The sequence below is a fragment of the Cannabis sativa genome, chromosome 6 (assembly GCF_029168945.1).
Source record: "Cannabis sativa cultivar Pink pepper isolate KNU-18-1 chromosome 6, ASM2916894v1, whole genome shotgun sequence".
Taxonomy (NCBI): Eukaryota; Viridiplantae; Streptophyta; class Magnoliopsida; order Rosales; family Cannabaceae; genus Cannabis; species Cannabis sativa.
In genome coordinates this window covers 62,625,859-62,697,947 of record NC_083606.1, presented here as the reverse complement: position 1 = coordinate 62,697,947, position 72,089 = coordinate 62,625,859, and the positions used below count along the sequence as shown (strand labels likewise).

Below are 72,089 nucleotides of genomic sequence, written 5' to 3'. Positions count from 1 at the left end.
AAATGGAAAGTCGCCGCTTGAGACGCCGTTTGGAAAAGGCACAGTGAGAAGACCGCGCACTACTACAAAAAGTATAATTCTCGTCGCTTTTTAAGTGTCATTTAAAGAATTTACGTCGGTTTAAAAAACCGACGTATATACCGTAGTCGCAAATACTTTTTAATTAGCGTCATTTTTAAAACGACGCAAAAAATAATTTTCTACATTTATAAACCGACGCAAAATATTTACTTTTCTATTTTATCTTCTGCGTCAGTTTAGAAATGACGCTAAATTATTTATGGCATTTGAAAACTGTCACAAAAAACTTATTACGTCGGTTAAAAAATGTCATATCTATTACGAAAATACATTATTTTTTACCTATTGCGTCGCTTATAAAATGAAGCACAAATATAAGTAAGGGAAAATTGCCAATTTTTCATGCAATTTTTCCCACATGCATTATTAAATTTTAAAATAATTCTATATAATAGTAAATATATAATACAAAAAAAAATTGAAATAACAATTTTAAAACTTCCATAAAATTAGTAATCAATTCTATTAACTAACACACAATACCAATAACATTGTGTGTGTATATGATTGTTGATTTTCAATTATGTTCTCGGAACAAAAATGAGTACCAGTAGCAGCATACAGAGCACACAATGCATGAAAGTTTTAGTGCTCTTGACATAATCATTGAGCAATATCATTAGAAAAATAAGTTCAAAGAATGAGGGGCAGGACAAAAAAAATGTATATATGTAATATTATTTGACTCAATTTTAGTCTCTAAACATAAATCAATCAAAACTTGTTGCTTGAAAGACCTGAATTCAGACGTTTCATTCTTCTTTAAACAAAAATGTCTCAAGATAGTCAAAACAGAACAAAGAAGATCACTTGAAACCTTCTCAAGCAATTTACCAAAAGCTTATGTTAAATATTACAAGTAATATCACTTTAAAGTAGTTCTAATTTTTAATATATATATATATAAAAAAATAAAAAAATAAAAAAGACAAACCAGATGGTGTATGGGAACAGCAGTAAGAGTTTCGAATCTCCCATTAATGTGTCCCACAATCTCATGAACTTGTCTTGTAAGCTTTTGATCTGTATTATACAATAATAAACAACTGTATTATTTAAAAATTGATCAAGATGAGATAAATTTAATGATAATCATATGATTGAAATAACATTAGACAACAAACTACAGATAGACTTAAAATAAATAGGCATATATTTTAAGCCAAACGCATATATTGTTAATGAGATAAAACCAAAAGTTACAGCTAGTCTACCTTCCTGCCAGCAAATCTTTCTTTCAGTTCTTTCATGTGTTCCTGGACTTCAGGAATTTTCAAAGCTCGAACAAACCGATCAGAGTTTATGCCAATAGGAAACTGTAGTTCTACCTCCAAATGAGAAAGGAGAAAAGGAATGCCAGCATCACAATAAATAATCAAGTGAAAAAATTAAGCTTTAAATAAATAAATTTCAAACAAGTACATGTAATAATAGATAAACAGAAAAAATGTACACTACATCAATGTGCAAATAATATGTTTGTATGTACTATATGACAATAAAAGAATGATGGGAAAGGCTTCCAAATTTATACCACTGCAACTCGAGTAAGCTTTCCTTGGTCCTCTACTCCTTCAGGTGTACCCTCTAGCCCAAGTATATGAGTACAAGCACTCACAAATGCCTTGCATAATCGTGTGTATGAAAACTGGAAGCTCAAGAATCCACCAATTAAAATTCTTGTGATCTCAAGATTATAACATTAAGATGGTTCCGACACCCATAAACAACATAAATCTTTACAAAAAGTGAGCAAGTATATGGCAAAAAGTTACCCCTTCAATCAATTACACTAGCTAGAAAGCACCTTTTGGTCTTGCTATGGTTTGATCTCAAGTCAATATATAATTACTAATTGCTAATAAATTTTAATACAAGATAGAAAGACTATCAAATTGACCATCCTATATGGGGATAGAAGGTAAAGACAATGCTCAAGACTACGAGTGACTTCAAAAATAGGGTGGCATATCACCTATGGCTACTAAAGCAATATTGTTTCCCCAAGACATCATTAATAATTTAAGTAACATATTGTAATTGTAGGAGTATCACAGAAGATTATTTACAAGTTATTTAAATTATGATGCTATAAAACAACTTTAGTTACCCAACCAAATCAACAACAAGAACAGATCTTAGGAGCTCGGATTGAGATGGCAGTGTCCTATGAATTTCAGATGAGGGAAAGGGTGTGTGGAGAAACCAACCTATGCAGTCTCACTATAATATGCCAGTACGTAGTTCCCTAACTAAAATATAGAATAATGATACTACACAAGTAATAAATGATGAATGCAACTAAAGTTGCAAGAAAAGAAAGGTGATGTAAATAGCATCCAATTACGCTATGCAGTCAACAAGGCGTTTGAGCAGAGGGAGGAAATTCTCATACCACCGTATCGATTTGTCTTTCCAGCTTGTTGTCTACATCTGTTGCATGTATGTCAACTATCTGCGCCTATAAATAAGAACAAATTAGAACTTAGAAGTCAAACCAAGTAGAAACCAATAAATTATACAAACTATTGATCACATGTAAAATTCATAATTTGGCTTTCTCAAAACTACTATAATCAACGTATACAACCAAATAATTGTGAAAAGAAGGGAAAGCTCAAATATACCTTGCTTCTAGCAGTAAGAACTGGAGTAAGTGTTGGTGCTTTCTTTCTTAAGGCCCCTCCCCCAACTTCTACTTCTTTTTCCATGTTGTTCAAAGGCTTCTCAGGCTTCTTCTTGACTTTCTCTGTGTTTGAGGATAGATCAATCGCCTCTATGGGCTTAGGCTTAACATTAACGATCTTATTAATTTTGTTGGCCTCTAGTGCCTCAATTCTTCTCCCATCATCAGGAACCACCATCTGTTTCTGCATAGCATAGTTTGAAAAGAGCATACCAAATCAATTACCAGAACTCTAGAAAGTTGTTATAAAAATTAAATTTTTTATCAAAATACTAACCTTGTTCTTCTCAGCAGCTCTAGCGTCTTCAGCGTTAGCAAATAATTAAACATGAAAACTCTTGAAGAAAATATAAATAAAAACTTAGCAAAGACAAACAACACATTAAGAAACCAAACACATATTGTTGTACAGAGAGAAAGAGAGAAAAACCTTGTCATGGGGTGATTAGGTTTGCCTTCAACTCCTCCTCTAGCAGCAGGTACCATATTCCCAATATCACCAAGAGCTCTGCGATTTTTCCCATCGTGGGCCACTGGGTTCTTCTTGTGCAGCTTTTTTTCTCCACCACCGATGACTGCCTCACCTATTCCAATAACGGGATTTAAAAATCAGAAATGTTTTCCAATAAAGAACTTAAATCAGAAGAAGGATTGTACCCAAAACAAATCATGAATCATGGGTCCGAGAAACAAATACATAGTACCCCCAAATTAAAATAGAGAGTTAAGAGAATAAATTAAAGAATAGAAATATACCACCGTCGAATCGTCTGAAGGAGCTCACGGGAGGTTTTGACCATTAGAGGCTTTGAGGGAAGGAACACAGAAACCACCGGACGCTGTACGAAGGAACTCACGGGAGAAGAGAGACCACAGACCACCATCCAATCGACTGAAGAGGAGGTGGTTAGGGTGAATTCTCACCGTCGTCTGAAGAGGAGATGCGGCTGAAGAGAATCGCAAGGGTTTTGCGTTTAGGGAGAGCGCTGAAGAGGAGATGCGGCTGAAGAGAATCATATGAAGAGAGAGGGTCGAGGATTTTGCATTTTTTAGTTTTAGGGATTTCACTTTTTTTTTGCGTCGGTTATTAACTTTTATTAATGTATTTTGCGTCGTTTTTAAAAGCTCGCTAATACAATCCACGAGTTTTAATAACAGACGCAAAATGAAACATAAATTTTTAAATTTCCTACTTTTTTCGTCGGTTTAGTTTTTAGCGTCATATACCTAAAAGACGCAAATAACATATTATTAGTGTCATTTTTAAAGTGACGCCCCAATTATTTGAGTACTATTCACGTCGGTCAACGCTGTGAATAGTAGCGTTGACCGACGTAAATAGTGTATTTTGTAGTAGTGGCGAGTCAGACCTCGTGGCTCACGAACCAGGAGACAAAAAAAGGCCTGGGAAGAATTACCCGGGGAAAATGAGACACCTCTTGAAAATCAGGATGAACAGCCAAAAAGGAGACAACCGAAAACTGATGAACGAGAAATCCCTCATGAAAATGAGGAAGATCTTGGAACTTAGCCGGGGGAACGGAGATCACTTGCTAGGAATCACCAGCGTTCTTCCCAAACCCATAGAGCGAGGACTCGTACGTACCCGAATGGGGAAAATACGACAAACTGCTCTCGGGAGGAAAGAATAGAGCGTGAAAAGGTAAGTGTGACTTCGAGGCGATCTAAAACTCATAGCTGATCAACTCGAAGAGGAGAAAGTACTCAACGAGTCAATGATCGGGAGAGTATGGGAATAAGTAAATCTGCAAGCCACTTAAAAACAAAGTCTATAAGTAGGACGCGGTTAATGAGAAAGACGAGATCTGCCAGCAATTACTCCCAACTAGATCTACGAGAGCACTTGAATCGGAAGAAACCTGATCTTCGCCAACAGCTGGGTCCAAAGTAAGAGGATCCAATCCAATTACGGATAAACGAGCTGGAGGACAAGTTCAGGAGATATCAAGTGGGGGAAATAGGGAAATCATCTGGATACGACTCTGATGAGGAGCTTGAGCCGTATCACCCAGATATTATGAATACCCCTTTCCTTTGGGATTCAAAAACCCGCATGTCTCATCCTATGACGGAACCACAGATCCCGTATCGCATTTGAATAACTTTAACACGATAATCCAAGCGAGTAATGTGACGAACAATTTATGATGTATTTTGTTTCCCACCTCGCTTGTTAGAGTAGCGAGTAGCTAGTTTAACAAGTTCACTCGTCATTCAATAATTTCCTGGGAGCAGCTGTCCAGGGATCTTAAGAAGCAATTCCAAGCCACTAAGGATAGGCGACCCGAAGCAGCCTCGCTAACCAATATAAAGCAGCAGCCTGACGAAACACTTAAGGCGTACTTAAGTCGTTTTAGCACAGCTGCCGCTAGGGTTAGAAACTTGGATGACAGCACGCAACTTACAGGCCTTTAGGCGGGAATCTCCACTAATCCATTAACCGCCAGGGGCGAGTTGTGGGATGACCTACAAGGACGTCCGGTGCAAAACATCACTGAGTTCAATGAGAAAGCTCAAGTGTTTGTCCGGAAGGAAGAAGCCCAAAAGGAAATGAACTTGTTGAAAATAAGCTCGGTAGGTAAACCCAACAATGTTTCAACAGGGACTGTTCCCACGTGAATTGATAACTCGGGGGTTTCTGGTCCGAAAAGAAAAGACGGAGGTAGGGAATCGTCAAAAGATAGAAAGAAACAAATGAAGCATGACAAATATGTGCCATTGTATACTATTTATACTGAGCTTAATGAAACTTGAGGAAAATATTTACCTCGCACATGAGTAGAAAGTAGCCATTGGTAAACCCGAGCCTATGAGGAATTCGAGGAGCAAAAGATATCCTAACAAATACTGTGAATTTCGTAAAGATATCGGGCATACGATCGACGAATGTCGCAAGTTGAAAGATGAGATAGAAAGTCTCATTGCTCGAGGCCATTTTAAGCAGTATCTGAGAAGATAGGGCCAGGGATACAACCAGCCCCGTTAGCCTAATGACCCAAACAACCAGGGGTTGCAACCTCTTCTTGTGGAAGGAGAGGACATCCTGATTATTTCGGGAGGGCCACATATTGCAGGGGAAAGCAATAACGTTCAGAAGAGATATGTGAAAAAAATAAAGAATGAGCAGTCGATCTTTGCCCCCAAACCTTCCAAAAAGGTAAAAACTGAGGAACCCCCCTTTACGTTCACAGAGGAAGACGAGAAGAACGTGAGATACCCTCACGTCGATCTACTGGTCATAACAATCCAACTCGCTAATAAGAGGATCAAGGGAGTGTTAATCGATAATGGGAGCTCGATAAATATCCTTTATAAGGAGACTCTAAAGAAAATGGGGCTCGAAAAGGCCAATTTAAGGCCTTGTATGGTGAATCTCTGATGATTCACCGAAGATAGCATCGCTAGCCTTGACATAATCGAGCTCGCATTAACCATAGGCGAGGCACCTTTAACTGCTAATGTTATGCAAGACTTCTTGGTTGTCAACCTGCCCTCGGCTTACAACATATTGTTTGGTCGCCCAGCACTGATCGGACTAGGGGCAATCAGCTCGATCAAGCACTTGTCTTTAAAGTTCCAAACCCCAGATGGCGTGGGGTGGTGCGTGGCGACCAGATGCTGGCTCGCGATTGTTATCGCATAGAGCGGCAGCATAGGAAGGTTGGTCATCAACTAATGACGATCTTGGTAGGAGAACACGAGAAGAAAAAGGAAGATCTTGATCCTCGAGTTCAAGATGAAAGAAACCTGCTAAAACCAATTGAAGAATTAAAGCGGGGATGTTACAAATGGTATCAGAGCCTTGACCCAGCTAGAAGTGTGGTCTATGAGGACGTCGAACCCCGTAAGGGGGGTGATTATGACAGTCAGTAGTCCCATGATTCGTAAGGGAAAATAACGGGTAAGCTATGCAATCCCACATCGCTTGGGGAAGGTCAACTGTGATGATTTTGAGATTGTGTAGGTATGGGACTACACAGTTGAAGAGAGCTTAAATGGATTGATTGGTACTACCTATATCAACAAGGTGCATCTTGTTTTTTAGTAGCCCATCAAGAAAGAACTCCCACATCGCCTGGGGAAGGTCAAGTGTGATGATTGTGAGACTGTGTAGGTATGGGACTACACAGTTGAAGAGGGCTTAAATGGATTGATTGGTACTACCTATATCAACAAGGTACATCTTGTTTTACGGTAGCCCATCACAAAAGAACTCCACAGTTAAGCGTGCTTGACTTGGGGTAATTTTAAGATTGGTGACCTCCTGGGAAGTTTTCCCAAGAAGCGTGAGGACAAAGCACGCTAGAAACACTCTTGTTGGTCTATAGGGTTAGTCATCAGTCCAGGAAGCAGCTAGAGTCACGTACTCGTGTATAAGAGTCATTCAATCCGTGGGGGAAGGCCCACTGGAGGCTTGAAGCGGGGACGTTACAAATGGTATCAGTGCCTTGACCGAGCCAGAAGTGTGGTCGATGAGAACGCCGAACCAAGTAAGGGGGGTAATTATGACAGTCAGTAGTCCCATGATCCGTAAGGGAAAATATCGGGTAAGCTGTGCAATCCCACATCGCTTGGGGAAGCTCAAGTGTGATGATTCTGAGACTGTGTAGGTATGGGACTACTGTTGGAAATTATTTTACCAGGATCTTAGATCTACTCACAAGTATGTTATTTAACATCCTAAATATGAACTTTCTAAAACGATAATAAACACATATAAAGTTAAAAAAAACCTTACATTGGTTACAGCGGAATAATATGTCTCCTTCCACTCGGATCTCTAACCTTACATATCGCCAGCAAACATTGTTAGAGTATTATCAAGATCTGAGCCCGAATGTCCTTCTCTTTGAATTTGATCCTTCACGATCTTCCAATCTATGATTGAGGTACCACTTGCTGTGTGTGGGCACTACTCTATCACTAAGAGGTTTCGAAATTATGAAGAAGAAAAGAGAGAGAGAGAGAGAGAGAGAGAGAGAGAGAGAGAGAGAGAGAGAGAGAGAGAGAGAGAGAGAGAGAGAGAGAGAGAGAGAGTCGGCTATAGAGAGAAAGTGGAAGGAGTTTTTCTGAAAAGGCGATCTCTTGAATTACTGAAAAACTCTTATTTTAGACTGAGCCATCACTTTCTATTTATAGGCAACTACTAGGTTTAGGTTAGTAATTATTTGGCATTAAAATAATGAAAATATTAATTGGAAAAAACCAATCAAGTGGCCGGCCATAGGTGTTAGTGGGCCTCACTTGGATTTTGCAGTTTTCACAATTTTTATTTCTATTTTCTCAAAAACGCTAATTTTCCAATTCTAACCATTTAAATGCCAAAACTAATTATTTAATAACAAAAATAGATTATTAAATAATATTGTCATTTAATATAATTATTAATTAGACATATAGAGTCTCTTAATTAATAAATAAACCTAGAAACTCTTTTCTTTACAATTTCACCCCTGCTTAGTGAAAATTCACAAATTAGACATAGTCTAACTTTTAGAATTATAATTGATTAATCATAAATCAATTATTGAGTCTTACAAGCAGTATAGTCTCAACTAGAATGGGGACCATTGATCTATAATGCTGAGCTTCCAATAAGCCGAACCGAATTTAGCAAGTAAATTCCCTAACTTATTAATTCCTTGTTGAATCCACTCTTAGAACTTGGAATTGCACTCTCAGACTTATATAGAGCATTCTATATGTTCCACGATATAGATATGCTATCTCATTTAGCCATTGATATAATCTTAATGTGATCAAAGATCCTCTATATAGATGATTTACATCGAGATGGGATAAATTTACCGTTTTCACCCCTCAATGTATTTGGCCCCTTAAAACACTTAGCTACCTGTAAATGATGTTTTAGTGATCTAAGAAATAGTCACTGAAACAAGAGCTCATCCATTTACTTCTATTTAGCTAAGCTCGAAGGGAATCATCACTTGACTTCTATACACCAGTAGTTTCTATAGATTCCATATTTATGTTCAGCGCTCCCACTCAATCATACGATCATGTTCCCAAAATATACGTATCACCCTGACCCAAAAGTAGGCTTAACTAATAAATCAAAGAACATGAATAGCACTCCTAAGTTGAGCCTAAGCATATCAGGATTTAGATTCTTTTAATCTAAGATCAACTAGTGATATTGACTTGAAAAGATACAACGGTAAGTTTATAATGTCTTGACTAAGTTCAATATCGGTCCAGTCCAATGTATACTCCATACATTCGAAACTAGTATACTTTACCAATGTCCTGGAAAGAACATAACACTTACTCCAAGTGTAAGTACACATCATCGCTGATTATCACATCAGTGTAAATCCAAAACACTGATGAACCAGGGACTTAGTCTTTTGAATCATATAATCACAATCACATTCCACTGTGTTGACAATACTGTAATTGTGAATAAATATATGTTCTAGACTTAACTGATTTTGTGCATATATTAAATATATATATATATATATTAAACCATAAGCATGAAAAATTCATGCAAACATAAATCACTTAGATTGATAACTAATCAGATTGTAATGGGTTTTATTTAGGGCACAAAAACCCAACAAACTCCCACTTGCACTAACATAAAACAAATTGTGCATTCCAATCAATTTGTTGTCTTGATCTTCAGATCAAGTGTAGTATATTTGAATCCACCCAAACTTCTGGAACCAGGTTCATAAAAACATTATGAAACATCCTTTACTCATCAAGGGATATTGAAATCCTTAGTGCTTATTAAGTACATCTGAATAAACAGAAGACATATCTCTCATATTTTAAAATTTGGAACTGAGATAATACAGTGTAGAATTTACTTCAGTAAAATAACTTTCTGGTACTTTCGAATTTACAAAGTTAAAAATCTTCTCTGGTAGAGCTTGAATTATTATAGAAGGGTTTTTACACTCTTGTAGAATAACTCCTCCACCCCCAGAGTAACCACCATCTCAAATTCTTGAATGAGTTGGGATAGATATAAGGATAACTTATATACAGTTCCTTAATATCTAACATATAGATCACTTTCATAAATCTTTCTTGAGTATCTCCTAACGTTCCTTATTTGATTACATCTCAAATAGCTCTCACTCAATAATAGATGTCTGGTTAAATAATACTTTTAACCTCATATTGTTTAGAGGGATATCTAGTTGTGACTTATTGTATTAGTCTGAAACTGTAAGTTTCTTTTAAGACTAAATCATCAACATAGCAGTCTAGTATTTGAAGTGTAAAATACTTGCTAGAGATTAAGTAATCAAATTAAGATACCATAAAATGTTATGAGGATTAGAAATCTTGACTCAAGTCATTCGAATAGACTATGCAAGAATTCTTCTATCTTATTCTCATAATTCTGATAAGTTATTTCTATCCACATGAATGGTTAGATTTGCTTCCTCAGTAGTGTTCTTAAGTTCCTATCACAAGTGTCAACCAAATGAAGATGGGTAAAGAATTTTAAAATTCTCCCACTCAATTAAGGTAGTGTGATACATTATCAAAGAACTTTATTGGTATCATTATTTATTACAACAGTAAAACTAAACTGGAACATATAATCAAGATCAAGGATTTATTCTGATAATAGCTAATTTATTATATTACTTCCATGTTTAAAGAAAATATGTGTTACAGGGAGTACTGTGGAATAAAATCCACCCCTAAGTATTTAGAGATTATGATCCACCCCTAAAGGTTATAGAGATCATGATTATTATCCACTCCTAAAGGTTATAGAGATCATGATTCTCTAAGTGTTATAGAGATTATGTGGAGTTGAATATAATCCAGAGTTCATTAGATATAAAAGATCATTGAACTGCATATTATTCTTAACTTTTTCTCCACCCTATCAGATCAAAAGATCTTTTTATTAAATAAATTCTTAATAATTATTTTAGAATTAACAATTATTCATAAACATAGAAATAATTTCTAGTGTTTATGTAGTAATAACTCTATGAAGAGTTTAAAATAGTATAGAATTTGTACCAATAATAAAAACACTTACACATACAAACATATAAATATAATAGGTAATTGTTGTTTAAGATAAAGTAGATGAAGCTCAACTCATAAATTGCAACTTATTTGTAAAAAAAATATTATAAAATGTTAAAGAAAATTGTTTACAACATTATGAGAAAAATAGGGAATAAAAATCCCAAACTAATAATTGAAATCCAAATTTTTTTTAAACTAAAACAATTAATTCAAAAATAAATAAATGAATAAATGAGCTTCATCTTTATCTTGGACGAACTCCACCCCTTTGTCCAGCTTTCCGATTCAACTCACTAAGATAGCAACTGAGTTCAAGCAGCTTGGGCTATAATAAGAAGAAAAACAAATAAACAAGGTTAGTAGTCCAGAATTAATAATCCAATTGGATAATAATTCACTAAAACTCATCAGTTTATAGAAAGAAATACCTTGTTTCTTTGCAAGAAGTTTAGGACATTGGGGTTTCCAATGACCTTTCTCATTGCAGTAGAAACACTTTCCTTTTAGTGTATCACCAGGAGCAGCAGCCTTTTTGTTCTTAACTGTTTTCACAGCTTGAGCTCGCTTCTTGGTATTTTTCCACTTCTTCTTTGTCTTGGGTCTTGAAGTAGAGGCTACATGTGCCTCAGGTTTTACCGTCCAATTACCATTTCTAGAATTCTGAGGTTTACTCCCTTTCTTCTTGGGTCCTCCAATCAAATTTTCATATGTCTGAAGGTCGTTGACTAACATGTGAAAGTCTATCTCCTTTTTATTCATGACATAATTTGATGTATAGGGCAGAAAAGCTGGAGTCAGACTATTCAAGATAAGACTTACTTGAGTTGTCTGATCCATTTCAGCATCATGATTCTGGGCTTCCTGGAAATAACTTGCCATTTGGAGAAGGTGATCACGCACATTCTGATGGGGTTCCATCTGTGCATTGATGAATTTCTTAGTCGCGTCAAAGCGAGACTGAATAGATGCCATACAGAATAGTTCAGTTAACTTTGTCATAATTTCTGCAGCCGTGTCTGTTTTTTCAAACCTTGTTTTTAAGGTGTCAATCATGCTGGAAAGCATGAAGTATCGAGCTTTATTGTTAGCATTCTGCCAACGCTCGAACTTCTCTTTAACAGCTTTAGTTGCATTGTCACCCGGCTGTTCAGGAGACGGCTCAGTTAACACAAACATGGCACCTTCACCTATGAGAGAAATATTAATGTTCTCATTCCATTTAGGGAAGTTAGATCCATTTAGCTTATTTTCAGTCAAGAGTGATAACATGGGATTTGACATGACTATACAGGATACTACAAAATAATAAATAGAAATCAATTATGGTCTAACACAAAATCCAATTCAGAAATTATTAGCACATAGCATGTAGGAATGACAAGAGAAAATACTAAAAATATACAATCCTAAATAATTTCCAAGGTTTTCAACAAACTGATATCAGTGTCCCGTTTAGGCGAGAGTCAAAGCTACCATCCATTGAATAGAGTTGTCAGCTCATCTAAAATAATAAATATTCTAGCAACCTTTTATTCGATCGAAAAGAGAATCCGACGTTGTCCCGTTTAGGCAAGAGTCAAGGTCATTCCTATTTCATGAGCTTCCACCATTGTTTCGCAATTTGCAAGTCAAGTATGGTCGCCACCATTAGGGTGATCAATACTAATATAAAACACTTACAAATATACTTATCTTTCGAGAGTAAACGGTGCTAACTTGCTAATGAATGTTCCTCCATTAGGGAGGATTACTCACTAAAACAAAAGCTATGTAAAACCAACAATGGAGATCGAATATCTTAATAATAATAAAGCTCATTATTTAAAATGTATTTTCTTCTATTATTTATATACATATATTCATTAAATATCAAATTTAGAATAAAACTCTAAATAGGATTTATTTTAATATTTATAAAATTATACTTAGATGGTTATGAAAATAAATTGAATTATTTCCATCTTAGTATCAAATTTTAAATAAATATTAAGAATATTATTTAATTTAAGTTGGATTAATTTAAATTAATTTGCAACTCAAATTTAAATTTTCATTAGAATATATTTATTGTATTTCAAAAAAATAAAGTATAAAACTATACTATTTTCGAAATACTTAAAAATAATTACTAGAAAAATACTTCAAGCAAAAATATTGTCTATCTAGATTTTATATTGACTAATTAATTCAATTTCTAATAATAATATATTTTAGTTCATTTATTTTAAATTAATCATTAAATGAAAAAATCATTGATTTAAGTTAGTTTAAAAATTAATTAAAATAAATAAATAATTTACAACTTTAATCTATTTTTCAAGATAAATTCAAAATCACCTTGCATAATTAAAATACAATTTCGAAATTGATTAATAAAATAAATAAAATATATTTTGAAAATTATTCAAATTTAAGTTGTTAAAAAAAATTTCAACTTAAAATAATTTTCTATTTAATTAAGTGTCATGAAAAAAAAAAATATATAAGTATCATGATGAAAATCAACTTAGATATTTAATTTTTCAATTTAATTAAGTGTATTTAATTCAAGAAATAAATAATTAAGTATAGAAAAAGCTTAATTATTAATCTCTAGTTTAATACTAGGGAAAATATTCTTAACTTGAATTGTACCAAAATTAATTATAAAACAATTAATTCCACAATGTATAATATTTTCCTATTTAATATTAGAAATAATAACTAGTCTAAAAATAACTATCTAGAAAATATCTCTATTTAACTAAGTATCTTTTCAAAAAAAAAATTTTGAAAAATATCTAATTTAAGTTGTTATAGAAAGAATCTAATAAAAAACTTAAATAATTTCAAATTTAAATTCAATTAAATATCAAAATTAAGTTGTAACCACCTAATTTTGAAAATATTCCATTTTAAGTTTAAACTAACTTAAAAAATATCTCAAGAATCTTCAATAACCAATTCCTAGAATTCATCAACTTAATTTTAAATTCAAAAAATATTCAAATTTAAGTTTAATAAGAAAAATCAGTTAAAAATAACTAATTTATAACTTAAATAGGAATATTTAATAAATAATCTTCAGAAAGAATCTAGTTAGTTAAATTCTTTATTTAATTAAATACAAGAAAAATACAAATAGTTTATCTAGAAATAATATCTTAAAACTAAAAGTGTTTTTCTTAAAAATTAACTTTAAAATATTAAAATGAAAATAAATTTCATATATTTTAAAAGTTAATTATGTTGCTAATCAATTTTATTATGTTAAACTAATTTAATTAACCTAGCACAGTTATCCAAATCAGGCAAATGGGCCTTCACAATTGGGGTAGTTCATGTGAGGGGGAGCTGGGTTCAGTATGTCGTACACACTTCTATTGGCCCCCAACTCTCACACAAGGCCCAAAAGAGAGGAATTTAACCTTAAAATAAACAACTGTTATTAATTGAATAGGTCCAAAAACTAAATGGACCTAAATAAAATCTATCAGGATGTGATATTTTATTTAGCAACAACCTATATGCATCTATAATAAAATAAACATATAGGCTCATACAGGCACACAGATTTGGATGGATCCTATCATGTTTCTAGGTCATACACAGATGAAAGAAAATTGTAAAATTTACCTGTTACAAATTATTTACTTGACCTATTGACAATTGAACCATGGGTTAAAATTAGGTCATTGGATCTGTCAACAAGTTAACCATGGAAATTTAGATCAAGCAATAATAGGTTTTATAAAACTTACACATAAGCTAAAATACATACTCTTGCAACAAGTTGAACTGGATAGTTGGATGTAGGATTAATTTAATTTTAAATAATTAAATTTCGAAAATAATAAATAATAATAAAAAAAATTTTGGATTTTAAATTAAAATAAAATAATATTTAAAATTAAACCTACAATTTTAAAAAATTAGGTTTCAACTAACCTAAATATCATTTCAAAAAAAATTGCTAACCACTTTTAAAAATTTCATGTTATTTTATAAATTAAATTTTCAAAAAAAAAATAAATAAATGATAAATAAATATCCTTTTTCTGATTTTATAATTTAATTTAAATAAAAAAAAAAAAACAAAATTTAAAAGTTAGCAAAATATCTTATTTCTATTCAAAATATCATGATTATAGTAATCTTATTTTAAATTTAAATAAGGTCAAATTATTTAAGAAAAAATTAATTTAAAAAAAATTTAATATCTGACCTTAAATTTAAAAAATAAGATAAAATAATCAAATTTAAAAATAAGATAAAAAAAATTAAGCAAAAAGATAGATTTTTACATATTTTCAAATTCAAATTACACTAATATCTAAAATTAATTTTGAAAAATTCAAATTAATTTATTTCTGATAATTAGATTTGAAATATGAAAAGTGAAAAATCAAAATACAAAACTACACAAAAAAATCGGAAGTTAATTACATGAAATAGCATGAAAAATTGAAGAAAACGAAAAAAAAAAATGCAAGTGGTACGGACAGTATGCAATTGCATACTGTCCACACGCACGAGCAGGGAGGCTTGACCGAAGTTCCTCAGCGCAGGAGGCTGCATGCAGCCTCACCGCGTGCGCAAGGGACAGATTTCAGACAAAAACGTGTCCTGACCGAGAAAACTCGGTCGAGCTCTTGTCTGAGCGCGTGCAGCCGAGGGTTTCACCATCCTGATATTTTTCGATTTTCAAAAATTCATAACTAATTCAACTAAAATCAAAATTGAGTTCTGTAAAAAAATAAATTGCTTAATTTTTTCCAAACTATCCAATAAAAATGATTCCAGAAACAGATTTTCAATTATTTTTCACGAAAATTCACAAACATCAATCAATCATCATATAACACACAGATCGACATGAAACCATCCAAATCACATACAAATCGTTTTAAGTCCAAATTTCTTGCAAGCAAATCAATTACCATGGCTCTGAGGCCAGTTGTTGGAAATTATTTTACCAGGATCTTAGATCTACTCACAAGTATGTTATTTAACATCCTAAATATGAACTTTCTAAAACGATAATAAACACATATAAAGTTAAGAAAACCTTACATTGGTTGCAGCGGAATAATATGTCTCCTTCCACTCAGATCTCTAACCCTTGTATCCTTTCTATCACAGAGTATTATCAAGATCTGAGCCCGAATGTCCTTCTCTTTGAATTTGATCTTCACGATCTTCCAATCTATGATTGAGGTACCACTTGCTGTGTGTGGGCACTACTCTATCACTAAGAGGTTTCGAAACTATGAAGAAGAAAAGAGAGAGAGAGAGGGTCGGCTATAGAGAGAAAGTGGAAGGCTCAGTTTTTCTGAAAAGGCGATCTCTTGAATTACTAAAAAACTCTTATTTTAGACTGAGCCATCACTTTCTATTTATAGGCAACTACTAGGTTTAGGTTAGTAATTATTTGGCATTAAAATAATGAAAATATTAATTGGAAAAAACCAATCAAGTGGCCGGCCATAGGTGTTAGTGGGCCTCACTTGGATTTTGCAGTTCTCACAATTTTTATTTCTATTTTCTCAAAAACGCCAATTTTCCAATTCTAACCATTTAAATACCAAAACTAATTATTTAATAACTAAAATAGATTATTAAATAATATTGTCATTTAATATAATTATTAATTAGACATATAGAGTCTCTTAATTAATAAATAAACCTAGAAACTCTTTTCTTTACAATTTCACCCCTGCTTAGTGAATATTCACAAATTAGACATAGTCTAACTTTAGAATTATAATTGATTAATCATAAATCAATTATTGAGTCTTACAAGCAGTATGGTCTCAACTAGAATGGGGACCATGGATCTATAATGCTGAGCTTCCAATAAGCCGAACTGAATTTTGCAAGTAAATTCCCTAACTTATTAATTCCTTGTTGAATCCACTCTTAGAACTTGGAATTGCACTCTCAGACTTATATAGAGCATTTTATATGTTCCACGATATAGATATGCTATCTCATTTAACCATTGTTATAATCTTAATGTGATCAAAGATCCTCTATATAGATGATTTACATCGAGATGGGATAAATTTACCGTTTTCACCCCTCAATGTATTTGGCCCCTTAAAACACTTAGCTACATGTAAATGATGTTTTAGTGATCTAAGAAATAGTCACTGAAACAAGAGCTCATCCATTTACTTCTATTTAGCTAAGCTCGAAGGGAATCATTATTGGGTTTTATGCCCTAAATAAAACTCATTTCAATATAATCAGATTTACTTATTAATATAGATCAGAAATAACATTTAATGTTGCATGGTTCACGTGATTTATTTCATGATTATATGTATATAATGTATGAATTCATCTGAAACCCTTTTCACATACTTGATCCTGTTTATTGTGCCGTCAACACATTGGAAAGTAAACATGACTATGTGAATAAAGTTTCCTAGATTTATCAAACATATGGTTTTACTGATATGATAATCTACAACAGAGTTTACTTGCATTTGGAGAAGTGCTATGTTCTTTCCAGAGCATTGGTTAAAGTAAAGCTCAGGTTGGATGCATGGAGTATGCATCGGAAGGGACCGATATTGAACTTTGACTTAGATTTATTAAACTTACCGTAATATCTATTCAAGTCAATATCGCCTAGTTGATCCTAGATCAAATGATCTTAATCCTGTTATGATTAGGCTCAATCTCAAGAGGCTATTCGTGTTCTTTGATTTGTTAGTTAAGCCTACTTTTAGGTCAGGGTGATACGTACATTTTGGGAACACGGTAGTGCAATTGAGTGAGAGCGCTATCATAAACATGGAATCTATAGCTTCTATCTGGCGAATAGTAAGTAAAGGATGATCTCCTTCGAGCTTGACCAAACGAAAATAAATGGTGGAGATCTCATTTCACATAAGCTGAAATATCATTTATACGGGGTTAAGTGTTTTAAGGATAAAATACATTGTAGGGTGTAACGGTAATCTAATCCCTTTACAGTGTAGATCATTCATATAGAGGATCATTGATCACATTAGGATTATAACAATGGATAACTAATGATGCATCTATATGGTGGAACATATAGAGCATTCTATATACTGAGAGTGCAATTCTGAGTTTTATGCGTGGATTCAACGAAGAATTAATAAGTTAGTGAATTTTAGTGCTAAATTCTTGATCTACTTATTGGTAGCTCGGTTATATAGACTCATGGTCCCCGCACTAGTTGAGATAATATTGCTTGTAAGACTCATGTAATTGGTTTTGATTAATCAATTATAATTCTCAAATTAGACTATGTTTATTTGTGAATTTTTCACTAAGTAAGGGCGAAATTGTAAAGAAAGAGTTTTAGGGGCATATTTGTTAATTATGATACTTTGTATGGTTCAATTAATAAATATGATAAATAAAAATATTATTTAATAATTATTTATAGTTATTAAATAGTTAGAATTGGCATTTAAATGGTTGAATTAGAACATTGGCGTTTTTGAGAAAATGAGGTGCAGAAAAGGTAAAACTGCAAAATTGCAAAAAGTGAGGCCCAAATCCACTTGTGTAGGGCCGGCCACTTTTGTAGGAAATTTAAACTGATATTTTAATTATTTTAATGCCAAATAATTCAAACCTAGCCCTAGTGGAATGCTATAAATAGATAGTGAATGCTTCAGGAAAATTACACTAAATTTTTTACACTTCTGATTCAGAAAAAACTGAGCCTCTCTCTCTCCCTATCTTTAGCCGCCACTTCCCTCTTCTTTTCCTCTTCAATATTTCGAAATTCTTAGTGTAAGAGTAGTGCCCACACACGGCAAGTGATACCTCAATCATAGTGAGGAAGATCGTGAAGAAAGACTTTCAGTAAGAAGGAGTTTCAGCATCAAAGATTCAGAGAAAGAGATCCAGGTTCAGATATTGATAATGCTCTGCAACAGAAAGGAATCAAGGGCTAGATATCTGAACGGAAGGAGTCATTTAATTCCGCTGCACCCAATGTAAGGTTTCCTAAACTTTATATGTGTTTATTTCATCGTTTTAGAAAGTTCATATTTAGGGTGTTAATAAACATACTTGTGAGTAGATCTAAGATCCTGGTAAAATAAATTCCAACAACCATCACTTGACTTCTATACACCAGTAGAAGCTATAGATTCCATATTTATGTTCAGCGCTCCCACTCAATCATACTATCATGTTCCAAAATATACGTATCACCCTGACCCAAAAAGTAGGCTTAACTAATAAATCAAAGAACATGAATAGCACTCCTGAGTTGAGCCTAAGCATATCAGGATTTAGATTCTTTTAATCTAAGATCAACTAGTGATATTGACTTGGAAAGATACAACGGTAGGTTTATAATATCTTGACTAAGTTCAATATCGGTCCAGTCCAATATATACTCCATACATTCGAAACTAGTATACTTTACCAATGTCCTAGAAAGAACATAACACTTACTCCAAGTGTAAGTACACATCATCGTTTATTATCACATCAATGTAAATCCAAAACACTGATGAAACAGGGACTTAGTCTTTTGAATCATATAATCACAATCACATTCCACTGTGTTGACAATACTGTAATTGTGAATAAATATATGTTCTGGACTTAACTGATTTTGTGCATATATTAAATATATATATTAAACCATAAGCATGAAAAATTCATGCAAACATAAATCACTTAAAATTTCTTAGATTGATAACTAGTCAGATTGTAATGCGTTTTATTTGGGGCACAAAAACCCAACAACTACACAGTTGAAGAGAGATTAAATTCATTGATTGGTACTACCTATATCAACAAGGTGCATCTTGTTTTCTAGTAGCCCATCAAGAAAGAACTCCACAATTAAGCGTGCTTAACTTGGGGTAATTTTAGGATGGGTGACCTCCTGGGAAGTTTTCTCATGAAGCGTGCGAGTGAGAACAAAGCATGTTGGAAACACTCGTGTTGGTCTGTAGGGTAAGTCATCAATCCAGGAAGTAGCCAGAGTGTCGTACTCATGTATAAGAGCCATCATTCCATGGGTGTAACGACCCAATGGAGACTTGAATTAATTATGGAAAATACTTAGGTGATGCTAAAACAGTAAAACATATTTTTGTAATATCATTTACTGTATATGCTATGATATGAAATAGGGTTTATAAATAATTGATCATTGTAGATATTTATTATAATTATTTATAATTAATTAGCTAATTAATTAGATTTTAATTAGAATAAATAGTAAAAATAGTGTTCACTATTTGGGGACTGTCAATATGATACCAGAATATAATTAGGATGTATGATATTAATTAGAGATTTATGCTGAGATATTTTTTCTATTTTGATTAATTATTTAGTATGTTATACAATTTAACGTGTAAATTAATACATAATTATGGGTAGTATTTTTTCTAAGCTGATTGAGTACGTTTATGATCTGCATGAGTGGTTAAGAAATATGCTAGTTTCTGATTTTGGTAAATAATTATATAATTGTATATTTTGTTAATAAATGGTATCAGAGCCTTGAGTTAGCTGAAAGTGTGGTTGACGAGGACGTCGGACCTCGTAAGGGGGTGATTGTGACAGTCAGTAGTTCCGTGATCCGTAAGGGGAAATACCAGGTAAGCTGTGCAATCCCTCACCGCTTGGGGAAAAATAAGTGGGATGATTCTGAGACTGTGTAGGTATGGGACTACACAGTTTAAGAGAACTTAAATGGATTGATTGGTATGACCTATATCAACAAGGTGCATCTTGTTTTTCGGTAGCCCATCACGAAAGAACTCCATGGTTAAGTGTGCTTAACCTAGAGTAATTTCAGTATGGGTGACCTCCTAGGAAGTTTTTGTTGGAAATTATTTTACCAGGATCTTAGATCTACTCACAAGTATGTTTATTAACATCCTAAATATGAACTTTCTAAAACGATAAATTAAACACATATAAAGTTAAGAAAACCTTACATTGATGCAGCGGAATTAATGTCTCCTTCCACTCAGATCTCTAACCCTTGATTCCTTTCTGTAGCAGAGTATAATCAAGATCTGAGCCCGAATGTCCTTCTTCTTCAAGTTTTGATCCTTCACAGTCTTCCAATCTATGATTGAGTTACTGCTTGCTGTGTGTGGGCACTTACTCTTTCACTAGGGTCACGAAAAAGATGAAGGGAAAAGAGAGAGAGGTATTTCGGCCAAGTATAGAAAGTGGGAAGGCTCAGTTTTCTGAAGAGAGAAATTTCTGTCAGATTACTAATGAAAGCATGTTATGAGACTGAGCCATCACTTTCTATTTATAGGCAACTACTAGGTTTAGGTTAGGATTTATTTGGCATTAAAATAATAAAAATATTAATTTGAAAAAGCTATTTAAGTGGCCGGCCATATGGTGTTATTGGGCCTCACTTAATTTTGCAATTTTATCAAATTTTATCTCTATTTTCTCAAAAACGCCAATTTTCCAATTCTAACCTTTTAAATGCCAAAACTAATTATTTAATAACTAAAATAGATTATTAAATAATATTGTCATTTAATTTAATTATTAATTAGACATATAAAGTCCATTAATAAATAAATAAACCTAGAAAACTCTTTTCTTTACAATTTCACCCCTGCTTAGTGAAAATTCATAAAATTAGACATAGTCTAACTTTAGAATTATAATTGATCAATCACGAATCAATTAATGAGTCTTACAAGCAGAATGTTCTCAACTAGAATGGGGACCATGGATCTATATGCTGAGCTTCCAATAAGTGAACCAAATTTACCAAGTAAATTCCTACTTATTAATTCTTCGTTGAATCCACTCTTAGAACTTAGAATTGCACTCTCAGACTTATATAGAGCATATTGTATGTTTCACGATACCAATATACTATCTCATTTAACCATTGTTATAATCTTATTGTGATTTAAAGATCCTCTATATAGATGATTTACATCGAGATGGGATTTCTTTACCGTTCTCACCCCTCAATGTATTTTGCCCCTTAAAACACTTAGCTACCTGTAAATGGTGTTTAGTGATCTAATAATTAGTCAGTTAAACAAGAGCTCATCCATTTACTTCTATTTGCTAAGCTCGAAGGGAATCATCACTTAACTTCTATACACCAAATAGGTTATAGATTCCATATTTATGTTCAGCACTCCCACTCAATCATACTATCATGTTCCCAAAATATACGTATCACCCTGACCCAAAAGTAGGCTTAACTAATAAATCAAAGAACATGAATAGCACTCCTGAGTTGAGCCCAAGCATATCAGGATTTACATTCTTTTTAATCTTAAGATCAACTACTGATATTGACTTGGAAATATATGTATAACGGTAAGTTTGTAATATCTTAACTGAGTTGCAAATCGGTCCAGTCCAATGTATACTCCATACATTCGAAACTAGTATACTTTACTAATGTCCTGGAAAGAACATAACACTTACTCCAAGTGTAAGTACACATCATCGCTGATTATCACATTAGTGTAAATCCAATAACACTGATGAAACAGGGACCATAACTTTTGATTCATATGATCACAATCACATTCCACTGTGTTGACGATACTGTAATTGTGAATAAACATATGATCTGGATTTAACTGATTTTGTGTGTATAAATGTAATAAACATATTTAACATATTAAACCATTAGCATGTAAAATTCATGCAAACATCAATCACTTCAAATTTCTTATATTGATAACTAATCAGATTGTAAAGAGTTTTATTTAGGTCATAAAACCCAACAAACTCCCACTTGCACTAATATAAAACAAACTGTGCAAATAGGTCAATCTGATGTCTTGATCTTCAGATCAAGTGTAGTATATTTGAATCCACCCAAACTTCTGGAAACCAGTTCATAAATACTCTTATGAAACATCCTTTACTATATGCTTTACTCATCAAGGGATACTGAAATCTTTACTGTTTTAAATGTACATCTGAATTAACAGAAGACATATCTCTCATATTTTAAAATATGTAATTGAGATAATACAGTGTAGACTTTTCTTCAGTGATATAACTTTCTGGTATTTTCGAATAGACCAAGTTATAGTTCTTCTCTGGTAGAGCTTGAATTATTATACAATAATTCCTCCACCCCCAAAGTAAGCACCATCTCATATAAATCGAAATTAGATGGTGAGATACAAAGACAACTGATACACAGTTCCTTAATATCTGACATATAGATCACTTTCATAAATCCTTCTTGAATATCTTCTAATGTTCCCTATTTGATTACATCTCAGATAGCTCCCACTCAATAGCAGATGTCTTGTTAAATAATACTTTTAACCTCTGATTGTTTAGAGAGTTATCTAGTTGTGACTTTTGTATTAGTCTGAAACTTTAAGTTAAGACTAAGTCATCAACATGGCAGACTAGTATTTGAAGTGAAAAATACATGCCAGAGATAAAGTAATCAAAATTAAGATACCATCAAATTTTACGAGGATTAAGAATTCTTGGTTCAAGTCATTCGAATGGACTGAACTAGAGTTCTTTATCTTATTCTCATAATTCTGATAAGCTATACCTATCCATGTGAATGGTTAGATTTGCTTTTCAGTAGTGTTCTTAAGTACCTATCACAATTATCAACCTAATGAAGATGGGTATAGAACTTTAAAATTCTCCCACTCAATTAAGGTAGTGTGAAACTTTAACAAAGAACTTTCAAAGGTATCAAACTTTTACTTACAATAGTAAAATCGAAATGGAACATACAATCAAGATCAAGAATTTATATTGACAATAGCTGACTCATTATATTACTTCTATGTTTAAACAAGATATGTGTTTCATAGGGAATTGTGGAATAGACTCCTCCACCCCTAAGAATATACATATAGGGTACTATGGATAACCTCCACCCCTAAGTATATAGAGATTATGATCCACCCCTAAAGGTTGTAAAGATCATGATACTCTTAGTGTGATAGAGTTTATGTGGAGTTGAATACTATCCAGAGTTCATTAGATATAAAAGATCGTTGAACTGCATAGTTTTCTTAACTTTTCTCCACTCCTATCAGATCATAAGATCTTTTTATTAAACAAATTCTTAATAATTGTATGGGAATGAACAATTATTGATAAACATAGAAATTATTTCTAGTGTTTATATAATATAACTCTATGAAGAGTTGTAAATATTATAGAATTTGTATCAATAATAAAAACACTTACACATACCAACATACAAATATAATGTGGTAATAATTGATGAAGATAAAATAAATGAAGCTCAATCTCATAATTTGCAATAGTGAATTTCGAAAATAAAACTTTATTAATAATAAAAAAAAAATGTATTGCAACAATATGAGAGAAACGGGGATAAATATCCCTAACTAAAATTTGAAATCCAAATTATCTTTAAACTAAAACAATTAATTCAAAAAATAAATTGAAGAGCTTCATCTTCATCTGGACGATTTCACCCTTGGTCCAGCTTTCTGATCTAACTCAATTGAGTTCAAGTAGCTTGGCCTATAAGAAGAAGAAAACAAATAAACAAAGTTAGTCCAGAATCATAAATCCAATTGGATAATAATTCACTAAAACTCTTAAAGTTTATAAATGGAAATACCTTGTTTCTTTGCAAGAAGTTTAGGACACTGGGGTTTCCAATGACCTTTTTCATTGCAGTGGAAACACTTTCCTTTAAGTGTAGCATCACCAGAAGGAGCAACCTTTTTCATGGCTTTTGTTCGCTTCTTGGTGTTCTTCCACTTCTTCTTCGATTTGGGCTTTGAAGCAGAGGCAACATTTGCTTCAGGTTTTATCGTCCCATTACCATTCCCAGGATTGTGAGGTTTACTCCCTTTCTTCTTGGGTCCTCCAATCAAATTTTCATAAGTTTGAAGGTCATTGACTAATTCATGAAAGTCAATTTCCTTCTTATTCATGACATTATTTGATGTGTATGGTAGAAATGCTGGAGTCAGGCTATTCAAGATAAGACTAACTTGAGTAGCACTGTCCATTTCAGCACCTTGATCCTGGGCTTCTTGGAAATAACTGGACATGAGGAGAACATGATCACGCACGTTTTGATGAGGTTCCATCCGTGCATTAATGTACTTCTTAGTCGCGTCAAAGCGTGACTGAAGTGATGCCTTACCGAATAGCTCATTTAACTTCGTCATAACTTCAGCAGCCTTCTCAGTTTTAGAAAACCGAGTTTTGAGGGTGTCAACCATGCTAGAAAGCATAAAGTATAGAGCTTTGTCATTTGCTTTCTGCCAACGCTCATACTTTTCTTTCACAGCTTTGGATGCATTATCCCTGTGCACTTCGTGTGACGGCTCAGTTAAAACAAACAAGGCACTTTCTCCTATGAGAGCAATATTAATGTTCTCATTCCATTTATTAAAGTTAGATCCATTCAGCTTGTTTTCAGTCAACAGTGATAACATGGGATTCATTTTGACAAAACAGAATACTACAAAATAATAGAAATCAACAAATAGAAATTAATAATGGTTTAACACACAAAATCAATTCAGAAATTATAAGCACATAGCAAGTAGGAATGATATGAGAAAATACTTAAAAAATTCAATCCTAAATAATTTCCAAGGTTTTCAACAAACTGATATCAGTGTCCCGTTTAGGCGAGAGTCAAAGCTACCATCCATTGAATAGAGTTGTCAGCTCATCTAAAATGTTAAACATTCTAGCAACCTTTTATTCGATCAAGATCAGAATCCAGCGTTGTCCCGTTTAGGCGAGAGTCAAGGCTATTCTATCTCATGAGCTTCTACCATTGTTTCGCAATTTGCAAGTCAAATATGGTCGCCACCATTAGGGTGATCTATACCATATAAAACACTTACAAACCACTTATCATGCGAGATTAAACGGTGCGAAATTGCTAATGAACGTTCCTCCATTAGGAGGATTACTCACTAAAACAAACGCGGTGTAAAACCCACAATGGAGATCGAATATCTTAATAATAATAAAGCTCATTATTTAAAATGTATTTTCTTTATTATTCTAATAAATAAATCTCATTAAATTCTAAATTAAGAATTAAAATTCAAAAATAAGAATTTAATATAATATTTATAAAATTATACTTAGATGGTGATTGAAATAAAATTAATTATTTCCATCTTAGTAATAATCTTAAATATAAATATTAAGGAAATTAATTTAAGTTTAATTAAATTAAATAATTAGCAACTTAAAAATTTCCTTTGAGAATATATTTATTGAGTTCGAAAATTTAAAGTATATAAAAGAAATATACTATTTTCGAAAAAATAATAAAAAATAGAAAAGAAATACTTCAAGCAAAAATATCACCTATCTAGATATTCTTTTGACTAGTTAATTCAATTTCTAATAATATATATATATATTTTAAATTCTTTTATTTTAAATTAATCAATTAGATGAAAAAATCATTGATTGTAGTTGGTCCAAGAATTAATTAAAATAAATAATTAATTTACAACTCAATCTATTCTTCAAAATAAAAAATTCGAAAATATTGCATGAATAAAATGCAAATTTCGAAATTGATTAATAAAATAAAGAAAAATATATATATTGAAAATTATTTAAATTTAAGTTGAAAAATTAAATTTCAACCTAAAAATAATTTTCTATTTAATTAAGTATCATGAAAAATCAATAAATATTTAAGTATCATGATGAAAATCAACTTAGATATTTAGATTTTTCAACTTAATTAAATGTATTAAATTCAAGAAATAAATAATTAAGTGTAGAGAAGGCTTAATTATTAATTTCTATTTAATACTAGGAAAAATATACTTAATAAAATTGTACCAAAATTAATTATTTAAATAATTAATTTCACAAAGTATAATATTTTCCTATTTAAATATTAGAAATAATAAGTAGTCTAGAAATTACTATCTAGAAAATATCTTATTTGACTAAGTATCTTTTCAAAAAATTTGAAAAATATCTAATTTAAGTTATATAGAAAAAATCTAAAAACTTAAATAATTTCAAATTTAGATTTAATTAAATATCACAAATTAAGTTGTAACCACTTAATTTGTAGATATCTTTTTAAAGTTAATATTTGAAAAGATATTAACCAAAAAAAAAATATCTAAAATATTCCATTTTAAGTTAATATTTGAAAAGATATTAACTTAAAAAATATCTTAAGAATCTTTAATAACTAATGCCTAAGATTCCTCAACTTGATTTAAAATTTAAATCAAATATTCAAATTTAAGTTAGATAAGAAAAATCAGTTGATACAACTAATTTATAACTTAAATAGGAATATTTAATTAAATAAGCTCCAGAAAGAATCTTAGTTAGTTAAAATTCTATATTTAATTAAATACAAGAAAAATACAAATAGTTTGTCTAGAAATAATATCTAAACTAAAAGTGTTTTTCTTAAAATTAACTTTAAAATATTAAAATGAAAATAAATTTCATATATTTTAAAAGTTAATTATGTTGCTAATTCAATTTTATTAGGTCAAACTAATATAATTAACCTAGTACAGTTATTCAAATCAGGCAAATGGGCCTTCACAATTGGGGTAGTTCATGTGAGGGGGTGCTGGGTTCAGTATGTCGTACCCACTTCTATGGCTCCCAACTCTCACACAAGGCCCAAAAGAGAGGAATTTAACCTTAAAATAAATAACTGTTATTAATTGAATAGGTCCAATAACTAAATGGACCTAAATAAAATCTATCATGGTGTGACATTTTATTTAGCAACAACCTATATGCATCTATATAATAAAATAAACACATAGGCTCACACAGGCACACTTTGGATGGATCCTATCATGTTGCTAGGTCATACACAGATGAAAGAAGACTGTAAAATTTTACCTGTTACACATTATTAACTTGACCAAGGGAGCCATCAGATCATTAGATCTGGCAAAAAGTAACCATGGCTATTTGCAATCAAGTAAAAATAGGTTTTGAAAAACTTACACACAAGTTTAAACCATATACTCCTGCAACAAGGTTAGCTGGATAGTTGGAAGTACGATTTATTTAATTTTAAATAAATAATTTCGAAAAATAAATGATTAAAAAAATATTGTAATTAATTTCGAAAAAATAAAATTTAAAAAAATTTAATTAATTTCGAAAATAAAATAAAAAATAAATTTAAATTTCGAAATTATTTAAAAAATAAATATTTAAAATTAAACCTACTATTTTGAAAAATTAGGTTTCAACCAACCTAAATATCATTTCAAAATTTGCTAACTACTTTTAAAAATTAAATGTTATTTTAAAAATAAAAATTAAATAAAAATTAGAAAAGATAAATGAAATATCTTTTCAGATTTTTAAATTTAATTTAAATAAATAAAATAACAAAATTTAAAAGTTAGCAAAATATCTTATATCTATTTAAAATTACATGATTATAAATATCTTATTTTAAATTTAAATAAGGTCAAATATCTAAAAAGATTTAATTTTTAAAAAAATCTTAAAAGATAAGATATTATTAAAAAAAAAATATCTTAAAAGATAAGATATTTTAAAATATCTTAAAAAGATTTTATAAATATCTTATAAAATCTGACCTTAAATTTAAAAAAAAAAAAAAAAGATATAATCAAATTTAAAAATAAGATAGATTTTTAAGCAAGAAGATAGATACTAATTCTATTCAAATTCAAATTACACTAATATCTTGAATTAAATTAAAAAAAAAATATTAAATTAATTCAAAATGATAATTAGAATTGAATTAGGAATAGTAATAGTATATATACAAAACCATACAAAAAATCGGAAGTTAATTCATGAAAAAGGATGAAAAATCGAAGAAAAACGAAAAAATTCGAAACTGTACGGACAGATTTGCGATCGCAGGAAAATATCAGCACAGCCCTGATTTTTTCAAATCTTCAAAAAATCATAACTAATTCAAATAAAATCCAAATTAAGTTCTGTAAAAGGCTAACTTGCTTAATTTTTTCCATGCTATCCAATAAAAATAATTCCAGAAACGAAATCACAATTATTTTTCACGAAAATTTAACAAACATCAATCAATCATCAAATAACACTCAATACAACATGATACCATCCAAAGAACATACAAACAATCGTTTTAAAGTCCAAATTTCATGTAAGTAAATCAATTACCATGACTCTGAGGCCAGTTGTTGGAAATTATTTTACCAGGATCTTAGATCTACTCACAAGTATGTTTATTAACATCCTAAATATGAACTTTCTAAAACGATAAATTAAACACATATAAAGTTAAGAAAACCTTACATTGATGCAGCGGAATTAATGTCTCCTTCCACTCAGATCTCTAACCCTTGATTCCTTTCTGTAGCAGAGTATAATCAAGATCTGAGCCCGAATGTCCTTCTTCTTCAAGTTTTGATCCTTCACAGTCTTCCAATCTATGATTGAGTTACTGCTTGCTGTGTGTGGGCACTTACTCTTTCACTAGGGTCACGAAAAAGATGAAGGGAAAAGAGAGAGAGGTATTTCGGCCAAGTATAGAAAGTGGGAAGGCTCAGTTTTCTGAAGAGAGAAATTTCTGTCAGATTACTAATGAAAGCATGTTATGAGACTGAGCCATCACTTTCTATTTATAGGCAACTACTAGGTTTAGGTTAGGATTTATTTGGCATTAAAATAATGAAAATATTAATTTGAAAAAGCTATTTAAGTGGCCGGCCATATGGTGTTATTGGGCCTCACTTAATTTTGCAATTTTATCAAATTTTATCTCTATTTTCTCAAAAACGCCAATTTTCCAATTCTCACCTTTTAAATGCCAAAACTAATTATTTAATAACTAAAATAGATTATTAAATAATATTGTCATTTAATTTAATTATTAATTAGACATATAAAGTCCATTAATAAATAAATAAACCTAGAAAACTCTTTTCTTTACAATTTCACCTCGCTTAGTGAAAATTCATAAAATTAGACATAGTCTAACTTTAGAATTATAATTGATCAATCACGAATCAATTAATGAGTCTTACAAGCAGAATGTTCTCAACTAGAATGGGGACCATGGATCTATATGCTGAGCTTCCAATAAGTGAACCAAATTTACCAAGTAAATTCCTACTTATTAATTCTTCGTTGAATCCACTCTTAGAACTTAGAATTGCACTCTCAGACTTATATAGAGCATATTGTATGTTTCACGATACCAATATACTATCTCATTTAACCATTGTTATAATCTTATTGTGATTTAAAGATCCTCTATATAGATGATTTACATCGAGATGGGATTTCTTTACCGTTCTCACCCCTCAATGTATTTTGCCCCTTAAAACACTTAGCTACCTGTAAATGGTGTTTAGTGATCTAATAATTAGTCAGTTAAACAAGAGCTCATCCATTTACTTCTATTTGCTAAGCTCGAAGGGAATCATCACTTAACTTCTATACACCAGTAGAAGCTATAGATTCCATATTTATGTTCAGCACTCCCACTCAATCATACTATCATGTTCCCAAAATATACGTATCACCCTGACCCAAAAGTAGGCTTAACTAATAAATCAAAGAACATGAATAGCACTCCTGAGTTGAGCCCAAGCATATCAGGATTTACATTCTTTTTAATCTTAAGATCAACTACTGATATTGACTTGGAAAGATATGTATAACGGTAAGTTTGTAATATCTTAACTTAGTTGCAATATCGGTCCAGTCCAATGTATACTCCATACATTCGAAACTAGTATACTTTACTAATGTCCTGGAAAGAACATAACACTTACTCCAAGTGTAAGTACACATCATCGCTGATTATCACATTAGTGTAAATCCAATAACACTGATGAAACAGGGACCATAACTTTTGATTCATATGATCACAATCACATTCCACTGTGTTGACGATATTGTAATTGTGAATAAACATATGATCTGGATTTAACTGATTTTGTGTGTATGAATGTAATAAACATATTTAACATATTAAACCATTAGCATGTAAAATTCATGCAAACATCAATCACTTCAAATTTCTTATATTGATAACTAATCAGATTGTAAAGAGTTTTATTTAGGGCATAAAACCCAACAGTTTTCCCATGAAGCGTGCGAGTAAGGACCAAGCACACTGGAAACACTCGTGTTGGTTTGTAGGGTCAGTCATCATTCCATGAAATAACCAGGGTAACGTACTCGTGTATAAGAGCCATCATTCTGTGGGTGTAAGGGCCCAATGGAGGCTTAAAGCGAGATCGTTTCGAATAATATCAGAGCCTTAACCCAGCCAGAAGTGTGGTATACGAGGACGTCAGACTCCATAAGGGGGTGATTGTAACAATTAGTAGTCCCGTGATCCATAAGGAGAAATACTGGTCAAGCTGTGCAATCCCGCACCACCTTGGGAAGGTCAAGTATAACGATCCTGAGACTGTGTAGGTATGGGACTACACAGTTGAAGAGGGCTTAAATGGATTTATTGGTACTATCTATATTAACAAGGTGCATCTTGTTTTACAGTAGCCCATCACAAAAGAACTCCACAGTTAAGCATGCTTGACATGGGGTAATTTTAGAATGGGTGACCTCTTGGGAAGTGTGCGAGTGAGGACAAAGCATGCTGGAAATACTTGTGTTGGTCTGTAGGGTCAGTCATCAGTTCAGGAAGCAGCTAGAGTCACGTACTCGTGTATAAGAGTCATTCAATCTGTGGGGGAAGGCCCAATGGAGGCTTGAAGCGGGGACGTTACAACTATTATTATTATTAAAATCTATTTATATATACACAAAAATAAAAAACAAAAACAAACCCTCAAACTTCTCTCTCTCTCGTACGAACCAAACCATCACCACAAAACAATTTTTTTTTTTATTTTTTCCATTCAAAACCCAACCCTTCAATCTGCTAGTAGTATCTAGAGGTGAATCAAGAAGATTGGAAGCTTAAGGTAAGAGTTAGTTTATGGTTTTTATGGAAAAGCTTAGGTTTTAAGGTTTGACTTTTTATTTTATGGTTGCTATGGGGTCTGTGAGTGTTTGGTTTTAGCGGAATATAATGACTCCTTCCGTTCAAGATCTCTAGCCCTTGATTCTTTTCTGTCGCAGAGCGTTATCAAGATCTGAACCTGGATCTCTTTCTCTCCTTCGGGTTTAGTTACCACCATCTTACTCACTATGATTGAGTACTTGACTTGCTATGTATGGGCATGGTACTCATTCACTCAAGGTTTTGAATATGGAAGAACAATGAAGGAGGTGAGAAATCACTAAGGAAGGAACTCTCTCATCTAGGTTGAAGGCAATAGTTCAATTGACATTAGTTGGATGAGTGAGAGTATCATGTTCCTTTTATAGTGTTTCAACTAGGGATAAGGGCTGAATTATATGGATTAAAAAGGAATAAAATATTGGGCCAAAATTCACTTATGGCCGTACACTATAATGGACCATTCTCTAGTTAAATTTTTACCACTTTATATCAACCACTTATTCTTCTTTTCAATAATACCATATTTTCCAATTCAATCATATAAATGCAAAAACTATTTATTTAATAATTATAATTAATTATCAAATAAAATTATTATTTATGTAATTTATTAATTAGACCATACAAAGTCTCTTAATTAACAAATTGACCACAAAATCTCTTTTCTTCACAATTAAGCCCTTGCTTAGTGAAAATTCTTAAATAAGACATAGTCTAATTTTAGAATTATAATTGATTAATTAAAATCAATTGACTAAGTCTGCAAGCAGTATTATCTCAACTAGTGAGGGGACCATGGGCCTATATAACCGAGCTTTCAATAAGTAGATCTAGAATTTACCAAGTAAATTCTCTAATTTATTAATTTTGCCTTGCGCCACTATAGATTTAGAATTGAATAACACTCTCAATTATATAGAACGCTCTATATGTACCACGATATAGATACGTTATGATTACCCATTGTTACAATCCTAATAGTCAAAGATCCTCTATAGATGATCTACATTGAATAGGGATAAATTTACCGTTTTACCCTTCAATGTATTTTATCCTTGAAACACTTAGAAACCTATAAATGATACTTCAGTAAACTAATATAATTATTGAAATGATGCCTCAATCATTTGTCTCTATTCAGCCAAGCTCGAAGGAAATCATCGTTTCACTTCTAAATACTTGTAGAAGCTATAGATTCCATATCTATAATGAGTGCTCCCACTCAATTAAACTCCCATGTCCTTAATATGTATGTCACGAGAAGATCCAATTAGTTAACTTTAACGAACAAATTGAAGAACGTAAATAATACAGCTAAGTTGAACTTGTTATACACGAAGTTCGGTAAGCACACCTGAGGAGGACACTTGTCGAGCTAGGAAAAACTGAAACACGCAAACGACAAGTAAGCTTAGCATGGAACAACTTGTTGGAAATATAATTCGCAGGGTAGGTTTATAACTCGGCTGGCTGAATAGCCTTCTGCGAGACAGAAACATACGAACTGCTAATTTATGTATTGACAAGAAGCCATGTGAGTGCATACGCTCATGACGAGGCCTCAACCTCGCTGCATGAAAAAGAAAGCAACAACACTAAAAATACTTAGCGTATATTATGCGATATACAAACTGAGTACAAATAGTATGACGAGTCAAGATAACAAACAGCGAGGTGTTTATCATGCCAAAAGATGTCTTGCATGCGAGGAAGATCTTCTCGACCCCAGAAGGTGTAACCATCAGGGTTAAGACAATACTAGTCTCGAGAAGCTAAAATGAGAAGCAGCTGCTCGCTATCAAAGTGATATTGGCTCCCTCCTCGACGAGGTATCCCTATGAGATACAGCTTACGGTATGTCTTTAATTATGCGCTCATCTCGGCCCAATAAGGGCGGGATATTCATAGCTGTGTAAACCCTCATTTATTTGGCTTGATTTGTAATTCAATTCCCATGATTTTAAAGATAATAGCCGTAAATGTATTTTGGTCAGCTTTTTAATTAACTGCCACTATGCAATTATAAATAGTAGCAGATAAGATCAAGAGAAAGAGAAAAAAACAGACTCTGAAATCTAAATAAGATTGACTCGTGGACTATGCAGAATTTTAATTGCAAAACCACGTAAAAATTCGGTGTTCCTTCTTTTTCTATAGTTTTTCTGTGTTGAATCATATTTGTGAGGCTCAAATTTGGTTAACGAAAATTTAGGTTAATAGAACCTAACCATATCAGGATTAAGATCCATAGACCTAAGATCAACCATTGATATTGACTTAAAAAGATATAACGGTAAGTTTATGATATCTTGTCTAAAATCAATATCGGTCCCTTCCAATGTGTACTCCATACATCCAATATTGGTAAACTTTGCCAATGCCCTGGAAAGGACATAGCACTTATCCAAGGTGTAAGTATACTTTATCGTCGATTATCATGCTAGTCTAAATCCAGTGAATTGACAAATCATGGGAATTAAACTTTTGAACATATAATTATGATTATATTCCACTGTTCTGACGACACTATAATCATGAACAAATATATACATATTTATATATATGTTCTTGACTTAATACAATTTATACATTAAACATAATCATCCAATAAATCATGTGAACCATGTAGCATAAAAGCAATTTCTGATCTTTATTAATTAGTAAATCTGATTATATTGAAATGGGTTTTATTTAGGACACAAAACCCAACAAATCTTGGAACGATGTGCTGCGAGAGCAGTCATCTGAAAATTTTTAGTCACTATTTCCTTTGAAGTAGTCTTCAATAGGATCACAAGTGCGAAGAGATTTAAATTGATTGCTTAGGTTAAACTCTTCCCCACGCACTCGAGGGAAATACTCATCTTACTAGTTGTCGGGGTTGCGAGCAAAGTGCCAACATAACTCACCCCTGTCATTTTGAAAGTGCTTCTAAGTGTGACGAGTTGGGTTTTGTGCCCTAAATAAAACTCATTACAATATAATCAGATTTACTTATTAATAAAGATCAGAAATAACATTTTTATGTTGCATGGTTCACATGATTTATTTCATGATTATATATATATAATGTATGAATTCTATTTAAGTCCAGAACATATGAATTTGTTAAAGATTATAGTGTTGTCAACACAGTGGAATATAATCTTAATTATATGTTCGAAAGTTTATTCCCTGATTTGTCAGTTCACTGGATTTAGACTGACATGATAATCAGCGATAGGTATTCTTACACCTTGGATAAGTGTTATGTCCTTTCCAGGGCATTGGCAAAGTTTACCGCATCGATGTATGGAGTATACATCGGAAGGGACCGATATTGAACTTTGATTAGATATATTAAAATTTACCGTAATATCTATTCAATTCAATATCACCCGTTGATCCTAGATCAAATGATCTTAATCCTGATATGATTAGGTTCGATCTCAAGAGTACTATACATATTCTTTGATTTGTTAGTTAAGCCTACTTTTGGGTCAGGGTGATACATACATTTTGGGAATATGATAGTATAATTGAGTGGGAGCGCTAACATAAATATGGAGTCTATAACTTCTATAGGAATTTAGAAGTGAAATGATGATATCCTTCGAGCTTGGCTAAACAGAGATAAATGGTGGAGATCTCATTTCACTTCACTGAAATATCATTTATACAGAGCTAAGTGTTTTAAGGATAAAATACATTGAACGTGTAATGGTAATTTTAGTTCATATTCAATGTAGATCATCTATTAGAGGGTCATTGATCAAATTAGGATTATAACAATGGATAACTAATAGCGTATCTATATCGCGGAACATATAGAGCGTTCCATATGACTGAGAGTGCAATTCCAAGTTCTAAGTGTGGATTCAATAAGGAATTAATAAGTTAGGGAATGTACTTGGTAAATTCGGTTCGACTTATTGGAAGCTCGGAAATATAGGCCCATGGTCCCCATACTAATTGAGACCATACTGCTTGCAAGACTCAGTTAATTAATTTTGATTAATCAATTATAATTCTAAAGTTAGACTATGTCTACTTTATGAATTTTCACTAAGCAAGGGCGAAATTGTAAAGAAAAGAGATTCTAGGTTTATTTATTGAGAGACTTTATATGTCTAATAATAAATATATTAAATGACAATATTATTTAATAATTAATTTTTAGTTATTAAATAATTAGAATTTGCATTTAAATGGTTAAATTGGAAAATTGGCATTTTTGAGAAAATGGGATTGAAAAATAACAAAATGGGAAAGTTGCAAAGTGAGGCCCAATTTCCTTATATGGTCGGCCACTATGCAAGCCTTTTACCATTTATGTTTCCATTATTATAATGCCATACAATTCTAACCTAAACCTAGTTGGCATTCTATAAATAGAAAGTGTTGGCTTCAGGAAACTATGACTTTCACATTGTTTCTTTCAGAGAAAGCCATAGTCGCCCCTCTCTCTCTCTCTTTTCCTCTTCAATTTCGAAATAGCCTTGAGGGAATGAGTAGTGCCCACACACATCAAGTGGTATCTCAATCATAGTGTGGAAGATTGTGTAGAATCCAATCAACAAGAAGGAGAATCAGCATCAAAGAAGGAGAGAAAGAGATCTAGGTTCAGATCTTGATTATGTTCTGCTACAGAAAGGAATCAAGGGCTAGAGATCTGAACGGAAGGAGTCATTATATTCCGCTGCACCCAATGTAAGGTTTCCTAAACTTTATATGTATTTATTTCATTGTTTTAGAATTCATATTAGGATGTTAATGAAACATACATGGTAGTAAATCTAGATCCTGGTAAAATATTTCCAACATGACGTGGCTCGTTAGTCCTTACTCTTCAAATTTTATAACCTTCAAGATAGAAGTATAGTCCAATCTTTCTCCCTCAGTGTCAGTCGCAAGTCCCTTCCCTTTTACAAGGTCACAAGGCCTAGTATTATTTGAACGATGAGGAGAACCTTATGGAGGAGATCGATTGGTTCTCTCAATATCACGTGGTCACTCAACATTATGGGAAGACCTATTGGTTGGCGCGCTCGAGCTTGAGTCCTTTCAGACTCTTACTCAAAGTTTGCTTCCCTTTGAAGAGCCTCAGTCCTATTGTACGTTGAGTGTTTGCACGACTACCGGGCATGGTAAAAGTGTTTCGTGCATTGAGAGTTTCCTCCTGAGTGCTAGTTCCCACGTGGCCAATTGGCTGATGGAATATCTCTCTTGCTAGCTTGGAAACTCTTCTTAGGATAGTTGTTCTGCGATTGGAGCGATAAGCTTCCCTAATTTGTTGAGACAGGTTAGCCCTTTGCTGCTCTTGCTCAGTGTGCTGATTCTCAACAATCCTCTAATTCTTCATGAACCAGTTTTGAAACTGTTCATGTTGTTTGTCGAGAGAATCTCGTATCTGTTGTTATAGGTCACCCATTGTTTGGCTAAGTTGTTCAACCTAATGATCTACCTCCTCAGGGTCTTTTAACTCCACACGTGGTTCCCAGGTGGAATATGTTGACTGATCTCAGTACCAGTAGCAGTTGGTGGCCTTGGGGGACAAGCTGCAGAGCAAGTTCTGAGGCCTCCACCTAGCACTTGAGATGCAAGTGTAGTCCCATCACTAGTTCTAGCTACTGGCATGCCCCCAATCTGCTGGCCAGTAGGTATGGTTCTTTCCACACTTGTGGATAAAGTTGCAACCATCTTGTAAGTGACTTCTTGAGTTGTGGCTCTCAATGAAAGTACCAAAATCATGACGCAGAAATCTAGCCAACTCGCTTGTATGTATAAATGAGATGAAAGTTAGATGTAACTATGTCACGACAGTAATGGAGCTACGTCTACTTTGAGTTTTTATTCTCACGAGATTGAATACAAAAAAATAGCTAAGTCGGCAAACTCTACTTTTTAGAGAGAGATGCTCTGACCTTATTGGTACTTTTTTGAATGTGAAAAATGGACTAGAGGAGCTTTCCTTTTATAAGGAAAGATGTCCTATTAAAATAATAATAAATATTCCCAAAAATATGGAAAAATACATTTAGGATATTTTTTATCATTGATGATAATCTAACGGTGAAATTGACTCCGGAGGTCGGTCGTTAATTTTCAGAGCTTGAGTTGCATCCGCGGGACCCATTTCGGGTTAGTTGTAACTTAAATTTGTAACTCTCTTGAGGAAAAAATTTGGCATTGATAACTTCATAATTGAGATTGGAGTGTGGCACATGACTTGAAAGATCATTGAAATAACTTCGAAATGCAAGTTGAATTGTGTCAATCAGATCAATATTGAGTGAGTTATGGTTGTTTTATTGAAGGTTGTTCTGGGACTAACAACTAGGTTGACATCTAGTGACCAGGTTGACATATGACGTCCACCTGGTCGTTGGGCCAAGGGAAAACGTGTTAAAGATGTACTTTTTGATGCCTACGTAATATTTTGACATCACTTAGCTAGTTTTTATGTTTTGGTGAAGTCATTCACCAATTCTCGGAGATGTTGCTGTTTCACGGAATTGGGAGACTCAAAACTGTCTGATTCACGACTTAGTCACTTTGCCGAAAAAGTAAAATATGAAGTTATGAATTTGACTTGTTTGAGTTCATAGCTCTTGTCTACCATGAAAAACTAGACGAACGCTTTAGACGGAATTAGAATCGGATTAGCAAAACCCAGTGCACTAGGTCACTTGTCAGCCTGGTCGTTGGGTGCTCTCTTTGGAGCTTTTGGGAAGCCTTTTTGATACTTCTAAGGTTCTTGAATCGAGGACGAGGTCTCCTACCCCGTTTTTCACCATGTCAGAGAGAATGCTCACAACATAATTTGCATTTGGATGATAGATGCCAGTGCACTAGGTTAATTGTAAACCTTGGCGATAGACTCAGTTTTCTACCCCTCATGATTCTCATTTTTCCTCGATTTAATTATATCTTCATTATTTCTAATGACAGAAAAAAATTCTTGGAAGACTTTTTCAAAAACATAATTGGAAACAGCCTAGGTTGACAAAATATCAACCTGGGCGCTAAGTCCAGTTTTAGGCCACCAGATGGTTCCATTTGATTCCTGAAAAACACTTAGTATTAAAAAAACTTTTTGGAATTGGCCAAGGTTGACAAAATGTCAACCTGGGCACTGTGTCCTCTTTCTAGCCTCCAAGTCAGTCTATTTCTTCCCTGAACATATTTGTTTCCTTGTTTTTCATGAAGACGAATAGAATGCATGAGATAATTCTTCAATTTGATGCTTAGAAGCGCCCCAGGTTGACAAAATATCAACTTGGGCGCTAGGTGCCTAAGGCACCTGGTGCTCCGGGTGCTTAAAAATGAAAGTGCTCCAAATCTTATTTTGATGTCTCACATATGTTTGTGACATGTCTACTTCATGTCCTAGTACAAAGTTTGACACATTTGCACAAAGATGGACCTGGAAACTAAAACTCTAGTTGGAATGTCAACTTGAGCACTAGAAGAAACCCTAAGCGCTCGAGTTGACTTTCGGGGTGCTGTTTCATGTATGTTCAGCTTTCAGGCCTTGGACTTGGATTCTTCATATCTTCACAGTATAGAATACTAAAAGATAGTGAGTTGGAAACAACTTGGCGGGATCCAAACACCCATTCCAGAGTTCCCAAAGTCAACTTGGGCACAAGGCTAGGGATCCCTCCCAGGTCGACTGCTATGACCCAGGACTACTAATTCCAGGATGTTTTCTTTCTTGGCACTTGTCACACATTGATGTTCACATCACCAAGATTACTTTCCGGGTTGACAGTAATTAAATGTAAAGATGCTACATCTTTTTCCCTATAAATTAGTACATAATATTCACTATTCAGGGATTGAATTTTGCATTCTCAAGATAGCTATTACGTCGCCAAATTACTTATAACTTCTAGAGATAACAAGAAACTCACTTGACTAGATTCATGTGATCTTGTTATCTTTTAAATAAATACAACTGAAAGGGGAGTAAGTCATTACCATTTCAGGGGCCGAACCTCTATAAATCTTGTTTCGTTTATAATTCTTTATTATTTTCATAATTCAAACCTCATATCGTCATTTTATGGACTCTACCTCTTTGACTAAAAATGAGATCATCAATACTAAATCCAAAGGCATAGATAGTTCAATCACAAATTACTTCTTATTTTTTTTTTTTAAAATTAGTATATTTTGTGTTTGTGACATGGTTAGTGGTATTTATCCAAAATTGAAATAGTGAAAGGGTATTTATGAAGTTTCTTGGGGCGAACACCGCCAACTTAAGTGAAGAAGAAGAAGAAATAGGGCATTCAATTCATTCAGAAGAAAATTCTCGAAGGGTTTTGTCACTCTCAACACCACTCCCATACGCCATTTAATCCATGGCAACCTCTTTCGCGGAGAAATCAGAAGACGATCTTCGCAAGGAGATCGATGAACTTCAGCGCCAGCAACGCGAGGTCTGATTTTCTTTCTTTCATTTCTCTATGTATATTGTACTCCACTGTTTTCTTTCTTTGATTTTCTCCGAACATTTTCAGATTACCGACCGCCTTCGGGATCCTCGGGGGCTTCGCCGCGGACGCTTGCCTACCGCTGCTCCTCGTAACTTTGCCGCCAATGGAGCTCGTCAGCGAGCTTTCACCCGGCCTGTAAGTTTGTCTTTCTTTGGTTTTCCTTTACGTTTTCTGTTTGTTTCCAGTTAATTTTACTGTTTCTTAGTTTTTTTCTTTTTTCTTTTTTAATAGGCTGATAGGACTGAGCTAGAAGACGAACCTCCTGCAAAAAGACGACTTTCATCAGCTGTTGTGAAGGTATAAAGAAGGACGTCTTGTGTTCGTGGTTTAGAATTTTGCTGCTAAATCTTTTTTTTTCTTTTTCATTTTCATTAATATTTAGGTATTGATAGTGTTCTTGGTTTTGGTTTATCTTAAAAGTTAGGTATACTTAGTTTTCTGTTTGGTTGAAGAGAAAATATAAAATTACAAGAAAAAGAGCTATTTTAATACTTATGGGAAGTCCTTTTTCCCACTCTTCTATATATAACATATTCTAGAAATTTTATGATTCTAATTTTGAAAGTAGGTAGAAGATGGAGAGATCGTTGAGGATGCCCAAGCAAATGAGGATGTGAATGAAGATGATTCGGTCATGGAAGCAACTGATGGGAGTTTGCAGCAGAGTGGTTGGTCTAGGAGAGATGGCAATCAAAGACCAATGAGGAAGGTGAATTAATATCACTATACTAGTCCTCTTTTGGAATTTCAGATTTCGAACTATGTTTACCGTTCTATTTTAATTTTTTAATTAGGATTTTGATATCCCGAGCAATGAGCATGTTCCGAGGGTATTGCCTAAGAATGAAGATCCAAGCTTGGTTAGTAGGAATAAAAGAATGCTGGGGCAGCTTCTAGGAACTCTGGAGGTATGTATTAATTTTTTATTCTTATGATTAACTATGTGGTAATTATGCAAAACCAAGATCTACACAGGACCTGTTTCTTACATTTCTTTGGGACTCTGGCAGAAATTCAGGAAAGAAGACAAGCAACTTTCAGGAACTGAGGCATTTATGCGGAGATCGACTTCCTTACAAAGAGTATGTATATGTTTCCCAACTTGTAGAATAAATTTTCATTTGACAATTGACATATAAGACACACATCAATCATTGCAAATGTGGTTGTATTAAAACTGAAGTCAAAACTTAAGAAATCATATGCAGTTTTTCTGTTGTTTTGTCAGTACTGAGGCATGAATTTTTTGGAGTGGCTTTTTTCTTTGTCCTGTGTCACTGCCAGCTTTCTTGTTTTTTAGCTTAGAAGTTTAGACCCTTGGAAAACTGAAAATGAACATAATAATTGCATTGGAGCTAGTGTTCAACTTCTCTTCATTTAATTATCAAGTTAAGTTCAAATGTATGGGTTATGAGATAATCATCTATTTTGAAAATCTGATTTACATAGAACAATCACACACATTGCAACTTATCCATAAAGATCTTAGATATTTCTCCGGCCTTACCAATTGATTTCCCATTAGTTATTGAATTTGAAAGAACATAAAATGTGGTAGTTTACATCACAAAAGGAGAAAAATAAGCTACTCTGTTATTAGACCTAGTGACAATTAGTTGTCTACCATTTTATCACTTACGTTCTGGAAAAATCATTCGTTGTTATCTTCTTTTGGCAGCTATTATACAGTAATTGGTCTGGCTTGACCTATTGATTTCCCATTAGTTAACAAAAAACAAATATATGGTAGTTAGCCAGAGATAGCATGCTACTAAGATATGAGAGCTGGTAAATTTGACTGCATTTATTTAAAAACCGTAAAGGTTTTATAGCACATCACATATCTGTTTGATAATTATTATGACGGCTGCTGTCTTTCTCAAGTGCTTTCATATTATATACACGTAATGGATGCATGATATGCTTTCAAATGAACATACACCCACATTAAGGGTGGCAACTAGGGTTTATAAAGTTAAAAGTCTCAAGGGAGTCTCTTTCTGAGATTCAGTTAGAGATTGGAACAACTTGTGGTAAAGTTGCTGCCTTTTCTACTGTTTCATTATTATTTTTAATTTCATTGCTGTTTCTTAGGTCTCATGTTTTCATCCAAATGGTGTTAACATGTTCCTATTACATTGTATTTCATTCAAATGAATAATGCACAGATTTTTTTTTTCTTTTTTAAATAAAGGAACGTACATCCCCTTAAATCAAGATCTTATATAAGTATTTGCCTCATTGGCATGTACTCAAGAAGATATGGGTATGTGGTTGCTTTTATTATTTATTGTTAGATGCATTTTTTAAAGTTTTTGTTTGAAAATAATTTTGAGCATATAGTTGTGTTTCAAGTTTTTGGCATTATAAGTGTTTTTTTAGTGAATGAATTTAATCTCTCTTATTTTAATTGGAATTCTGTCTTTTGCATAAGCATTAACAAGTAATATTAATGTACTCTACTACAAATAGATGCAATTCGAACTTTAAAATTATAACCTCTTAATTTGGGCAAATATATCGAATGGATGTGGGCAGAGATTTGGAAGTTTATCAAGTAAAACTTGTCACCTTGCAAAAGTTGCATGCTTTAGTCAATGAAATCGACATCTTAGGATAGTGCCTCTCAATTGCGGACAGTACACTCAGCTTTGAACTTCCCTTCAGGTCCATATGACTTGAGGAATTTTGGACTTTTCCATAATATTAGTGTAAAAATGGAGAACATGATTCAAATTCTTCTCTAGTAGGCATGAGGCAGACCTCAGATCTCTGGTTCTTCCTCCCTTTTGGAATCCTTTTTTTCTTTGTAACCAAGTTAGCTGTTTACTGAAAACCTCTGTTCCCTGACAGTATCATTGAAATATAAAATAGTCTGCACTTGAAAGTTCCAAATCCATGCATCTTTATCATTGAAATATCAAATAGTCTGCACTTGAAAGTTCCAAATCCATGCATCTTTAGATTTGTTTTAGGGGCAAGTTCTTGTCTGTCATTTGTTCCAGTTTTAAACACTTATTACCACCCATTTTAACTTGTATTAATGACAGGCCGAGCAAAGAGCACGTGAAGAAAGTGAAAGACTTAGGCAGCAAGAGCGTGAAAGAATTGCTGAAAAGCGTAGGAGAGATCTGGTTTGTTAATCACATGTGTAATTGACTTGCTGGTGAACATCATTGCTTTTCTATTGGAAAATCTAACTATACCAATTTATGTGTAATGCTTTTGCCCATGTTTTGTCAGACTCTGCGGGCACGTGTTTCTGCCAAGACAGAAGAGAAGAAGTTGGAATTGCTGTATCTTCGGTGGAGTGAGCACCATAAAAAACTTTGCAATTTCATAAGGTAGATTTTCTATCAGTGAACTTTTTGGTTTTTAGTTAGTGTTTATCGTTCTTTTACAGTGTTTCACCATTGATGACTCTGATTTGGTAAAGTTTTAACTGTTAACTTCTCCTGCAGGTTATTTTTATTTTTGGCCCAAAAGTGTCCATATTCACATTTTATTGAGCCGAAGATAAGTTTTTCTGTTCATTTGCATAGCAGTATTGAAGCAACTTGATGGATGTGTGAAGTTTTTTGCTTTATAGCAAGGTTTTAGGTAGAAATTCAAAATCATATATTCTTTTTTCCAATTGTTGGCTCATATTTTATTGTTTTGAATTTTTTCTTTTCAGGACTAAGACTGAGCCTCCAATTTATTATTTGCCAAAGAAGCCACTGGAGGCTGATGCAAATGAAGCTGAGCAGCGGAAAGAACAGGTTTTTATCCATCTTGTATTTTTTCATGAAGTATGTTTCATGCCTTAAGGCATACCATGTCATGAGTTGGCCATTAATGGTGCTATAAAATATGCCATGATTTCAAAGTAGCTGGATACTTTTGTTTTGAAATACCTAAATTAAATCTATTTGCAAAATAATTTAAGTTTACTCCATACGATCTAGCTTTCATCTTTGATTTCAAGCATTCTTTAATGTTCAAAATGTTCAGATATTTCAGTGCAGTGCAGGGTTGATATTGTGACCTTGGTTTCAAATCTTCTTAACCATACTTGAATATCTCAATATTTATTTCACTTTATTCTCTTATCAGGCATTTGAAGAATGGAAGGCTTCTAGGAGAGAGGAACTGACCGAATACCAGAAAGAGATTGGGGAGCAATATCTTGCCAATGTTGAGAAAGAGTTGGAGAGGTGGCAAAATGCAAGGAATAGGAAAGCAAATAATGATGTGCTGAACTTGCAGGAAACAATGGACAAAGAATTGGACACCCATAGACTTGAGCATGGTCCCAAGAAAAGAACGATTCCGAGCGAAAGCAACAACGAAGAGGAAGATGACGTGGAGGACATGAATGGGGAGGATGACATGATGGATGATGTGCTAGATGTGGACGACAACACTCGAAGGGGTGAAGAAACAATTAGGACAGATGCTGCCGATAACGCCAGCCCAAATGCAGATAAAATTGAGTAGTGACAGTTATTACAATCTTCTTAATGGCCTCTTTCTTTTTTGTTCTTGTTTTATTTTGGCTGATTATTTGTAGTTGGTGGCTCATATATGTGTTTGTTGTAGGCATTTTTTTCTACTTGGTTCTAATGCTTTTTACACCTCCAGTTCTTGATCTTTTAGGATCAAATGTATTTTTCTTTTTAAGCCTTCAATCGTTTTACTTACTCTGTAGGACAGGTAAAATTTGCTGTTTTATTAAATAGACTTTGCGCAGTTTGAATGAGTGTTATTATGAGTTTCATTCTAAGACCTAGTAATCATACTGAATAATTTAGACCACATCATGCATACATAATAATAATAATAATTATAATAATTCTCTACAATAAAATAACTTTTTCAAATCAATTTTCATTTCCCAATATAATTCATAACCATGATCCACAACTTCCCCATCGTAATAATAATTATTATTTGGTTTTACGGCAATAAATAGAATATCAAAGAGTTAAGGTTTTCCACTATTTTATCTAGGGTTTCTCTCTAAAAATTATTAGTCTGGGTGGCATTGGCAATTCGTATTCGCGGGTCGTGTCGTGTCAAGACTCATGTATAACAGGTACATACTCGACCCTAACATGACCCGTTTAATAATCGTGTCAAAAAAATGAAACCTGAACACGACTCGTTTATAAATGGGTTGACACGACACAACCAGTGTAACCCGTTTATAAGTATATTTTGTTTAAACATGTCAATCAATAACACGTTTATGAAGTATTTAACACGTTTGTAACCCATTTATGACACGTTAAAGTACTAAAATAACTTTAAATAGGTCATTAACGGGTCAATTTCGTGTTAGCCGTGTCAACCCGAACACGACCCGTTTATTAAACGGGTTAGACGAGTCAACCCGAACCCATTTAAGGCAAACTCAAACCCGCTAACTCTCTTACGGGTTTCGAGTCGTGTCATCGTGTCTGACCCGTTTTGCCGGCCCTATTGGGATTGTCGCTATCTTTATGTCAGTGTTATTTTTTTGTCTTTCTTTAGAAGTATTTTTCGAAGATTTAAGTTTACTCATTAGCTCTGAATTGGATTTTTACTGGTGTTAATCCTTTTAGTGGTGTTATTTTTATTTGTTATATTTTGTTTTTAATGTTTATTTTATTTTCAATGTTGCTATACCATTTTGCTATTGTCATGGTAGTAGTAGGGTTTTATTCATTTATGGCATGGGATTTTAGTCTTGTTTCTTGTTGGTATATTGGGAGAATCTTAATTATTTTTGTACATGTTCAGATTTGGGAGATTTTTTAGATTTTTATTGGCCCTATGGTTTATGGTGCGATTGTTATCACCATGGTTACTCGTTTGAGTATTTTCTTTTATTCTAGCTTGAATAATAGGATTGTTACCTAATTTTTATTGGAAGATTTTTGGCTAATAGTTATTAATAGGTGTGATTTGTCACATTTTTATATGAATCAAATATCTAGCATTCTTCGCGCTTCTTTGATACTTCAACACTGGCGGCTTATTGGTATGTTAGTTGAAGGAGCTATAAAAAAATTTATTCCAATTTTTGTAAAAGGCATGGTTTGCCGATCTTGTTGATTATGTTCTTTGAGTGATATATCATCAATTAATGAATTATTGTCTATTAATGAAAATTTTCATTTTTCTTTTTCTTTTCTTAAAAAATTCCAACGTTATTCCATAAATCATTTGGGTAGGGGTGTTCATCAAACCGCTCAAACCGCCCGCACCACACCACACCACACCGCAAAAAAAATGCAGTTCGAAATTCTTTGCGGTGCGGTCGCGGTTTGAATTTTTCCTAAACTGCGCGATGTGGTGCGATTTGCGATTTTGAATTGTTAATATGCGGTTTAATCCGCACCGCACCACATATTATAAAAATACTAATTTTTATATTTATTTAGGTCCAATATGTGAAAGCCCAACCTAAGCCCACTAATTATTGTATTGTTAAAACTTGAAACTTTTTTTCATATTTATTTTCAAGCCTTATGGTATTTTTGACAAGTGTTGCTCAAATTTTGTTGTATTTGTGATAGTTTAATTATTTAGTGATAGTCCAAACTGCATAAACTGCACCGCACCGCACCATTTTTTGCGGTGCAGTTTTTGCGGTTTTTTAGTTTCGCAGTGTGGGTGCGGTTTGAGAAATTAAAAAAACTGCATGTGCGGGTTGGTTTGAAAAAATAGTCAAAAACTGCACCACCCGCACCGTAAACACTCCTAAATTTGAGAATAGTTGTATTATGAAATTAAATAAAGAAAAACATGATTTAGAGAGTTAATTTGTAGAGAAGCCATGGGAGTGTCAAGATATGGGCCTATAGAACTTCTATTACAACAGGAGGAATGTATAAAAATATGGAAAAAAAATTAATATTGTTTACAAAAACATGGTAAAAAGAATGCAACAAAATATAGTAATTATATATAAAGTGTATTGTTCCGGTTTACAAGCTGGACGTGCTACCATTAGACTGGAAGCTCAAGGATGATGTGGCATTCACATCATGGGATCCATGTGTGAGTCTAAAGGATTATTGTTAGAAGGGAAATTTGATTTTCTATGCATTTTTTATACCTAAATTTATTTCCCAAACTAATAGTTATAGCTATTGAAAAAATGGGTATACTTTTCCCTAAACCCTAAAATACCCCTCCCATATTTTCAACCTCTCTCTCTCTTCCTCCTTTCTCTCTCAAATCAAACCCAAAACCATCGCACCTCCGAGCCACCTCCTCCACCACACCTCTATGCCGAGCCACCTCCTCCACCCCTCCTCCACCGCACAAAACCCACACCGATCCACCTCCTCCACCGCACTGCTCGACCGCCGCAACCACCGCACCGCTGGACACCATGACCACCACGAAAATCGACCAAAACAAAAATCCACACGCAGGTTCGATTCAAGCGTGAATGGTTGGGGAAGATGAAGACTCGATGGGTCCGATGGGGCTGGGTTGGGTCCGATGGGGGCTGTGCTGGGTCCGATGGGGCTGGGCTGGGTCCGATGGGGGGAGCTGGGTCCGATGGGGGGGGGGGGGGCTGGGTCCGATGGGGGGGGGGGGGCGCTGGGTCCGATGGGGGGGCTGGGTTCATAGTCAAGTGTTGAGTCAGATTTGAATGAGGGGGTAATGTGGGAATTAAGTAAATATTTTCCTATTTTACCAATATAAGATATTTTAGGTTTAAGGAAAAAAATTTCCCTTAATGTAAGGATAAAAAATCAAATTTCCCTTGTTAGAATTTAGAGTAGTTAGAATAAGATGTATAGGGTTACATCTTAAAATTAATTGGTAATGAGAGGAGTAGTCATTCATCTTATATATGACAATTTATTTCCATACATTAGCAATGTGGGACTAACTCCAATACACCTCCCTTACGTTTGGACCTGAAAAATATGAGTATAATGAACGACCTTTAAGAGACCTTAGGACCGAAACGTGATATTTGAAAGAATCCCACATGCGAGAAGAAGAAGAAAAACAGAGTAAATAAGAGAAGTTGTATTATAAAAAATGATGAGTACAAGAGGAGTGATCCTTATATAGCTCAAGCTCCTAACAATACAAGTTGAGAGAAGCTACTAACAGAATACCATAAAAACTAACTATTTAAGTGTGAGCCATCACTATCTATTTATAGGTAACCACTAGGTTTAGGTTAGGAATTACTACACATTAAAATAATAAAAATATTAATTGGAAAAACCTCATTAAGTGGTCGGCCATGGGTTAATGGGCCCCACTTGGGTATTTTGCAATTTTGACAATTTTCATTTCTATTTTCTCAAAAGCGTCAGTTTTTCAATTCTAACCATTTAAATGCCAAAACTAATTATTTAATAATTAAAATTAATTATCAAATAAAATTTCTATTTAATATATCTATTAATTAAACATAATAAAGTCTTTCAATTAATAAATAAAACCTAGAATCTCTTTTCTTCACAATTTAGCCCTTGCTTAGTGAAATTTCACAAACTAGACATAGTCTAATTTTAGAATTATAATTGATTAATTAAAATTAATTATTTGAGTCTTACAAGCAGTATGGTCTCAACTAGTATGGGGACCATAGGCCTATATTACTGAGCTTCCAATAAGCTGAACTAGAATTTACCAAGTAAATTCCCTAACTTATTAATTCCTTGTTGCACTCACTCATAGAACTTGGAATTGCACTCTCAGTCATATAGAACGCTCTATATGTTCCACCATATAGATACGCTATCAACATTTAACCATCGTTATAATCTCAATAATCAAAGATCCTCTATAGATGATTTACACTGAGTAGGAATAAATTTATTATTTCACTCCTCAATGTATTTTATCCTTACAACACTTAGCTTCCTGTAAATAATATTTCAGTGAAATAAGAGCTCTTCCATTTACTTCTATTAAGCCAAGCTCGAAGGAAATCATCGTTTCACTTCTAAGTACCTATAGAAGCTATAGATTCCATATCTATGTTTAGCTCTCCCACTCAATCATACTACCATGTTCCCAAAATGTACGTATCACCCTGACCAGAAAGTAGGTTTAACTAACAAATCAAAGAACATGAATAGCACTCCTGAGATTGAACCTAAGCATATCAGGATTAAGATCTTTTGATCTAAGATCAACTAGTGATATTGACTCAGAAAGATACAACGGTAAGATTATAATATCTTAACCAAGATCAATATCGGTCCAGTCCAATGTATACTCCATACATTCGAAACTAGTATACTTTGCCAATATTCTGGAAAGAACATAACACTTATGCAAAGTGTGAGTACACTTCATCGCTGATTATCACATCAGTGTAAATCCAATGCACTGATGAAATAGGGACTTTGTCTTTCGAAGCATATAATCACAATCACATTCCACTGTGTTGACATCACTGTAATTGTAAATGACTATATGTTCTAGACTTAACAGATTTCGTATATACATTGAACCATAACACATGTAAACATAAATGATTTCTAATCTTTTATTGATAACAAATCAGAATGGATTGTAATGGGTTTTATTTAGGGCATAAAATCCCAACAGATTCCTGATGTTACAAAGTGGATGCTTATGTAGTTCGGGATGAGGCAGGTTTTGCTGTAGTTTGCTTGAATGAAGCACAACTCGAAGATTCATTTGTTGCAGTGAAGTGTGGCAAGGTTTATAGTGTGCTTGAAGGTGATTTACAGGGTATCTTGTTGGCTTTACAGATGGCTAGAGACTTGGGATTTAGAAAGGTTACAATTGAAACGAACTCTAAGACTGTTGTTCCAGGCTGGTGCAATTCCTCTTAGTTGAAGTGTTTTTCCTTTATTTTCTTAGCGTATTAAGTTGTGTAAGGAGTTCCAAAATGTTGTTGTGGCTCATATTCAGGGCCGGCCCTAACTTTTAGTGGGCCATAGAAAAAAAATTATTTTGAGCCCTTATTTAGAAAAAAAAAATATAGTATTTTTGAAAATCAGTAAAAAAAAATTGTATAATTTTAAAAGGGAAATTTTTTTTTTGGACCCTTGGGATAGGTGGGCCCTAGGCACAGGCCTAGCCCGCCTATACCCAGGGCTGGGCCTACTCATATTCCTAGAGCTGAAAACAATGTTGTTGATTCGTTAGCTTCATGGGCTAGAGTAACCTCAGCTAATTGTACGAGTGTGCTAAGGGAAGTGACCCTCTTTGTGGTCACTAGTTTGATGTAATTTTCTTTCAATAAAATTCACTACTTATCAAAAAAATGCCCCGTATAATTTAATTTATTAAATTTTATAAATATCGCTAATTATTAACAAGATGTCACCTCTAAGTAGTTTTAGGAACCATAATGCCTTTTAGCTGCAAATGAGTCATTGAATAAGCTACCTCATAAATGTGACATTTTTATTCTTAAATATAATTGTATGCAATTATAAATTGTAATTTATAAGCACATATCATCAACCCAATAAATAAATAATAACATAGAGGAAGCATATAGACCCCAAAGGGAAGTGGAATCTCTCTAATACCACCAACCAACCAACGCATGAGTTTTTTCCTTTTTACACTTTACATGCAGTTAGCAACTTGGCGAAGCAATTAATTTTAAATTTAATTTTGCAAAATCTTGGAACCATTTTTTCTTTCTTCAAATAAATAATCCTAAAATTTGGAACCTCTTCTTTGTTCATTCTCTTCGCTAGCTTTCTTTTTAAACTGCGTGCTAATCCATTTCCACCCATGTGAAAGGACTTTACATTTTTCTTTTTTCTTTTTTTTTTTCTTTTTTCTCTCTACTTGTTAAGAGAAAGAAGAAGAAAAATCAGACTTTGTGACCAAAAAAAAAAATCTACACATTCACTCCATCGAATCCACACTGCTTGTAAGTAAGAGACTGCTTCCTTGGACTTATCACTATAGCACAATCCACCGAAACCTGTCCACCCAAAATCAATCTCTTAAAACTTATGCCCAAATAATAATAAATAAAATTCAAGCATAAAAAATAGACAAAGGGGCATAACAATTATTTGTTGGACGAAGAAAGTAATCTATATAAGATAAGAAATATCATCTACTTACTCTATGTACCAATCGAATAAAAGAAACTAAAAAAAGACATCCCAATCACATATATATACATGGAAAATATATATATTTTACAGCCTATTTTATAGAATGTGAAGTTTTCTTGGTGTTTAAGAGAATGAAAAGTATGGATTCTCTTCCCAAATTTTTAATAGTAATTATTATAAAGGAAATGAAGTAGAAGAGGTTGGATTCCATTCCTGAACTAGATAGTTGGTACTCACCACAAACACGACACCGCAAAAAAGAACCCTATAAGCTCATCTCATCACTCACCACATAAACAATTAATTAAGAAATAATTTTAGTTCAATTAGAAAACTTTGGCGATCTGGTGCTCTTATTCTGCCAAAAGAAAGAAAAAAAGGAAAGTCCCCTTTTTTAATTAGTATTTTTTTTTTCTTTTATAGTTTGCATATGAAGAATTTCTTTTTGCATATTATTATTTATCTGCCGTTGAATATGGAGACCCACTTTGAGGTAACGTGGAGCCCACATGCAACAGACTCACGTGGTTGCATATTCAAGAATCAACAAACACTTTAACCAATTCACATTTTCAAGTAGGAGCATAGCAAGAGTAAACACAAAAAAGAAGCAAAATGTTAAACATTTGTTTGTGTTTGACATTTTCAAAGAGCCACCTTCAAGAACCCTATGTCAATTGTAGAGTACTAGAGTGCTCTTCATCAATATCAATGCTTAAAAAAAAGTTTCATATTCTTTTCATACTTGAATGCTTTTTCTTTGAATTAATTGTTTTTGCTGGAATAAAATAAAACAATTAATTGTTGTTCAATGGATATTAATATAACTGAATATAATAAATGTATGGTCCACTAATAGGGAATATGCAGATTCCAAAAAAAAATATGGATTAACTAATTGCAAATTAAAAACTAAATACAGATAAAAGTTAAAAAAAAAAAAAAATACCAACGAAAACACTAAACATCCAGTTACTAGAGTAAACATGTTCAATAACTTTCTTAAAATTTGAAAAATATGTCCCTTTCATTAAGAAAAAGAAAAAGGAAAAAAGAAAAGAAAAGGAATTCAGCCATATTGGGAAATCACTAAAATTAATTGGGCACTTTGGAGTTTTCGATATAACCTCAATTTTAGAACAGAAAAATAACATAAAATCTATAATACTAACTAAAAGAACAGTAAAAAAGCAAAGAAGTAAAACTTAGAACAGTGTTATGGGCATCTATGGTTCCATGGTGTAGTGGTTAGCACTCTGGACTTTGAATCCAGCGACCTGGGTTCGACTCCCGGTGGGACCTTCTTTTCGGATTTAATTATTATTACTTTTTTCCTTAGGAAACTTTTCTTTCCTTCGTTTTAGAAAGAAAGAGAAAAAAAAATTATACAAAGACGAATCCGAAGAAACCCAAAGAACGGACCAGAGCTATTTATGATTGGAAAATAGACAAAACAAAAATTCAAAATATAAAGAAAACGACAGCGATGCGAATATCTAGGAACATGCTCTGCTCTTCTATTCACACCTACACTACACTAGACAACAAACGACATTTTCCTAATAACAAATTATAACCAAAACGACACCGAAAAATTTCATCTGGAGATAACACTCGTTGCCCATTCATATTATTTAAAGGAGGACACTTTCTATTTTCCACCGAAAATAAAATGTTTTGATTATCAACAATTAATTTTTTAGTGAAATGTTAAGAAAATAAGAACAAATAAAGTAAAATAGAGTTGATTATTATAATAAATAATGAAGAGCCGCCAAGTCAAAAACAGCAAGATAGAAAAAGGTTTTTTTTTTTTTTTGCTTCCCATATTGGAGCGAGCCTATTGGCGCGTTTTATAAAAGTGTGCGTAAAAACAAAGCAATTTCTAAATTTAATTATTTTAAATTTTAACAGCAACAACATCAGATATTTTTTATACTCAAATTCTACCTTGACTAGATGAGTCCAGAAAATGAAAATCCATAAAAGTAAAAATATGGGAAAAATAAGAGCAATAAGGTTAAACACGCAACACTAAAATTATCACACTATGAAATGTGTCACCGCTTGTAATAATAATAATAATAATAATAATAATAATTGAAAGAAAAGAAAATTAAAAAAAAAAAAAGAAAAAATAAATAAATAAAGCAGAGTGAGTGGGACAGAAGGTAGTGGGTTAGGCAGTTACAGGGGCGAGTTGCCTCACAAACCCAGAGTCACACATTCCCGACGGTACCCTTTACTGTCTCGTAGACATAAATTTTCTCGGCAACCAAACAACAGTTTTGAAATGAGGGTCTTCAAAATTTTCAGAATGCAAGTGATTTATTTAAAGAAAGTGTGTAATGAATTGTGTGAGTATAAATGCATATATGTATAATGCTGACCTGAACACCAGGGGAATCGAAGTTCAGGACGCGGATCTTGGCACCAACATCGCCGAGGACTCTGAGCTCGACCCTGTCGTTAAGCGAAGCGTCTTTGATCAAATCCACGGCGTCGGCCTGGAGAAGATTGACTCGATCGACGGCTATGGTGGCTACCACTTGTCTCGTGCTGTGTGCCTCTTGGTAAAATCCAGGCACCGAAGCTTTCCCCAAAGGAATACCTCTATACATGACGGTGAACCTCGACTCGCCGTACTTGATCCCCACTTTGTTAGGGTTCACGGCCGTGAACAGCATCCGAATGCTTAGAGAGAGCGATGCGGTGGTAGTCGGGTTTGGATTCGGATTTAAGTTAGGGTCGGTTGTTGTGGTTGCGGTTTGGGAGGGATTGGGGGCTGTAATGCCCATGTACTGAACCCCAACCTGTTGGAGATCAAACTGAGGTTTTTTGGGCTTCACAGCTAGGAAAACGACGAGCACTACGGCCAGGACGAGAAGAGCTAGGAAGGAGAAGAGTAGGAAGAGGCAACAGCAGCAACCTCTAAAGGAGGCTGAGGAAGAAGACGAAGAAGAATAAGGTGTCGTTGGGTAGTAGAACTGGTGATTGTTGTCGTTTTGAGTTGATCGGCTTCTCTGATGGTTGTTGTTGTTGTTGTCGTTTATGGGTGGAGGTCGGATTCTGTGGTGATTGTCGTTTGGGGGCGGTCGAGTTCTGTGATGGTTGTCGTTTGAGGGTGGTCTGGGTCTCTGATGATCTCCGTTGGCGGTGGGAGTTGGGGGCATTTTCGTCTTTTAATGTCTCTCTCTTGCTCACTCACTCACTCACTCTTCCTTTTTCTGCTCTCCCCTCTCTCTTTTCCACTTCTTCTACAGTAGGTTGCTTGGTTTTGAAGGAAGAAAGAAGAGAGAGAGAGAGAGATTAGAGGAAGAGGATGAGGAGGAAGGAGAGGAAAGAGAAAGAGAGAGAAAGAAGCAGAAGTGTTGAACGATAAAGGTTTTAGAGAGAGAAAGAAATGGAAAAAGGTAACAAAGGAAAATATATGTTTTTTAAAAAATAATGAAAAAAAAAAAGTGAAAGAAGAAGAAACTGGTTAATGTACTCAGAATTGAACAAGCAATTAACTTTTGCCACGTGTATCAGAACTATTTTCTTATTTTTTTTTTTAGAAAACTTTACAGTGGTGGGATATTATTTTTCTCTGTTTGTGGATTTCTAGCTAGGAGCCAGCTTTATTTGTTTATGCTAACGAATTGAGTTAGTGTTTTTACCAATTTTTAACGCAAAGAAGAAATAGAAAATTGATGAAGAAAAAAAAAAGTGGTGAGATAATTCTTATGTGAAAGAATTGAATAAAATGTTTTGAATGCAGAACTTAGATAAGTGTTATATTAAAATGTACAATTTTTTCAGAAATTTATAGCAATACATTTAAATAATTTATTTTACACTTCTATAAAATAAAACCAATGCATATACTTTTACAACAGATTATTTAAATTTTATTTTTGGGATGTAAATTATCATGAATTATATATAAAAAAAAATTATTACTATCATATCATGATGCTCGAAGTATAAAAGAGTGCATGTCATGTATGTGTATCCTATAATTTCTCTTCTCATAAAAGAATTTACTTGTATTAAAAATGATTTTTAATATTATGGTATTCAAGTGGGGACATGAGTTAATTAATGTTACCACAACAGTGAATGGATAAGGGATTTGGATTGCCATAAGGAGAATTGGCACCGGCTTTAACTTATTAAGTCAACAAAAATGTTCTCAAAAAGTAGAATCTTCTAAGAATTTGGCAAATTTACATATTATTACAAGCTTCAAGCTAGATTGCAATAAATCACAATTATGTAAAAGGGTGTATTGTTGAATAAATTTTGTTTTTGTCTTGTTATCTAAATTTTTACACAAGGTGACTTAACATTCACTTGAGTGACACGTGATAGATTTCATTATCTAAACAAAAGATTTTAACCTTGATGAACCGTGCAGAAAGATTAGGTACTCAAAGTTAGTAGAGGCTGGAACATCCGAGCAAGACGTGCGTGTTAGATAAATTAATAATAAACCGCAAGATCAATTTGTATATAACATAGAACACAATAATAATATATAATAATTAGGTATGCGTACCTGATTGATCCATAGCAATTACTTCAATTTGATAGTGCAATACTATCAACTAAGTCTTCCTCCCTAGATCTCTAAATCGGAAGCTTATTTATCTGATTATCAAAAGGTATACAATTGTGATGAGACAATATGTATTTATAGAGTTAGGGAGGGGACTTAGCTACAAAAACTAAAGAAGCAAAGTAACCCGAAAATTTGATCCAATTCCGAAATTAAACTTTTAGAAACATTTTAAATTAATTATTGATGAGATATGCACGATTAATTTCAGATTATAATCAATAGAATTGAAAAACACAAAATTAATTTCATAAAGAAAATATATAAACCCTAAAAGTTTAATCTTAAAATTCTCCTAAATCACTCAATAATTTTATGCAAATAATATATCAAAAGAAAGAGAATTTAATGAGGAATAAAACCCCTAAACATTTAAGATTGAAAAACAAAAAATTGAACATAAAATAATAACGAAATTAATATGTAATTGAAGAAAATTAACATATACATATTAATGGTTATACAAATTATAGGTTTTAAATCATATACAATTGGCAATCTGATACCACATGTTGAACATAATTCCTTACCACACTACTAGACTTATTGACCATGTCGATTTAATACTTTGGTATTTGTGATTATGAATGTCTTTTGTTGAGTTAAAACAATATGACTGTCATAGTTCGTTATCAAATGTTAAATTGGACCGGTATGTTGAGATGCTGTCAGAGAACTATCATTTTTAAAGTGGCCACAAATGTTTTCTTGTTGTTCAACCCATAAGTCGTTTTCAAATAAAATTATTTTGATATATAATATATATGTATTAAAATTAATGTAGCCCAAGTGGGAGAATGTTAGACTTTTTATTTGGGCTTACATTAACTTTTATTGGTTTTATTAAAACTTGGGTTGATTGGATAGTTATTTGCTGTGTTAGCCCATGTTGTTGGTGATCAATTGTTAATGGGCTTAGCATCTGTGTGTAAAGTCTAGGTGAAGCAGAAGTGTGGGCTTTTCTAGTTGACTGAAGCCTTTGATGAGCAGGCCCAGCCCAACTAGGATTTTGTAGCTAAGTCCCCTCCCTAACTCTATAAATACATATTGTCTCATCACAATTGTATACATTTTGATAATTAGATAAATAAACTGCTTCTGATTTAGAGATCTAGGGAGGAAGACTTAGTTGATAGTATTGCACTATCAAATTGAAGTAATTGCTATGGATCAATCAGGTACGCATACCTAATTATTATATATTATTATTGTGTTCTATGTTATATACAAATTGATCTTGCGGTTTATTATTAATTTATCTAACAGTGCGAGGATACTCGACCAGCCTCCAGCATATGTGAGCAATTTGCATGTACTGACCAGAGGTCACGAGTTGGATATCTTCAGAGGTATATCCTATATATCCTCAAACTTGCAAGATACGACACTATCCCTAAATTCATGGGACAGGTTCGTAGTAATAAAGAAGAAAGCAAACATACATAATCTTTCATTTTGCTTATTGTAATTATAGAAAGTAAACAGATTTCCCATTTAATTTCTTATTGATTTTGGGAAACTAATTTGATGTAATTAATCCCTATAAATAGTGGACTCATCTCACATTCAGGGACACGAATTTCATTCAAAGTAAACACACAAGAAAAATCTAGATTAAGGGTAAAATACTCAGAGATCATTGTAAGAGCTTTCGAGAAAGATCAAGATCTTCTTGTTCATCTACTAACAAGTCAATACAACTAAAGGGGAGTAGGCTATTACCATCATCAAGGGGTTGGACCTCTATAATTCTTGTATTTTCTTTATTTTACCTTATTCATATTTGTTATTTCAGTTATTCTTAAATTTCTTTAATTTGACTCATTATCGCTGGCTAAAAACGAGATCAATATTTTGGTACTTTCATTGAGAGCAAAGAAACACAAGTTTTTATTTTAAGTCTTTTTTACGACATAAGATGGTTACAAACACAGAGGAGAAATCAGAATGAAACTACGGATCTAATGACTACAGATCCAAACCTCCAAACACCTACAAACCCTAGAGATCTAGTTAGGACGGACCCCGCTCCAGCTTATCCTTAGCCACTAACAGGCCCACAAACAGTAGGGAAAGGAGTGACTACCCCTCTGGCTAGGTTCACTCTGGGTTTGCAAGAAACTAGAACCACTAGTACTCGAACCAAGCAAACTACCCCCGGTACTAGAATCCCATTTGCTACAAATTCTTAAAGGCCAATCGGTGATGACAACGAACTACAGATTTACTAGCTACACTAGGGCAAATACAAGGCCACAATAACACTCTTCATTACGATTAGCAAGATACTAGAGCAGCTATAAAATTTGTTTTTGAAGAACAAAGGCACCAGTTCAAGGAGTGGATGGATCGAGAGATGGAAATCATGAGAGCCCAACAAGAAGTGATTGACAATAATTCAAGGCAGGCCACCGTACTAATCAAGAGAGCCTATTAAGTCATCGCCCAACAGCGAGTAGCAGATACTTACATTCCCACTATACCACAGCACGGGCCAGAAGGGTGTCCAACTAAACACACTCAGCAAACCCAAGTTAATGGATCATCCAATTCGAGTCCACAAAGTCAAACTATGGGCCACATGGTAGACGAGCAAGTTTTTCAACCCGTTACTTGGGAGGGAATGATAAGCATAACATCCGTCCTTAGACGGAAATACCAAGCCAACCCCTTGCTCACAATAGCCAGGCACGAAGGCCTCTAGGTGAATCAGTCTTTGACCGATTAGGCACCGTGTACGATCTCAGGAATGATCTGAATCACAGAAGAGGATTAGACGGACAAGATATTCCTCCTACCGTTCAACCAAATAATACAGATTACTATGTACTCGGCCTAATTCTTAGAGATCCTCATGTGATACAGGTTGGTCAACAGGCAAGTTAAGTTGATCCATTGGTGCAAGCACATATATATCAACTTAAGATCCTCGTTTAAGGCCTGACTAGCCAAAAACTTACAGATCTAAAACTTGACTGGACTAGAAGATCACCATTCTCACCAAAAATTAATGCTCTCGACCTACTGCCCATGTTTAAAATATTGGGCTTTGTGCCCTAAATAAAACTCTATTTCAATGTAATCTTTTTTATTCAATTATCAATAAAGAAACAGATTTAATTCCATTACTTGTTTAATGTGTTATTTGGTTCATGTGATCATCTATTTACTTATTTGATTAATAAATTCATCCAAACCCTTTTTACACTGATATTCTTATTTATTGTGTTGTCAACACAGTGGAAAGTAAACAAGATTGTGTGATTAAATGTATTCCTAGATTTATCAGTACACAGGGTTTAACTGATATGATAATCTACAACATAGTTTACTTGCACCTTGGATAAGTGTTATGTCCTTTTCAGGGCATTGGTTAAAGTATGCTTGGGTTTGATGTATGGAGTATGCATCGGAAAAGACCAATATTGAACTTGGATTAGATATGATAATCTTACCGTAATATCTATTTAATTCAATATCACCTAGTTGATCCTAGATCAAATGATCTCAATCCTGAGATGGTTAGGTTCGATCTCGAGAATGTTATTTGTGTTCTTTGATTTGTTAGTTAAGCCTACTTTTTGGTCCAGGTGATACGTATATTTTGGGAACACGGTAGTACAATTGAGTGGGAGCGCTAATAATAGATATGGAATCTATAGCTTCTATCTGGACATAGAAGTGAAACGATAATTTTCTTCGAGCTTGGCTAAATAGAGATAAATGATAGAGTGCTCATTTTAGTGATTATATTAGTTCACTAAAATATCATTTATAGGTGGCTAAGTGTTTTAAGGATAAAGTACATTGAAAGGGTGTAACGGTAACTTTGTCCCTATGCAATGTAAATTATCTATAGAGGATCATTGATTATTGTGATTATAACAATGGATAATTAAATAGCGTATCTATATCGTGGAACATATAGAGCGTTCTATATAACTGAGAGTGCAATTCCAAGTTCTATAGTGGTTCAACGAGGAATTAATAAGTTAGTAAATTTACTTGGTAAATTCTAGACCTGCTTATTGGAAGCTCGGTTATATAGGCCCATGGTCCCCATACTAGTTGAGAAAAACTGCTTGTAAGACTCAGTTAATTAATTTTAATTAATCAATTTTAATTATAAAATTAGACTATGTCTAGTTTATGAATTTTCACTATGTGATGGCTTAATTGTGAAAAAATGGTATTTTAGGGTTAATTTATTAATTAAGAGACTTTATGGAGTCTAATTAATAAATATTATAAATGACAATTTTATATGATAATTATTTAATTATTAAATAAATAGTTTTGGCATTTATAGGGTTGAAGTTGCAAAAAGTGGTATTTGTGAAAAATAGATAAAATAGTTGAGAATAATGGCAAAAACCAAACTTGTGAGAGGCCCATTAAGTGGTCGGCCATAAGGTGCTCATTTTGCTCTATTTTTATCATTTTTTTATTCCTAATAATTCAACCCTTACCCTATGGAAATTAGTATAAAAGGATAGCTGTGGTCTCATTATCCAACTAATGCCTCCATAGCTAAAAACCTAATTTTCTCTCTAGGTTTGATGAGACCTCTTCCTTCTTCTTCTTCTTCCTCTTGAATTTTCGAAATACCATAGCCATTCTTCACTAACCAAAATTCAACCATTAGTGATAGAGTGCATGCCCACACATAACAAGTTGGTCCTCAATCATAGTATGTAAGACTGTGAAGAATCCAATCAGCAAGAAGGAGAATCGGGCTCAGATCTTGGTGATACTCTGCTACATAAAGGATACAAGGGTTAGAGATTTAAGTGGAAGGAGTCATTTAATTCCGCTGCAAGCACTGTAAGGTTTCTCATACCTTTTATGTGTTTATTTTCATCGTTTTAGAAATTCATATTAGGATGTTAAAAACATACTTGTTAGTAAATCTAGATCCTGATAAAATATAATCCAACACAAAATGCCAACATAGAAAATATACACGGGCAAAGAAGATCCTTTATTTCACATTAAATATTTTAAAATGCAAATGGAGTTACAAGCGGTGAGAGGTGACGTACGATGCAAAAACTTTCAAGCTACCTTGGCAGAGGCCGCTCAGTGTGGCATGTTGCCCCATGGCACACACACAAAGGGGCCATTTTGTAACATGTGCATACCTTGGTGCTTGATCATTAGTCAAGTCTTGCACCAAGCACCTCATTAGGGTGGGGAAACTTTTGGTGGTTACCTTTCTTCTTATAATTCTATTCACATATGTATAGAGAGCTATAATCATATATTGTAACACCCTACTAGTTTAGGCGTGTTATCGTGATTTTATATTAACTATGCAACCTGTTGTTAATCAACGGGTTAGTTGAAAATCGTGATTAATCAAAACTTTACTTAATTACCCTTAAATTGAAAGTAAATAATTTCTTTATAAACCGGGTCCCGTATTTAAAATTTTAACAACTGTAATACAAAATATTTGATACAAAAGTTGTCGCCTAATGACTACTCAAAATACAACTTGATGTCCCAAAGATCGTACGCTCTAGGTCTAACTTCCCCAACATGTACAATCTTTATCTGCTCGCACTCACTATTATTCAACCTTAGCTTTGCCCTTACCTACACATGGAAACAGTAACTGTGAGTCAACAGACTCAGTAAGAAGAGTATAAATATATCATAAACATAAACTAAATTATAATTAGGCACCCATACACCCAATCGTAACCCTATCTCGTGTCCCACGCATACTGAGTCTAAAACATTCGTACGACAGTACTATTGACCATAATATCAGCCTATACTCGCTACTCTAGTCGTACCGATGTGATAGTGTTAATGAGTACTTATGCCAATCATACATTCATTGGTATCCAATATAACTCTATATATACCGGTACCGCTATTTCAATGTAACCTAATAGGCAATCATAAACATGCATACTAAACATGTAATCACATATGCAAATAATTATACTAATCTTACCTAGTTTCCTGATTCAAGTGTGTCGGTCAACCTGAACAAAAATTCACGTGCTGAATGGAGGCCCTATGTCACAATGTAAAATGGATAAGTGTTTACTATAGAACACTACTCTAATGCCCGAATAGATACTAGGGTTTTTCTACTGAACTATAAAGTGAAAACACCCTTATAAAAAAAATACATAGTTTGGCTCTAACTTATATCCCATATGGTAGAGCTTATCACAAGCTTTAAAACGGTATATAGAATGTCCAAAACAGACATCCGAGTGTAAAATTATGGCCAAAATACAAAAATTGATTCCTTGGTAAAGTCCCATTATGGAAGCTCCTCCGATCATGGAAGCTTCTTTCTCCGATCATGGAAGCTCCTTCGATCATGGAAGCTCTCTGCTCATGGAAACTCCTCTGATCATGGAAGCTCTTCAGATCATGGAAGCTCTCCGATCATGGAAGCTCCTACGATCATGGAAGCTCTTCCGATCAGGAAGCTCTCCGATCATGGATGCTCCTACGATCATGGAAGCTCCTCCGATCATGGAAGCTCTCTGCTCATGGAAGCTCATCCGATCATGGAAGCTCCTCTAGATCATGGAAGCTCCTCCAATCATGGAAGCTCTCCAATCTCGGAAGCTCTCTAATCCTGGAAGCTCTCCAATCGTGGAAGCTTTCCAATTGGGGAAGCTCTCCAATCGTGGAAGCTCTCCAATCGTGGAAGCTTTCCAAATGTGGAAGCTTTTCAATCGTGGAAGCTCTCCAGCCGTGGAAGCTCTCCAATCGTGGAAGCTCTCCAATCGTGGAAGCTTCTCCAATCGTGGAAGCTTTTGTTGGGTTTTATGCCCTAAATAAAACTCATTTCAATATAATCAGATTTACTTATTAATATAGATCAGAAATAACATTTAATGTTGCATGGTTCACATGATTTATTTCATGATTATATGTACATAATGTATGAATTCATCTGAAACCCTTTTCACATACTTGATCCTGTTTATTGTGCCGTCAACACATTGGAAAGTAAACATGACTATGTGAATAAAGTTTCCTAGATTTATCAGACATAGGGTTTTACTGATATGATAATCTACAACAGAGTTTACTTGCATTTGGAGAAGTGCTATGTTCTTTCCAGAGCATTGGTTAAAGTAAAGCTCAGGTTGGATGCATGGAGTATGCATCGGAAGGGACCGATATTGAACTTTGACTTAGATTCAATTAAACTTACCGTAAAATCTATTCAAGTCAATATCGCCTAGTTGATCCTAGATCAAATGATCTTAATCCTGATATGATTAGGCTCAATCTCGAGAGGCTATTCGTGTTCTTTGATTTGTTAGTTAAGCCTACTTTTAGGTCAGGGTGATACGTACATTTTGGGAACACGGTAGTGCAATTGAGTGGGAGCGCTAGCATAAACATGGAATCTATAGCTTCTATCTGGCGAATAGTAAGCAAAGGATGATCTCCTTCGAGCTTGACCAAACGAAAATAAATGGTGGAGATCTCATTTCACATAAGCTGAAATATCATTTATACGGGGTCAAGTGTTTTAAGGATAAAATACATAGTAGGGTGTTACGGTAATTTAATCCCTTTACTGTGTAGATCATTCATATAGAGGATCATTGATCAAATTAGGATTATAACAATGGATAACTAATGATGTGTCTATATGGTGGAACATATAGAGCATTCTATATACTGAGAGTGCAATTCTAAGTTCTATGCGTGGATTCAACGAAGAATTAATAAGTCAGTGAATTTTAGTCCTAAATTCTTGATCTACTTATTGGAAGCTCAGTTATATAGACCCATGGTCCCCCCACTAGTTGAGATAATATTGCTTGTAAGACTCATATAATTGGTTTTGATTAATCAATTATAATTCTCAAATTAGACTATGTCTATTTGTGAATTTTTCACTAAGTAAGGGCGAAATTGTAAAGAAAGAGTTTATAGGGGCATATTTGTTAATTATGATACTTTGTATGGTTCAATTAATGAATATGATAAATGACAATATTATTTAATAATTATTTATAGTTATTAAATAGTTAGAATTGGCATTTAAATGGTTGAATTAGGAAATTGGCATTTTTGAGAAAATCAGATACAAAAGGTGTTAAAATTGCAAAATTGCAAAAAGCAAGGCCCAATCCACTAAGTGTATGGCCTGCCACTTTTGTAGGAAATTTAAACTGATATTTTCATTATTTTAATGCCAAATAATTCAAACCTAACCCTAGTGGAATGCTATAAATAGATAGTGAAGGCTTCAGGAAAATTACACTAAAATTTTCTATTTTTCCTTCAGAGAAAAACCTGAGCCTTTCTCTCTCCCTATCTTTACCGCCACTTCTTCTTTCTCTTCCCTCTTGAAATTTCGAAATTTCTTAGTGTATGAGTAGTGCCCACACACAGCAAGTGATACCTCAATCATAGTGAGGAAGATCGTGAAGAAAGATCATCAGCAAAGGAGTTTCAGCATCAAAGATTCAGAGAAAGAGATCCAGGTTCAGATATTGATAATGCTCTGCTACAGAAAGGAATCAAGGGCTAGATATCTGAACGGAAGGAGTCATTATATTCCGCTGCACTCAATGTAAGGTTTCTTTAACTTTATATGTGTTTATTTCATCGTTTTAGAAAGTTCATATTTAGGGTGTTAATAAACATACTTGTGAGTAGATCTAAGATCCTGGTAAAATAATTTCCAACAACTGGCCTCAGAGCCATGGTAATTGATTTACTTGCAAGAAATTTGGACTTTAAAACGATTGTTTGTACGTTCTTTGGATGGTATCATGTTGTATTGAGTGTTATTTGATGATTGATTGATGTTTGTGAAATTTTCGTGAAAAATAATTGTGATTTCGTTTCTGGAATTATTTTTATTGGATAGTATGGAAAAAATTAAGCAAGTTAGCCTTTTACAGAACTCAATTTGGATTTTATTTGAATTAGTTATGATTTTTTTGAAGATTTGACAAAATCGGAAATTTGTCTTGATAGTTTCCTGCGATCGCAGAACTGTCCGTACAGTTTCGAATTTTTCCTTTTTTCTTCAATTTTTCATACTTTTTCATGGAATTAGCTTCCAATTTTTTGTATGGTTTTGTATATATACTATTACTATTCCTAATTCAATTCTAATTATCATTTTGAATTAATTTAAATTTTTTTTAATTTAATTCAAGATATTAGTGTAATTTGAATTTGAATAGAATTAGTATTTATCTTTTTGCTTAAAAATCTATCTTATTTTTAAATTTGATTATATTTTTTTTTAAATTTAAGGTCAGATATTTTAAGATATTTATAATATCTTTTAAGATATTTAAAAATATCTTATCTTTTAAGATATTTATAATATCTTTTAAGATATTTTAAAAATATCTTATCTTTTAAGATTTTTTATTTAAATCTTTTTAGATATTTTGACCATATTTCAATTTAAAATAAGATATTTATAATCATGTAATTTTAAATAGATATAAGATATTTTGCTAATTTTTTAAATTTTGTTATTTTATTTATTTAAATTACATTTAAAATTTGAAAAAGATATTTATTTATCTTTTCTAATTTTTTATTTAATTTTTATTTATAAAATAATATTTAAAATTTAAAAGTAGTTAGCAAATTTTTGAAATGATATTTAGGTTGGTTCAAACCTAATTTTTCAAAATTGTAGGTTTAATTTTAAATTTAAATATATAATTAATTTTCGAAATTTTTTTTTAAATTTTTTTTTTCGAAAATCCATTTTAATAATATTTCGAAATTAATTATTTAATCCTACATCCAACTATCCAGCTAACCTTGTTGGAGGAGTATGTGTTTTAGCTTGTTTGTAAGTTTTCAAAACCTATTATTACTTGATTGCAAATAGCCATGGTTACTTTTTGCCAGATCTAATGATCTGATAGCTCCCTTGGTCAAGTTAATAATTTGTAACAGGTAAATTTTACAATCTTCTTTCATCTGTGTATGACCTAGCAACATGATAGGACCCATCCAAAGTGTGCCTGTGTGAGCCTATGTGTTTAATTTGATTATAGATACATATAGGTTGTTGTTGCTAAAATAAATTATCATAGTTCTTGATAGAATTTATTTAGGCCCATTTAGTTATTGGGCTTAATCAATTAATAATAGTTGTTCTTATTAAGGTTAAATTCCTCTCTTTTGGGCCTTGTGTGAGAGTTGGGAGCCATAGAAGTGGGTACGACATACTGAACCCAGCACCCCCTCACACGAACCACCCCAATTGTGAAGGCCCATTTGCCTGATTTGAATAACTGTACTAGGTTAATTAATCTAGTTTAACCTAATAAAATTGATTAGCAACATAATTAATTCATTTATTTTGAAATTAATTTAAGAAAATTATAGTTTAAAGAATTCTTTATTCTAAGCTAAACTATATGTATTTTCTTGTATTTAATTAAATATAGAATTAAAACCATCTAGATTCTTTCTGGAACTTAATTTAAATTTTTCATTAAATATTCTTATTTAAGTTGATATTTAGTTATCTACAACTAACCAACTTAAATCTGAATATCTTTTGAATTTCAAATTTCAAAATTAAGTTGAGGAATTTTAGGCATTGGTTATTAAGATTCTTTAGATATTTTTTAAGTTAATATCTTTTCGAATATTAACTTAAAATGGAATATTTTTGAATTAAGTGGTTACAACTTAATTTTTTATATTTAATTAAATTTAAATTTGAAAATATTTAAGTTCTAGATTTTTTCTAATACAACTTAAATTAGATATTTTTTCAAATTTTGTGGAAAAGATACTTAGTCAAATAAGATATTTTCTAGATAGTTATTTCTAGACTACTTATTATTTCTAATATTAAAATAGGAAAATATTATAAATTGTGAAATTAATTATTTAAATAATTAATTTTGGTACAATTTATTTTAAGTATATTTTTCCTACTATTAAACTAGAGATTAATAATTAAGCCTTCTCTACACTTAATTATTTATTTCTTGAATTTAATACATTTAATTAATTTGAAAATTAAATATCTAAGTAGATTTTCATCATCATACTTAAATATTTCTTTTTCATGACACTTAATTAAATAGAAAATTAATTTTAGTTGAAATTTATTTTTTTTTCAACTAAATTTAAATAATTTTCAAAATATATTTTTTCTTTATTTTATTAATCAATTTTCGAAATTGCATTTCTTAAATGCTAGAATTTCGAATTTTATCTTGAAAAATAGATTAAGTTGTAAATTAATTATTTATTTTAATTAATTCTTGGATCAACTTAAATCAATGATTTTTTCATTTATTGATTAATTTAAAATAAATTGAATTAAAGTATATTATTAGAAATTGAATTAATTAGTCAAAAGAAAATCTAGATAGATGATATTTTTGCTTGAAGTATTTTTCTAGTGTATTTAATTAAATAGAAAATTAATATTTAAGTTGATTTTCATCATCATACTTAAATATTTGAAATTTTTCTTATATATTTAATTAAATAGGAAAATTATATTTTTTGTTGTAAATTAATTTTATTAATTAATTTTGGGCCAACATTAAATTAGAATAATTTTTCCAGGATTAATTTTTTCTTTTAACATGCATTTTTGAAAATTGTATTCTTAAATACTTTAATTTTTCGAAATGCAATATATATTTATAGAAAATTAAATTTGAGTTGTAAATTAATTTATATTAATTTTGTAACAACTTAAATTGAATATTTTTCTAAATATTTATTGGAAATTATTACTAAGATGGAAATAATTCATGTTATTTTTATATCCATCTAAGTAAAATTTATAAATATTAAATTAAAATTTATATTTAGAATTTTTCATTCTACATTGGAAATTTTAAATAAATATATATTTAAAATAATGAATTAAATAAAGAGAATCAAAGAAAATACAACTCACTTTAAATAATGAGCTTGATTATTATTAAGATATTCGATCTCCATTGTTGGTCTTACAAAAGTTAAATGTTTTCAATATAACCTCGAGACGCTAGACTTCGTCCCCCTATGGATGGTTATTCGTTGAACGCATTTAACACCGTTAGATTTCATTTGATAAGTGTTTTCTGAGTTTTCGTCTCTATTTAGACTCTCCCCTACGGTGACTACTTAGAGATAAACTCATAAAACATGAAACAATGGTGGAAGCTCATAAAATGAGAATAACCTTGACTCTCGCCTACCGGGACAACGTTGGATTCTTATTTTGATCGAATAAAAGGTTGCTAGAATGGTTTCTATTTTAGATGAGCTGACAACTCTATTCAATAAATGATACTCTGACTCTCGCCTACCGGGACACTGTATCAGTTTGTTGAAAACCTTGGAAATTATTTAGGATTGTATGTTTTAGTATTTTCACTAGTCATTCCTACTTGCTATATGTTTATAATTTCTGAATTGTGTATGAATTTATATTGAACCATGTTATTTTCTGTTATTAAGTTGTAGTTTAATTTTGAATCTTCATTGTTGGTCTTACATGTTTGTTTTTCTAATGAGATAAATCCCTAATGGATTTTCACCATTAGACATACATAATAGTGTAAGATCTCGAAAGATAAATATTGTATATGCAACATCTAGCTGTTCATCAATTGATGACACCTTAGACTAGTATTTTTACAATATGAAACAAGAAGATTACATAAATAAGATAACTTTATCTTTCGCTAATCGAAGCATCGTTGGATTCTTATTTATAAACGAAATTATCCTAATTCCTCTTAGCTTATTCATTTCGAATTAGCTTCAAAACATATCATTGGATGAATGTTCTATAAATCATTTCATGTCATTCTATATTTTCTCTTAAGAAATTAAATGACACATATGATTATAATCCCGAAATTCTATTCCCAATTGATATAAAACCTCAATCTTAGAAATCTCCTACTTGTATAGGCAAATCTGACTTAGAGTTTGTATTAGTAGTGCTGGTCCAAGATAGAATTACTCATTATTTTTGGTATAAATTTAAGTCTTTGACTTTAATTTTAAATTCCAAATAGAATTTTTCTTATATTTCTAATTCCAGAATACAATACAGTTACACTTTCTCAAGTGTTTAATATCCATCTTCTATTAATGGATTAAAACTGTATGGAATATGAGTTAGGTATTCTGTGACCAGGATCCACTTGCAGTATTCTAAGAACTCTTTGATGTAACTAAACCTATGTCATCATAGACACTACCACATTTTTTTTAATTTATGGCATTTGTATCTTGTTCATAGTGGATTTGACAAGATCAATCTCTGCAAAGAGTTAATATGCCTATATCCACTGAAAGTAGTTCATCTCATTCGCAGATGGATGTACATTCAGGGGTGGATATGAGTTTTTCGTTGTATTCTTAAAACGATAACTCTAGATTTACCTTATGCAAAGAAATTTGAAATGTTTGAAAAATTTCATTAATTTCTAGCAACGGTTAAAACCATTAAGGTAAGTGGTTAAAGATCTTGCGAACTGATAGGGGTGGAGAAATAGTTAGTAGATATGCAGTTCAAAGATCATTAAATTGATTTTTGAATTATATCCAAACTTACCTCCCCAGAAATTTCGAGTTGCATGTTGATGATTAGTTACTAGTCGTTGCCTAATTCTTTCTATGGTAATACAATTTCATAATGATGTAATGGTTGGGTACTTAATGTAAATCATTACTAGATTCATGGATGACCTAATCAAAATTTTAAGAAAAGCTAGAACTGTTAACCATGGTTTGTTAGCTATTCTAAGTGATTAGGGGTGGACCATCCCATTGTCAATAGATAAGAAAGTGTTTGTTCAAACAAATACTACTTTTCTAAGAAAATGACTAAGTCTGAAAAACAAGTAGAAAATAAAGGAGATATTTTTCTTGATTCCAAAAGTATCCTATCATCTTATATAAGATATGATGATCCCACTGCCTCTGTTGTCTTGTCACAACCGAAGAGATCAATACCATTTAGTTTTCTTAGACATAATTCACGGTGCCTTGTCGTAGTGGGAGAGTTTCTAGGAACTCACCTTCTTATGACTTGGGAGACACTAGTGATTAAAATCCATTGTGAGTTTAAACAAGTAATGGATTGTCAAGATAAGAAACTAAGAAGAAAGCCAATAGAACTATGGTTTAATCCATTCACATGGAGTAACCTAAAGTTTTCTATTACAAGGACATAATAGGAAATTTTCGTTTATAAGTCCATTCAATGGACTTAACAAAACTTCCTGTTCCTAGTATTATAGGTTTGAGTTTATCTAAACATATGGCTTGTGGTATACCTGGTAATTACTTACTCTAATGCAAGCAACTTACTTTAGTAAGATGCTGAAGCATTTTCTTTCTAATGGCAATCTATAGAAGCTTCACAACTTCTTAGACATAGATTTTATTTATCTAAGGAAAAGTCTCAACTATTCCAGAAAAGATAAAGCCATGAAAGAATTTCTTATATCAACAGTGAGAGGTCTCAGATATGCTTTTGTATGCCTTAGACCAGACACCTGCTGTTGAGTGGGAGTAATGAGTAGGTATCAGATTAATCCAGGAGAAGAACATTGGAAGACAATCAAGTAAATCCTAAGATTAAGAAGAGGAACTATATGTTAATCTATAAGGGTGTGTTTAAAACTCTTAGACTACACAATATCAGATTTTGAAATTTGCCTTTGTGCTAGTAAATCTTTCTGATAAGATGGTGGTTACTCTGGGGGTGGAATAGTGATTTTGGAGAAGTGTAAAAACCTATCTGAAGTCTCTAGGTCTACCAGAGAGAGACTGAATGTTAAAGTTGCAGGAAAGGTACTTATTCAGTCTAAGGAAACTTCTATACATCTTTGGCACCATTCCAAATTGCCTTAAACTACTAGTGTTAATTTCATGATTAACCAAAAGTAGTTGCCAAAGGTATAGAATCCAGTATCCCAAGAGAGTAGACATATCGAGAGGAATTTCACATTATCAATGATTTTGTGATTAAGGAAGAGTAATAGTGGAGAAAAGGTTGTGGTTAATTCAACCTTTCAGATCCTATTACGAGGAGTTTACTACTACTACACTTGATTTGCATATCAAGGTGTTGAGATTATTTGAAACACACTTTTTGTTTTATATTAGTGCAAGTGGGAGTTTGTTGGGTTTTATGCCCTAAATAAAACTCATTTCAATATAATCAGATTTACTTATTAATACAGATCAGAAATAACATTTAATGTTGCATGGTTCACATGATTTATTTCATGATTATATGTACATAATGTATGAATTCATCTGAAACCCTTTTCACATACTTGATCCTGTTTATTGTGCCGTCAACACATTGGAAAGTAAACATGACTATGTGAATAAAGTTTCCTAGATTTATCAGACATAGGGTTTTACTGATATGATAATCTACAACAGAGTTTACTTGCATTTGGAGAAGTGCTATGTTCTTTCCAGAGCATTGGTTAAAGTAAAGCTCAGGTTGGATGCATGGAGTATGCATCGGAAGGGACCGATATTGAACTTTGACTTAGATTCAATTAAACTTACCGTAAAATCTATTCAAGTCAATATCGCCTAGTTGATCCTAGATCAAATGATCTTAATCCTGATATGATTAGGCTCAATCTCGAGAGGCTATTCGTGTTCTTTGATTTGTTAGTTAAGCCTACTTTTAGGTCAGGGTGATACGTACATTTTGGGAACACGGTAGTGCAATTGAGTGGGAGCGCTAGCATAAACATGGAATCTATAGCTTCTATCTGGCGAATAGTAAGCAAAGGATGATCTCCTTCGAGCTTGACCAAACGAAAATAAATGGTGGAGATCTCATTTCACATAAGCTGAAATATCATTTATACGGGGTCAAGTGTTTTAAGGATAAAATACATAGTAGGGTGTTACGGTAATTTAATCCCTTTACTGTGTAGATCATTCATATAGAGGATCATTGATCAAATTAGGATTATAACAATGGATAACTAATGATGTGTCTATATGGTGGAACATATAGAGCATTCTATATACTGAGAGTGCAATTCTAAGTTCTATGCGTGGATTCAACGAAGAATTAATAAGTCAGTGAATTTTAGTCCTAAATTCTTGATCTACTTATTGGAAGCTCAGTTATATAGACCCATGGTCCCCCCACTAGTTGAGATAATATTGCTTGTAAGACTCATATAATTGGTTTTGATTAATCAATTATAAT

At 32.9% G+C, this 72,089-nt stretch overlaps 3 protein-coding genes and 1 non-coding gene across 12 annotated transcripts; 2 read left to right on the top strand and 2 right to left on the bottom strand.

The window, feature by feature from the left end:
- Window positions 1-805: 805 nt before the first annotated feature.
- Window positions 806-3,838, bottom strand: LOC115695316 (uncharacterized). 9 transcript variants are annotated; one of them, XM_061117361.1, is made up of 8 exons: window positions 3,524-3,838; window positions 3,198-3,351; window positions 3,045-3,104; window positions 2,709-2,951; window positions 2,477-2,542; window positions 1,616-1,729; window positions 1,296-1,409; window positions 807-1,104 (listed from the first exon to the last, which is right to left on the bottom strand). In XM_061117361.1, exons 4-8 carry the CDS (start codon window positions 2,943-2,945, stop codon window positions 970-972), a joined length of 666 nt encoding a protein of 221 aa, XP_060973344.1. In that variant the 5' UTR covers window positions 2,946-2,951; window positions 3,045-3,104; window positions 3,198-3,351; window positions 3,524-3,838; the 3' UTR covers window positions 807-969. The 9 variants fall into 9 exon arrangements, 8 of the variants coding, with proteins under 8 accessions (XP_060973345.1, XP_060973346.1, XP_060973344.1 ...); XM_061117360.1 differs by having other exon boundaries at window positions 3,045-3,070; XM_061117362.1 differs by lacking the exon at window positions 3,045-3,104 and having other exon boundaries at window positions 806-1,104.
- Window positions 3,839-39,900: 36,062 nt separating this feature from the next.
- Window positions 39,901-44,965, top strand: LOC115725355 (uncharacterized). The gene is made up of 10 exons (XM_061117355.1): window positions 39,901-40,177; window positions 40,259-40,369; window positions 40,466-40,531; window positions 40,803-40,943; window positions 41,029-41,142; window positions 41,245-41,316; window positions 43,285-43,368; window positions 43,478-43,578; window positions 43,911-43,995; window positions 44,330-44,965. Exons 1-10 carry the CDS (start codon window positions 40,100-40,102, stop codon window positions 44,711-44,713), a joined length of 1,236 nt encoding a protein of 411 aa, XP_060973338.1. The 5' UTR covers window positions 39,901-40,099; the 3' UTR covers window positions 44,714-44,965.
- Window positions 44,966-50,594: 5,629 nt separating this feature from the next.
- Window positions 50,595-54,998, bottom strand: LOC115725464 (uncharacterized). Its single transcript, XM_030654995.2, has 2 exons — window positions 53,685-54,998; window positions 50,595-51,155 (listed from the first exon to the last, which is right to left on the bottom strand). Exons 1-2 carry the CDS (start codon window positions 54,465-54,467, stop codon window positions 51,069-51,071), a joined length of 870 nt encoding a protein of 289 aa, XP_030510855.1. The 5' UTR covers window positions 54,468-54,998; the 3' UTR covers window positions 50,595-51,068.
- On the top strand, window positions 52,525-52,596 carry TRNAQ-UUG (transfer RNA glutamine (anticodon UUG)). The gene has a single exon. It is a non-coding gene; the product is annotated as a tRNA-Gln (tRNA).
- Window positions 54,999-72,089: the final 17,091 nt, after the last annotated feature.

Coding starts and splice junctions, on each gene's coding strand:
- LOC115695316 (XM_061117358.1), bottom strand. CDS start 2,978: ATGCTCTTTTCAAACTATGCTATGCAGAAACAGATGGTGGTTCCTGAT. Junction 2,543..2,708: donor TTCTTACTGCTAGAAGCAAG/GTATATTTGAGC, acceptor TCTTATTTATAG/GCGCAGATAGTTGACATACA. Junction 1,410..1,615: donor AGCTTACTCGAGTTGCAGTG/GTATAAATTTGG, acceptor TCTCATTTGGAG/GTAGAACTACAGTTTCCTAT.
- LOC115725355 (XM_061117355.1), top strand. CDS start 40,100: ATGGCAACCTCTTTCGCGGAGAAATCAGAAGACGATCTTCGCAAGGAG. Junction 41,143..41,244: donor AGCTTCTAGGAACTCTGGAG/GTATGTATTAAT, acceptor GGACTCTGGCAG/AAATTCAGGAAAGAAGACAA. Junction 43,996..44,329: donor CTGAGCAGCGGAAAGAACAG/GTTTTTATCCAT, acceptor TTCTCTTATCAG/GCATTTGAAGAATGGAAGGC.
- LOC115725464 (XM_030654995.2), bottom strand. CDS start 54,467: ATGCCCCCAACTCCCACCGCCAACGGAGATCATCAGAGACCCAGACCA. Junction 51,156..53,684: donor TCGATTCCCCTGGTGTTCAG/GTCAGCATTATA, acceptor TTGGGTGGACAG/GTTTCGGTGGATTGTGCTAT.